This window comes from Bubalus kerabau, chromosome 10 (genome assembly GCF_029407905.1).
Source record: "Bubalus kerabau isolate K-KA32 ecotype Philippines breed swamp buffalo chromosome 10, PCC_UOA_SB_1v2, whole genome shotgun sequence".
In the NCBI taxonomy this organism is placed as follows: Eukaryota; Metazoa; Chordata; class Mammalia; order Artiodactyla; family Bovidae; genus Bubalus; species Bubalus kerabau.
In genome coordinates this window covers 31644060-31716148 of record NC_073633.1, presented here as the reverse complement: position 1 = coordinate 31716148, position 72089 = coordinate 31644060, and the positions used below count along the sequence as shown (strand labels likewise).

The 72089-nt window shown below is 38.4% G+C and overlaps 5 protein-coding genes and 1 pseudogene across 5 annotated transcripts; 5 read left to right on the top strand and 1 right to left on the bottom strand.

The window, feature by feature from the left end:
* The first annotated feature begins 14648 nt into the window (after positions 1-14648).
* Positions 14649-15674, top strand: LOC129621148 (olfactory receptor 11G2-like). The gene has a single exon (XM_055537224.1). It carries the CDS (start codon positions 14739-14741, stop codon positions 15672-15674), a length of 936 nt encoding a protein of 311 aa, XP_055393199.1. The 5' UTR covers positions 14649-14738.
* Positions 15675-28261: 12587 nt separating this feature from the next.
* Positions 28262-29278, top strand: LOC129621149 (olfactory receptor 11G2-like). The gene has a single exon (XM_055537225.1). It carries the CDS (start codon positions 28343-28345, stop codon positions 29276-29278), a length of 936 nt encoding a protein of 311 aa, XP_055393200.1. The 5' UTR covers positions 28262-28342.
* Positions 29279-42130: 12852 nt separating this feature from the next.
* On the top strand, positions 42131-43075 carry LOC129621151 (olfactory receptor 11H4-like). Its single transcript, XM_055537227.1, has one exon. The coding sequence runs from the start codon at positions 42149-42151 to the stop codon at positions 43073-43075; it is 927 nt and encodes a 308-aa protein (XP_055393202.1). The 5' UTR covers positions 42131-42148.
* Positions 43076-50915: 7840 nt separating this feature from the next.
* On the top strand, positions 50916-51909 carry LOC129621142 (olfactory receptor 11H6-like). The gene is given in 2 exon segments (XM_055537219.1): positions 50916-50933; positions 50935-51909. Coding segments are annotated over 2 exon segments (993 nt in total).
* Positions 51910-58755: 6846 nt separating this feature from the next.
* On the top strand, positions 58756-59706 carry LOC129621150 (olfactory receptor 11H7). Its single transcript, XM_055537226.1, has one exon. The coding sequence runs from the start codon at positions 58762-58764 to the stop codon at positions 59704-59706; it is 945 nt and encodes a 314-aa protein (XP_055393201.1). The 5' UTR covers positions 58756-58761.
* A 9489-nt stretch (positions 59707-69195) lies between these two features.
* On the bottom strand, positions 69196-70868 carry LOC129620500 (polypeptide N-acetylgalactosaminyltransferase 1-like; annotated as a pseudogene).
* Positions 70869-72089: the final 1221 nt, after the last annotated feature.

Here is a 72089-nt window from a genome sequence, read left to right as displayed (position 1 = left end):
TTGTGACCCCATGAATCGCAGCACGCCAGGCCTCCCTGTCCATCACCAACTCCCAGAGTTCACCCAGACCCACATCCATCGAGTCAATGATGCCATCCAGCCATCTCATCCTCTGTTGTCCCCTTCTCTTCCTGCCCCCTATCCCTCCCAGCATCAGTCTTTTCCAATGAGTCAACACTTTGCATGAGGTGGCCAAAGTACTGGAGTTTCAGCTTTAGCATCATTCCTTCCAAAGAAATCCCAGGGCTGATCTCCTTCAGAATGGACTGGCTGGATCTCCTTGCAGTCCAAGGGACTCTCAAGAGTCTTCTCCAACACCACAGTTCAAAAGCATCAATTCTTCAGTGCTCAGCTTTCTTCACAGTCCAACTCTCACATCCATACATGACCACTGGAAAAACCATAGCCTTGACTAGATGGACCTTTGTTGGCAAAGTAATGTCTCTGCTTTTGAACATGCTATCTAGGTTGGTCATAACTTTCCTTCCAAGGAGTAAGCGTCTTTTAATTTCATGGCTGCAGTCACCATCTGCAGTGATTTTGGAGCCCCAAAAAATAAAGTCTGACACTGTTTCCACTGTTTCCCCATCTACTTCCCATGAAGTGATGGGACCAGATGCCATGATCTTAGTTTTCTGAATGTTGAGCTTTAAGCCAACTTTTTTTTTTTCACTCTCCTCTTTCACTTTCATCAAGAGGCTTTTTAGTTCCTCTTCACTTTCTGCCATAAGGGTGGTGTCATCTGCATATCTGAGGTGATTGATATTTCTCCTGGCAATCTTGATTCCAGCTTGTGCTTTTTCCAGCCCAGCGTTTCTCATGATGAATGCCAAAGAATGCTCAAACTACCGCACAATTGCACTCATCTCACACACTAGTAAAGTAATGCTCAAATTCTCCAAGCCAGGCTTCAGCAATATGTGAACCGTGAACTTCCAGATGTTCAAGCTGCTTTTAGAAAAGGCAGAGGAACCAGAGATCAAATTGCCGACATCCACTGGACCATGGAAAAAGCAAAAGAGTTCCAGAAAAACATCTATTTCTGCTTTATTGACTATGCCAAAGCCTTTGACTGTGTGGATCACAATAAACTGTGGAAAATTCTGAAAGAGATGGGAATACCAGACGACCTGACCTGCTTCTTGAGAAACCTATATGCAGGTCAGGAAACAACAATTAGAACTGGCCATGGAACAACAGACTGGTTCCAAATAGGAAAAGGAGTACGTCAAGGCTGTATATTGTCACCCTGCTTATTTAACTTATATGCAGAGTACATCATGAGAAACGCTGGGCTGGGTACAGTTCACAGGGTCGCAAAGAGTCGGACACAACTGAAACGACTTAGCATGCATGTAAAGTGTTAATTAGTCTAGTTTCAGGGCTATTACATTTACATTCCTTATTATTCACTAATTTGTTAAAAGCATTTAGTGAATACTTGTAAGATATCAAGTATATATCTAGGAAATGAATCATATAAGTCAGTAAATCACATTTCAGTCCCTCATGGACAGTCCCTCATGGACACAGTCTAGGATGAGAAAAAATTAAACTGTGAGATATGCTATGACCAAGAAAGAGATTAGTTGTTAACAGGAGTAAACTAGGGAACAGAATATGCAAACAATGGAGAGGTAAGTGGTGAGGAGCAGGAGAACGAAGTATTTCACACAGAAACTATAGCTCATGGACTATAGGGTAAAGGTAAACATCAGGTGTATCCCTGATAGACGTTCATAGAAAGGGTCTCTGAGCCTCTTAAAGAAAACCTGTCTCATGGTTTACAGTTTATTGCTACTACAAGCAAAAGATTTCTAACTGTATTATATGACAAAATAATTATTTTATCATATAAATATGACATAATAATAGTGTATTATATGATTTCCCTGAGGGTAGGAAGCAAGAAAGCTGAAAATTGCTTCAGCTCTTTGCACAGCAGCTTACATTCAGCATTTTATCTCAAATGCATTTGTAACATAGTAATTATTTGATAATAAATATCCTGATTTACTTTCTTATTTATATACTTGTTTATTTTAAAATTTATTTTTTTTAATTTATTTTTTTAATTGAATAATTTCTTTACGGAATTTTGTTTTCTGTCAAACCTCAACATGAATCAGCCATAGGTATACATATATCCTCTCCCTTTTGAACCTTCCTCCCACCTCCTGCCCCATCTCACCCCTCTAGGTTGATACAGAGCCCCTATTTGAGTTTCCTGAGCCATACAGCAAATTCCCATTGGCTATCTATTTTACTTATGGTAATGTAAGTTTCCATGTTAACTTTTTCCATGCATCTCACCCTCTCCTCCCTTCTTCCCATGTTCATAAGCCTATTCTCTATGTCTGTTTCTCCACTACTGTCCTGTAAATAAATTCTTCAGTACCATTTTTCTAGATTCTGTATATATGTGTTAGAATACGGTGTTTAGCTTTCTCTTTCTGACTCACTTCACTCTGCATAATAGGTTCTAAGTTCATCCACCTCATCAGAACTGACTCAAATGTGTTCCTTTTTATGGCTGAGTAATATTCCATTGTGTGTATGTACCACAACTTCTTTATCCATTCATCTGTCAGTGGACATCTAGGTTGCTTCCATGTCCTAGCTACTGTAAATAGTGCTGCAATGAGCAGCACTGTTTACTACACATGGGATACGTGTGTCTTTTTCAATTTTGGTTTCCTTAGGATATATGCCTAGGAGTAGGATTACTGGGTCATATGGTGGTTTTATTTCTAGTTTTTAAAGGAATCTCCATACTGTCTTCCATAGTGGCTGTATCAATTTAAATTCCCACCAACAGTGCAAGAGCATTCCCTTTTCTCCACCTCCTCTCCAGCATTTATGGCATTTTAAACTTTTTTTAAATAGTAAAGTATAAATATATTTCAGTCACCTAAATTCCACTGTCCAGAGTTCCATATCATTAAATTTTAGTTATTCATCTCTTTAGATGTGTTTATGTGCATATGTATAATATAGAGAGAGTATATAATTTACATTAATGCATATGATTTATATACATATGATTGTATACATACACACATATAATTTTACATATATGGTCGCAACAGACAAGCTGTCTCTCTGCATGCCATCTTCATTTTTTTTTATTTTCTTAAATTAATTTATTTATTTTAATTGGAAGCTAATTACTTTACAATATTGTAGAGGTTTTTGCCATATATTGACATGGATCAGCCATGGGTGTACATGTACATGTTCTTTTCCTCTCTTGTTACCTTTATTCTTTCCCCACTTCTCTCCACAATTACCTCACACTCTAGTTAAATAATCAGTATGAATAACCTAATGTGTATCCTTCCACATTAATCTTAATGTACATGTAATTGTATGTTTATACACACATTCACATGACTCTTTGTGACCCCATGGACTGTAGCTTGCCAGGCTCCTCTGTCCATGGGGATTCTCCAGGCAAGAATACTGGAGTGGGTTGCCATGCCCTCCTCCAGGGGATTGTCCCAACCCAGGGATCCAACCCAGGTCTGCCACATTGCGCGCAGGTTCTTTACCATCTGAGCCACCAGGGAAGCCCTTATTCTAAAACTACTTATACCTTTATTTTTATAAGATAGATTTCTGGGAATGTATTGATATTTTTGGATCAAAGATCAGTACACTTAATATTTAGATATTGTTAGATTGCTTTCACTCAAGGCTATGCACAATCACGTTTCCACTATTAGTATAAGTACCCATTCACCCTTAGGAGCTAATAAAATTACTTTAAATTTTGCCAGTTTGGTGGGTTTAAAGAGACAGTCCACTTCTTTTACTAGTGATAGTTGAGCATTTTTTTCCTTATGACATTGGCCAGTGGATTTTCTCTACTTTTTGCTTGTTAACATCCTTATCCATTTTTAATTTTTCATATTTTGCTCAAGAAAAATTTTTTAATTTATTTTAGATATTAACACTTTATCTGTTAATTGTGTTGCAAATATTTTTCTCTACCATTTCATTTTGTGCTCATAGTATCTTTACTAAAATTTTATTATACATACTGAACATTTTTTCCTTGTACTAATAGCTAGATATTTATAAAGAATAAAAATTAATCAATTTGGATTGTCAAAAGAGATTATAATCCCATACACCAGAAAAAGGTGGCGTTAACTACAGGGCTATCCAAAGACAATTCATGAGCTCTGATTAATTCTTATTCCACAAAGATCTGTAAGATCCAGATTATTGTTGAGTAGGTTAGAGATTACAGGGTTTGAGATTGATTTCATTACAGAATAAATCAATATCATGATGTGATTATTGTCTGCATTTTAAATGAACTCCTAGATATAGAACTCAAGGAATGAAATATGTAATTTATGACTGGAATGAGGGTACAGGACAGGGCATCAGTGGGTCCACGTCACAAAGAAAGTGATAAATAATGTTAGGGAAAACTGAGAATAAAGCACATAAGGACATGAATGAGCAAACACAAGAACACTGGAATACGCAGAGCCACCCATGCTGCGATAGTGCAGCAGATGTTCAGGTACGAGTCATTAGCAGAGAAAGAGAGAGCCAGTACCATTCAGTTATATGTAGGAAAATGAAGCAGAAGTGAGAAAGGAAGCCAGAGAAGGATAGCATGTTGGATTGAATATTGATAAATATGTTGTGAACTGTGCAGGCAACACACAAGATGCAATCATTGCCCCAACAACTCACTGACACAGGCCTAAAGAGCAACGGACCCAAATACCCATGACCTAGGTTTGAATTCTAGTTTTGTCATTTACTAGCTGTGCACTGCAAAAAGTGATTAAAATCCTCTGAGCCTCAGTCTCCTCTATGTAAAAGGTAAAATTAAATCTAACATTTCTAAAATCCACAAGCTGTTCTAATTACTGTTAAATCCTAAACAATTTGCATTTATTTTTATCAAGATTATTCTATATTTTTGCTTAGGCAGGGAATGGAGAAGTTACACCAGAGGGGTTTATGGGCAGTCTTTAACTCACAATTCAACAAATCTAAAAATGAAGTGTTTTATTTATTAAGCTCATTTAGTCATTAAGCTTATTTACTTATTAAGTTTATTTATAAATTAACTTTCTTTTAATCATTGGATGGAGATAAAGTGATAAACGAAAGACAGGGCTATCAACAGACAATCCAAAGCTTCCTCAAAGAATTAAAACTACAAGTACCATATGACCCAAGAACCCCTCTTCTGACTACTTATCCAAAGAAATTGAAATCACACCTTGAAGAGACATCTGCATTACCATGTTCATTGCAGCTCTATTCTCAATAGCTAAGATATGAAAACAACTTAAATGTCCATCAACAACTTAAATGTCCATCATACATTTCTTCATGTATGCATGAGGAAAATATGTATAAATATATATTATGTATGTATGTCTGGAAGAAGGAGAGCTTCTCTGGTAGCTCAGCTGGTAAAGAATCCACCTGCAATGCAGAAGACCCCGCTTCCATTCCTGGATCAGGAAGATCCCCTGCAGAAGGGATAAGCTACCCACTTCAGTATTCTTGGGCTTCCCTGGTGGCTCAGACAGTAAAGAACCTGCCTGCAATGAGGGAGACCTGGGTTCAATCTCTGGATTGGGAGGATACCCTGGAGGAGGGCATGGCAACCCACCCCAGTATTCTGGCTTGGAGAATCCCCATGGACAGAGGAGCCTGGGGGCCTCAGCCTATGGGGTCAGAAAGATTAGGGCACTGAGCAACTAAGCACACAGCATGGAAAGTGAAAGTCCCTCAGTCATGTCCAACTCTTTGCCACATCATGGACCATACAGTTCATGAAATTCTCCAGGCCAGAATACTGGAGTGGGCAGCCTTTCCCTTCTCCAGGGGATCTTCCCAACCCAGGGATTGAACCCAGGTCTCCCACATTGCGGGCAGATTCCTTACCAGTTGAGCCACAAGGGAAGCCCACGGAGCATGGAAGAAGGCATGAAAAGAGGGGAGAAAGTGAGGCAGTGAGGACAAAGAGAAAGAGGGACAGGGAGGGAGGAAGAGAACAAGAACGGGGAAGGAGGGAAACAGAAAAAGGGAAAGGGAAGGAGAAAGGAGGAAAGAGAATGAAGAAAACGAGGAAAAGATTTACTCAAACCAACCGTGTGTGTGCTCAGTAGTGTCCAACTCTTTGCAACCCCATGGACTATAGCCCGCCTGGCTCCTCTGACCAACCATAATGGGATTTAAAACCAGAAAATGATGGCAGGTAACCTGACACCAGACAGGAGTATGAAAAAAAATAGTGGTATCATTCTGCAATTGTTTATAGTATTGAATTAACCAGTGGTACAGACATTCTAGGAAAATGGTCCGTAACAACGTGACTTGAAAGCTTATCAGAAACCAGTTGGCTTGGCTGCAGAATGAAGTAATCTCTACTGCACATGATCTACAAGAAAATGGATCTATACTTCAGACATCCGCCACTGAGTCATACAGCAACCTTTTGGGCTCTCTAAGAGAAGAGGCAACAGCATTATACTCACAAGTGGCATGTTAATCAAGCTGTGTCCTCAGTGGAATATTATCTTCTGAAACTTCTCTTATAAGAAAGCTTATTACTAATAACCAATTAAGAGAAAAAAATCAATGACCTGTCACATGAATCCATTATTCCTTTACCTGGAAAATCTACATGCATGCTCCATCTTCCACAGTAAAAAGGCCTGACTACAGACAGGTGGTGTTTTGATGATAGTACTCTTTTTTTTTTCATATTAAATTTAAGGATTTAATTTTTTTAATTGAGGCAAAATTCATATAACATACAATCAGCCATCTTAAAGTATACAATTTCGTGGTATTTAGTGCATCACAGTGTGGTGCAGCCACCACTCTTCTGTAATTTCAAAGCTTGTTCATCAGAATAACTCCTCATATCCGTTACAGTAAGTCACTCCCCCCTCCTCACACCCCCACATTACCTGGCAGCCACTAACCTGCTCCCTGTCTCTGTGGGTTTGCCTATTCTGGACAGCCCATATGAAGGAATCATACAATATGTGACTTTTTGTGACTGCCTTCTTTTACTAAGCATAAAGTTCCCAAAGTAGCCCAAGTTGTAGCATATTTCAGTACATTATTCCTTTTTGTGACTGAGTTAAACATTTTTTATAATAATTAATCTGTTTGATGATAGTACTCTTAAAGGAACCATTATAACGAATAGCACCCACCCGACAATACCAATATTTAAGTTGTTAAAAAGCTTAGTGGAAGAATATTTAAATTTGTTTGAAACTGGATACAAACTTGATTATCTAAAAAGTGTGACAAATGGTGGCTAGACCAAATATACCAGCCCCTATGTCTTTATTGGTGTCCCCCAAAATAAATCCTGAGACAAAGATTCCAATGCAGAGTTCATTAAGTTAATGAAGGGAAGACTGATAGAGAAAAGTCAAATAAGGAAGAGAAGTCTTCGGACAAAGGGTAAATAGTCAAACCAACTTCCATTGGGCGTAAATGCAATTAATCCCTCTGGAGGATCCCAAGGTAGGCAATTAGACATTCCAGACTTATCCCAATATTTTGCCAAAGGAGCTGGGATACTGATACTCCAATTCCAATCTGTCCATAGCTGAGGGTTTCAGGAAGTGTGGAGGTCATTAACTTCCAGCCTGAAAGAATGAAAAATGGGCAGCCAAAGCAGGTTTCCCAGTTATGAAAAAACTTTCAGGAAAGCAAGTGTAGAAGCTTGCAGTTGCACTGAAGTGGGAAGGAGGAAAAAGTACAAACGACCAGCAACCAATGAGCTCTGTTACAATGTACTAATGCCACCTTCAAGAATTCTATGAGAAAATACTTTGAGCTGGGGGAAGCAATGACAGGAGAGGCTACCAAAAAAAAGAAAAGGAAAGAAAGAAAGAAAGCAAAGAGAACACTTCATAAGTTATCTCCCTTCTGCATGATTAAGTTAATCTCCTGGGATCCTCACTCCACGGGGCTTAACTCTCCCATTGGTAGTCATCAATTCAAAGTGTTCTTGTCTGCTTTTCAGAAGGTAAAATTATTCACCCCACCGAAATACATGATATTCCACTGTGTGTCTAAGCAATCTAATCCGACTGTGACACAAGGACTTCTGCAAGAAATAGAGGGGGGAAAATGAAAAATATAAAATATGGACCTACTGTTTAGCACAGGGAACTCTGCTCAATATTATGTGGCAGCCTGGATAGGAAGGGACTTTGGGGAAGAATGGATATGGGTATATGTATAGCTTGATTCCCTTGGTGCCCGTCTGAAACTATCACAACATTTTTAATCGGCTATACTTTAATATAATAAAAAAGTTATAAATATATATATATATTAACTTTAACAACAAGAGTAACAATAGTTACAGATGAATTGCAACGGTACTTGTTTGCCAATTTCAAATCTCATGTTGTAAACAGAGGGAAACATCAAAGTAGTTCAAACAAGGAAGTTAAACCACCTGATAAGTCATTGACTTGAAACTCCTTCACAAATGGGACAGAGGGACAAGAAATGGGTTGTGCTAAAACACCTGTACCTCTGTCAAGATGAGGAAGCCTTAGATCCAACTCCCTGATGCAACCCTCAGTAGAGCTAAGGAATGTTCTGCTCTGGCTTCTCTTGGACCTGAGTTAACCATCAAGACACCTGCTTGAAACACCTGCTTGAGACTCACAGGGCTCAACCGCAAATGAGAAAGGGTAGATCTATAAAACAAACAGGGAGGTCCTGGAAGGGGATTGATTCCTGGAGTAACTGCACAGCCCTCTATGGCTGAGGTCACATCATACCTCCAATCCATCTCTTCCTTCAGGAGAATCAGAGAAGACTTTGTTCCCCAAACCCATAATTGACAGCACTCACTAGAGGCCCAGGAACATCTTCCACATAACAGCCACCACACTGTTTTTTTAATAGACTTCCCCTTGAACAGCACTCTGAGTTGGCTCATATTGGCAAAAGACTGATGAATTCTCACGCCATCACTGACAAGTTTGGGGCTGGAAAAAGTAATGTTTTCTACTCTACTGGGAGACAAAGATAGAAGGACCACAGTCTCCTGAGACGACAGGTCCCAGAGGAAGGGAATAGCTAGTAAGAATAGTCTCCTAACACAGAGATCCTTCTGGAAGTGGTAAATAGATCCTCATGAATTCTAAGTCTTGGAGTCTCTGCTTATAATTTTCGCATCCTTCAGCAAGCCACAGAAAGATCTTCACCCAGTTTCTACTCCTTCACCCCTTGATGCTTTCTCTAGAGAAGACGAACTCTCCTCTCCAGGAAGACCAGACACTAGGAGAAACTTCAGGTCTGGATAGTCCTCTTGTTCAAGAAAGGAGAAATAAATATAAAAGAATGAGAAAACTACTATCCTCTAAATAAGGCTTCCTTTTACTTCACTTCACCTGTATATTACACAGCTAAAATTCCTATGCATTACAGTGTGTCAGGCCCTAGACAAGGTTCCACATGTTTTATCATTCAGAGTGCTCAGTAGTTTGGTGAAAGTGCTACTGTACCCATTTTACAATTGGAAGAACTAGAAATAGTTTGTATGTTGTATATCATACCCTCAACTCCTTACTCCAAATCCTTTGCTCTTCTATTATGCTTTAACTGCCTACCACTTCTCAGAAATGAGAGTTTTTCTTGTTTTCAAAAGCATTGCAGAAATGGGACCGCTGTGACACCTCCTGACCAAACCAAATGAAGCAGATGGATGTGCTATTGTGAGAGCAGGGCATGATGCTTCTACCCCATTGTGCCTTTGTGGCCTAGCCCCGGGGGAAAAGAAAATTTCAGAGAAATATCTTTCCTTCATCTTATACATTACATCTGAGAATCTGGCGAGTCTAGATTGGGTTTAACCCAACCTTTCCAAGATAGCATGGAGGTCAGGGAGTCGTTTATCTTGCTTGGCTTTGTTAATAAACTCAGTCCAAACATCCTGCATACATAACACAACTTTGACACCACTGTATGCATATTCCCAGTCCCTCTGCCACAGAACTTTCTGCAGCTAATTCAGGGGAACTGTCCTGCCTCTCTGGACAGCTCCAGCTTCCCCTTGTGTCAGATGAACACCACAGCTCTTCTGTACAAAGGAGTGAAGTAATAAAAGGTGAGTAACAAATGATATGTTTTATTCAAAATATCTTTTTTCACCCAGTGACAATTTATACTTATGTTGAGCATGAAATGGTGAGGAAACACAGATAATCATCTTTTCACACTTTTCTTATTTTCTAGGGCAGCTTTGTCAGACTCTCAAAGTAGAATTGCCCTAGAGGGAATCACCTGGATATTTTTGCCTCATGTAAACGTGACAAACTAATGGATTTTCTCATCTGAGACATAAATGTAAATAAAGTATCACCTCAAGATCTATAAAACCTTCATATCATGTGTACTTGTAGTACACTTGGAGTAGGAGTAAGCATGTTATAATGAAAGGTTATTAAAAATTATATAACCCTACTCCCTTTTCACATAAAGAAACCAAAGTTTATAGACAGTAGAAGACTCCACTAGAGCCACTAAGCAACTCTGTCATGATGCTAAACCTGGAATTTCCATCCTACCCTCCCTATCTCCTATTTTAACATCTACAGCTGGAGACCATTATTATCTCTAGCAATACAGAGTAAGCCACCTGGGGTGGGACATGTTGTTCCACACAGAACCTTAGCTCCCATTACTTCCTTTGAATGGATTCCTCTCATGTCTGGGCCAATACTCTCATAGTCTCCGATCATTTGGAGCCATTTCTTATATAATTTATTTCCTAAAACTTCATCTCACTGGCTCTTTGAAGCTCAAAGAAAGTAATTGGTAGATATCTCCATATTATCTATCTATATTCTCTATGTTGGGAACAGTGAGGACAATCATTTCTTTCAAAAAAAATTAAAAATATATACCATCTTCCTCATATTGTGCTGAGAACTAGGAAATAAGAATGACCGTTGAGGACAACAAAAACAAGGACCCTGGGTCAGAAAAGTGCTTGGCTATTTCTAGAAACTGAAAGAAGGCCAGTGTTATATTACTGAAGTACTGTGGGGAAGAGGGAAGCTGTGCATGCATGAGTGTGTGTGTGTGTGTGTGTGTGTGTGTGTGTGTGTGTAGAGACAGAGAGAGAAAGAGGCAAATGGCTTTGCAAGCTCATCTTTTTAATTAAGCTAAAGCGGCCCAAAGGTGCTACCTGAGAAGACTAGGCTGATTCTAGCTGCCTCTCGTGGTCTCCTCCCTTTCTATCTAATAAGAGTCTTGCTGGACCAATGAGCTTCTATTGCTCCACAGTATAGTGATGATCATTGCTTTCCTGTCCTTAAAAATGCTTAGAACAGGAGTCAGCAAATGATGGCCAATGGTCCAGATCTGGCCTGCTGCCCATTCCTGTATAGACAGTGAGCTAAGAATTCTTTTATTTTGAATTAGAGTTAAAAAATCAATAGAAGACTAACTTTCTGTTAGAAACTGTGCTAATATAACACATCAGAGTTATATTAAATTCAAACTTCAGAGTCCTTTGCAAAACAGAATGTGTGTTTCTGTGTATTTGTGTGTTTGAGAGATATAGTATGTATATGATTGATTAATACAGTCATGAGATGAGGTTGGAGATGTTACAAGGGGTCACCTAATAGTGTGGTTTGAAGATTTTATTTTCAGTGCATTGGGAAGCTAACTGAAGTATATGCACAAGAAAAGGGACTGATCTGAGTTTCTTTTTTAAAGAGCACTCTGGCCATGACAGGGATAACACGCTATCTAGAGGCAAGGGTGAAGCAGGAAGCCAGTGAGGACAGTATCACAGTGATCCAGGGAAGGAAAGATGATAGCTTAAATAAGAGAGTGTTAGACACGAGAAAAACTAACAATGATTTCTGATGGAATCAATGTGAGGGTTAAATAATGGAGAAAAACTACACTGACATAAATGTCACCAAAAAAGTTATTCAGCATTCAATTGAAGAGGTCAGTTATATGATTGTTGAGCAGATGCTTACTCCTAAAATGAAATTTCAGGAATACCAACAAAGCAAACCTGGTCAAAAATACTTAACAATTGTTTTTAATTGATCATAATACTTTCCTCTGAATCGGTACAAGAATTATAGACATGCTTTTTTTTTTTTGCACAGACACAGACTTTGTTAGGACATTTCATAATGAGCATCAGCCTGCAGTGTTAATGTGGAGCAAAGGATTCTGGCAAAGTTAGGGTTAATCCCGGCTGGCAAATCTAGATTTATCTTTAGATTCTAAAATACTTAGAACTCATTAAGGACCTTTTCACATAGCAGAATTATTCTTTTGCGTCCCTAATTTTATTCTTTACTGATCAATGGGCTCATGCGACTAATATAACTTTGTAAATACACTACAAAAGCCAGGGTAAGAAACAAAAAAAAGGGTAAATGATTACTGTCATTGATCATGAGTGAAACCGGTACAGACTGACTTAAAAGTCACTCAGATATTATACTCTTCTGCTGTCTTCCTTCAACTCCCCTTTATAAAAAAATAAATGTGTGGTCTCAGAAATTTACTGGACCCCTAGAAAAATGACTTTAAAAGCAGAAGAGAAAAAGTAAATGGAATTGCATGGTATAGGTACCAGAACCCTCACCAAATAGAGTCCATTAAATCTTATTCCAGTCCAGTTATATGCTCTAAAAGACAATCTGGCAGATCTGCAAGAATTTATTGGCCTCAAGCATCCCTCATGCGATAGGAATCAGGGAATCCTGTTTAAAATGACCCAGAAAGGGTTTTTAAAGAATATGTATTGTATAATAATCTCTGCCACAGCCTTGTTCCCCTGCCTCCAACCAACACAGTTGTATTCCTCCTCCAACACATCATGTAAGCAGCCACACCTTTACATGAGAAGGGATGACACCTTGCTGCCACCACCTTTTGCTCCTGATCCTGGAGGTTTCTCAGAAATTGAATATTTCTGGTAGGAAATTACTAGACTTCCTGAGTCCCTGTGTCAAACTTCAAAATGCAAAATATGGGTTTATAATAGAACAAGGGGTAGGGAACATAGATTTTCTTTATATTGCACATTTATACATTATCTTACAGGGCTCTGATTGATTTCAAGATCAGTGTGCAAGATTATTTAACGAAAGTACTCTCACTTAGAACAACAGAAAAAGACATGTTGCAGATATGCAAACTTTAAAAGCTACTCTGCCTTGAGATGCTCCAAGTAGCTACTGGAGGATAAGCAAAATTTTAGTTTTGAATCCTTACAAATCCACTGCTATTTGAATATTTAGAATTCCCCGTTATCAGTAATATTCATAGCTCATATCATTGGGATAGAAATATATCAATAACTGTAGCTTGGAAATTTTCATATCTCTGTTCCAGGTAAGTATAGACCTGTTTCACATGCTCTGTTAATAATTCTTACACACTTGTCCACTGTGAATGACTAGGATTGCCTTTTTAACACAATAGAAATCAAGGCTAATTTCCTCTAGTTGATCTGATGATTGCTATCTGATGATTACAGATGATTAGTGTAAAACATTATGAAATTAATAATTTAAATCATTTAGTTTGAAATAAAGGCTGCTTCAACAGTCACATGAAGAAGTAATTTAAAAAGTTCCATTAATTTATGTTACATGGCAACATAGGTCTGTCCAGTAACTACTTGGAGCATCTCAAGGCAGAGTAGCTTTTAAAGTTTGCATATCTGCAACATGTCTTTTTCTGTTGTTCTAAATGAGAATACTTTTGTTAAATAATCTTGCACATTGATCTTTAAATCAATCAGAACCCTGTAAGATAATGTATACATGTGCAACATTAGCTTGACTTAACTTCTGGCCCAACTGCAATGATGTCACCTCTTTGAAAAGTGGAATAAATTCATTCCATTTTTGTGACAATAGACCAGTAGGTTGGTTGGTAGATTGATATATAGACTCTATTAAATGTAATAGTTGTATGCATGCATGCTAAGTCACTTCAGTCGTGTCTGACTGTTTGTGACCCTATGGACTGTAGCCTGCCAGGCTTCTCTATCCATGAGGATTCTCCAGGCAAGAATACTGGAGTGGATTGCCATGCCCTCCACCAGGGGATCTTCCTGACCCTAGGATTGAGCCCTTGTCTCTTATGTCTCCTGCATTGGCAGACGGGTTCTTTACCTCTAGCGCCACCTGGGAAGCCCTAAAGGTAATATATGTATATTCTCTATCAAGTCTATATAATCTTCAAATACCACTACAACACTTTACTAGAAGGGTTTATCTATTCTGACCAGAAATTTTCTGTAATCCAGGATGAAAATATAAATGAGAATAAAGAGGAAACCCAGGTCAATATTTCATCTTTCAAGAAAAAAATTATTGATATATAAGTCCTTATGGGCTTCCCAAGTGGCACTAGTGGTAAAGAACCTGCCGGTCAATGCGGGAGACATAAAAGATGTGGGTTCAATCCCTGGGTTGGGAAGATCGCCTGGAGGAGAGCATGGCAAATCCTAGTATTCTTGCCTAGAGAATTCCGTGGACAGAAGAACCTGGCGGGCTACAGTCCCTAGGGTTGCAAAGAGTTGGACATGACTAAAGTGACTTAGCACTCAGGCATGCAAGTCCTTATATCTTTCCCAAGATGATTTAAGTATAAATCTGAGTCCTCATGTCTCTATACAAACTCATTTGATATTTGCTGGTCCTTTCACAGCTCCCAGATCCATGAAAATCTCCAACACCCCCAACACCTCCAGCACCATCACTGGCTTCATCCTCCTGGGCTTCCCTTGCCCCAGGGAGGGGCAGATTCTCCTCTTTGTGCTCTTCTCTGCTCTCTACCTCCTGACCCTCATGGGCAACGGTTCTATCATCTGTGCTGTGTGCTGGGATCAGAGATTCCACACCCCCATGTACATCCTGCTCGTCAACTTCTCCTTCCTGGAGATCTGGTATGTCACCTCCACTGTCCCCAACATGTTGGCCAACTTCCTCTCTGATGACAAGTTCATCTCCTTCTCTGGGTGCCTTCTCCAGTTCTACTTTTTCTTCTCCTTGGGTTCTATAGAAAGCTTTTTCTTGGCTATTATGGCATTTGATCGATACCTTGCCATCTGCTGGCCTCTACAGTACCCCACCATCATGACTGGACGTCTCTGCACCAATTTTGTGATCAGCTGCTGGGTACTTGGTTTTCTATGGTTTTTGATTCCCGTCATCATCATCTCCCAAATGTCTTTCTGTGGATCTGGGATCATTGACCACTTCCTGTGTGACCCAGGTCCTCTTCTAGCACTCACCTGCAAAAAACCTCCTGTGATGGAGCTTGTCTTCTCCACTCTAAGTCCTATTCCCCTCATCGCTCTTTTTCTCTTCATCATGGGGTCCTATGCTTTGGTCATAAAAGCTGTACTGAAACTTCCTTCAGCAGCTGGACGAAGGAAGGCTTTCTCCACCTGCGGGTCTCATCTGACTGTGGTTTCACTGTTCTATGGTTCAGTAGTGGTCATGTATGGGAGCCCAGCATCTGAGCATGGTGCTAGAATGCAGATGACTGTGACTCTGTTTTATTCTGTTGTCACCCCACTTCTTAATCCAATAATCTATAGTCTTAGGAACAAAGATATGAAAAAGGCCCTGAAGAAATTTCTGAGACTATAAAACTATTAACCAAAAAGACTCTTTAGCAAGTAGAGCCCAAATTTTTATTTACTAATTTGCAAACTTTTATAAATATTCTATTTAACTTATTTTCAGGTTAAAAACATTATTCAGAAAATTTTTCATTCGAGTATTGACCAAAATCTCAGTATCTTGTGAGCATGTTGTCTGTTGATTTTTTCTTCTCTTGGTTCCTGATCATTTGTCCTGTTTCTTCATATGCTTCCATATTTTTAATTGAATGCTGCACATTATATTTTTGACATTGTAAAGATAATGGATATAGTAATGCAACAAAGGTTAAATTTTCCCCAAGTAGCAGATAGAGTAAAAACAGATCAGTTTGATCCCATTTAAGGATTCATGTTGTAAAAATAACCTAAACCACTTTTGCTCTTATTTCTGGGATGTGACTCTTACTCAGGAATATGACCTTTCTAAGATCTCAGCTGCAAACCTGGACTGTTTTTAGGATACCTCCACCTTAGCAATCCCTGAATTCCTATTTTTGTACTCTGAAAAATCACGACTCCTAAAACATCTGCTCAGCTCTTTAGACTCCCAATTTCTGCTTTCTGCTAGATTTTTTTTAAATCTCATCTTGTATCTAAATGGCTGGCTGAGAAATCAAAAATGCCTTGAGAGGAAATTATAGTACCCTTTGATCTTCCTTCTCTGCGGTCCTCCTTTTCCAGAATTTGTTTCTCAAACCCCAAGTGCCTTACTGGCCATAGCACCAAACCTTTATTTCCTCAGTTCAGTCTGAGGAGAATCTACTGCTTTTTGCTGAGACAGTATTCTTCCTTCACCCCAATCTTTCCCATATGCCTTCCTACCTACATTTTCCTGCCCTACTGATTGCTATTTCTCAGGGGAAAACCCCCAAGGTGAATGTGGAACTCATCTCCTTGTTGCTCCCTTCTTGGAATTGTATCCCCTGAAGTCTTTTCTGTGTTAACTGCTTTCTAGTGCCTTAGAATGTTCTTTTTATGTATTTTGTCAAGGTTTTATAGTTATTTTTTGTAGAATGGTTAGTTTAATGCAAGTTTAATGGTTTAGTCATGACCATAGTCAGAGATTCTTGTCTTTTATATTTAAATTCCAGACATTCTCATTACTATTCTCAGTTTCAGAAGATGATCTTGTACCATAAATATGCAAAAACCCACAAAACAAAAAACAGTGAACACAGGGACTGGTACAAACGCAAATCTAGGAAGTAGATCTGCTTTTTTTCAATGCAGGCAGCTCCAGATTCCTGGGGCAGAGGCGAGGGTTGGGGGGAGGGGAAGGGCAGTTTACTTACAGTAAGATATGAAAAAGCAGAACCACAGAGAACAGATTTAGGCCATTTTTTCATTGGTATATAGTTGATTTGCAATCTTATATCAGTTTCAGGTGTACAGCATAGAAATTCAGTATTTTTACAGATTACACTATAAAACTACTGCACATTTCACTCATTGTTCAAACTACTGCACAACTGCACTCACTTCACATGCTAGCTGAGTAATGCTCAAAATTCTTCAAGCCAGGCTTCAACAGTTCATGAATCAAGAACTTTCAGATGTTCAAGCTGGACTTAGAAAAGGCAGAGGAACTAGAGATCAAATTGACAACATACACTGGATCATAGAAAAAGCAAGAGAATTCCAGAAGAACACCTACTTCTGCTTCATTGACTACACCAAAGCCTTTGACTGTGTGGATCACAACAAACTCTGGAAAATTCTGAAAGAGATGGGAATACCAGACCACCTGACCTGCCTCCTGCAAAACCCGTATGCAGGTCCAGAAGTAACAGTTAGAGCTGGATATGTAACAGACTGGTTCCAAAAGATAAATGATCAATGGTGGCCAGGACATGGGAACATTTGTACACTGTTGGTAGGAATATAAACTGGTGCAGCCACTATAGAAAACAGTATGGAGGGAGTCTCAAAAACTAAAAATTGAACTACCATATGATCTTGCAATTCTACTCCTGGGTGTTTATCTGAAGAAAATGAAGACACTAATTCAAAAACATAAATTCACCCAAATGTTCTTGGCAGCAATATTTACATGAGCCATGATATGGTAGTAGCCTAAGTGTTTATGATGTACAGATGAATGAATAAAGAAGATAAAAGGTGTGTGTGTGTGTGTGTGTGTAGAATAGAATACTATTCAGCTAAAAATAGAATGAAATTTTGTCATTTATAACAACATAGATGGACCTGGAGGATATTATGCATAATAACTCAGAGAAAGACAAATACTGAGTATTATCATACATATCTGGAATCCCAAAACTAAAACAAATGAATGAATATTTTGAGTGAATGTAAAAAAACAGAAACACATTCATGCATTTGGAGAACAAACTAGTGGTTACCAGTGAGGAGAGGGAAGAGGGAGGTTATTAATAGGTACACACTACTATGTATAAAATAAGCTACAAGAATACATTGTACAGCACAAGGAGTATCGCCAATATTTTATAACAACTTTACATGGAGTATATTATATTAAAAATACTCAATCATGATGTTGTTCACCTGAAACTAATATTATAAATCAACAGTACGTCAACTTTTAAAAATGGGATGTGAAGGGAAAAAAAAAAGAAAATGACTTGGCTCTCATAGCCAGAACCAGAAAAAAATTAGTTGGATCTTTTCCCAATATATAATAAATGCTTATTATTATAATTATCAAACAAGAGAAAAAATATAAAAATATTTAAAATTAAAAGTTATCTAAACCCATCACCCTCAGGTAAACACCATTAATATTTAAGTGAACAATATTTCATGTATTATTTTATACCCATACACACACTCATATAAGTTGATTTTATACAATCGGATATTGTACATGCTGTTTTTATGACAGACTCCTTTATTTTTTTCCTTCCCACTCCCTACTACCATCACTTCACCCACAATGTAGTTTTCACACATCCCGTCTCTACTAGATCAACAGTAATAACGACCTAGTATGTGTGCTTCATACTATTCTCCAAGATCCTAATTATATAAAAATATTTAATTATATAGAAGGATTTTTTCATTATCTTTCAAAAATCAAATCATTATTATATAGGTTTCCATACAAAGTGCTTTTACATTTAGCCTTATAGTATGCAATTATCTCCAAGTTTGATACCTGGGTCAGAAAGATTCCCTAAGGAAGGAAATGGCAACCTACTCCAATTATCTTACCTGGGAAATCCCAAGGAGAGAAGAGTCTAGTGAGCTACAGTCCATGGGCTCACAAAGTAGTCAGACATGACTTAGTGACTAAACAACAGCATTAAGCATACCGCATATGTTCATTTTCTATAGTAGACTAGAGATATATAATTAATAAAACCAGTCTTCTACGGGACGCTTCTATAGGAAGAGCTATTCATGAGTTTTGGTTAATACTAATTCCATAAAAGACATGACTGAGAACAAGTTTCATATACTTACTGAGAAGGTTTTCATTGAGGAAATTTAAGATTAAAGTCTTTATATAGGTATCATGATAATCAGGTAAATTATTGTCTGCATTTCTACTAAATGCAGCTAACTCGCAATGTGCCTGAAATGAACTTCTACTTTAGCCATTCAAGAATTGTACAGCCTCGGGTGTACATGTGTTCCCCACACACGTGTATACCCATGTACATCCTTTATCAAAATAAAAAAATTTAAAACTCAAAAAAAAAAAAAAAAAGAATTGTACAGCCTCAAGTACACCATCAGTATCTTTTTGTAAATGAGGTAACTAAGCCTTGATTGAGTAAGTAAGTTTACCAAACAGTTAAGAGCGTTGGAACCAGGTTGAATTAAAGAACTATGACTCCAGAAACCATACTATAAACTGTTATGCTATAGTGTCTCCTGATGTTAGGTTATCATATGTAAGCTTTCAAGTTAAGCATTTTATATACACTATCTTTTTTAGTCTTCATTATAGCATTATATGAGCCATTACTATTTCACCTGTTTTACAGAATAGAAAACTAAGGCCTGGAGAGAACAGATAACAATTTGCCAGTAATGCAGTCTAATAACAACTCAGAAAGCAGAGATTCAACCAAGTCTCTCTGAGTCCAAAACTCACATTCTTCATCGTTATTAATTTGTTGTAAGAGAGTTTTATATATATACATATATATGCTATTGAGTGAAAGTGGGAAAAATTCCCCTTGTGCCTCTACAGCTGAATAATATTCAGCTATTAGGAAGAGTTTATGGGGAAAGGCTGATAAGAACTTAGTGAATAAGTACAGTTGTTGTTTAGTCGCTAAGTTGTGTCCAACTCTTTGCAAGCCCATGGGCTGTAGCCCTCCAGGCTCCTTGTCCATGGGATTTCCCAGGCAAGAATACTGGAGTGGGTTGCCATTTCCTTCTACAAGGAATTTTCCTGCATTGGCAGGCTGATTCTTTCCTGCTGAGCCACAATTAGGAAGTATTTATGGGAAATGGCTGATAAGAACTTAGTGAATTAGTATAGTATAATATTATAAATACAACATGTGCAGAAAAGTTAAATCCAGTCTTCAGAAAACAACACAAAAAAAGTATAAAAATACTTTAAATGGCAATGTTTGAGTAGTAATGTGGAGGTCTTTTTCTATTTTGTTTTTTTTTTTTCCCAATTTTATGCTTTATTGTCAAATGCTGCAATATTAAGTATTGAGTGCCCATGACTTAATGATAGTTTGACCTGTGATTTTTCAACTTTATAACTGCATGAAAGCAATATTCATTTAGTAGAAACCTTACTTTGAATTTTTAATTATGGTCTTTTCCCAGGCTAGTGATACACGGTAAGATACTCTGTCGTGATGCTGGGCATCAGCAGCACATGACAGCTCCCAATCGGGCACGTAATCACAAGGGTAAATAACCATGTTGTACTGATAAACCATCCTGTTTTTTCACGTTTAATACAGGAAGAAAATTCTTGAAATTTATATGGAAACAAAAAAGGCTATGCATAGCCAAAGCAATCTTGAGAAAGAATAACAGAGCTGGAGGAATCCGACTTCTTGACCTCAGACTGGAGTACAAAGCTACAGTAACCGAGACAGTATGGTGCTGGTACAAAAATAGAAATATAGATCAACGGAACAGGATAGAAAGCTCAGAAATAAATCCACACACCTATGGTCATTAATCTAAGACAAAGGACAAATGACTATATAGTGAAGGAAAGACATTCTCGTCAATAAATGGTGCTGAGGAAACTGGACAGTTACATGCAAAAAAAATGCAATTAGAACATTCTTTAACAACATACAGAAAAATAAATTCAAATGGACTAAAGACCTAAATGTAAGACCAAATACTATAAATCTCTTACAGGAAAACATAGGCAGAACTCTGACATAAAATGCAGAATATCTTTTTCACACCATCTCCCAGAGTAATGAGAATGAAAACAAAAAAAAACTAATGGGACCCAATTAAACTCAAAAGCTTTTGCACAGCAACAGAAACCATAAGCAAATTAAAAAAAAAAAACTCACAGAATAGGAGAAAATATTTGCAAATGATGCCAACAACAAAGGATTAGTCATCAAAAATTAAAAACAGCTCATGCAGCTCAATATCATGAAAAAAAAAAAACAATTAAAAAAATGGGCAGAGGACATAAATGGATAGGTATCTATACAAAAAAGACACACAAAAGGCCAAGAAGCACATGAAAAGATGCTCAACATTGCTAGCTATTAGAGAAATTTAAATCAAAACTCTGATGAGATGTTACCTCATATCACTCAGTAGGCCATCACCACCAAAAATCCAAAAACAATATATGCTGAAGGAGGTATGGAGGAAACCGAACCCTCCTACACTGTTGGTGGAATGTAAATTGGTACAGCCATTATGAGAACAATACGGAGGTTCCTTAAAAACTGAAAATAGAGCTACCATCAGTTCAGTTCATTTGCTCAGTTGTGTCCAACTCTTTCCAACCCCATGAATTGCAGCACGCCAGGCCTCCCTGTCCAACACCAACTCCCGAAGTTTACCCAAACTCATGTCCATCAAGTCAGTGATGCCATCCAGCCATCTCATCCTCTGTCATCCCCTTCTCCTCCAGCCCCCAATCCCTCCCCGCATCAGGGTCTTTTCCTATGAGTCAAGTCTTCACATGAGGTGGCCAAAGTATTGGAGTTTCAGCTTCAACATCAGTCCTTCCAATGAACACCCAGGACTGATCTCTTTTAGGGTGGAGTGATTGGATCTCCTTGCAGTCCAAGGGACTCTCAAGAGTCTTCTCCAACACCACAGTTCAAAAGCATCAATTCTTTGGTGCTCAGCTTTCTTCACAATCCAACTCTCACATCCATACATGACCACTGGAAAAACCATAGCCTTGACTAGACAGACCTTGTTGGCAAAGTAATGTCTCTGCTTTTGAATATGCTATCTAGGGTGGTCATAACTTTCCTTCCAAAGAGTAAGCGTCTTTTAATTTCATGGCTGCAATCACCATCTGCAGTGATTTTGGAGCCCAAAAAAATAAAGTCTGACGCTGTTTCCACTGTTTCCCCATCTATTTCCCATGAAGTGATGGGACCGGACGCCATGATCTTAGTTTTCTGAATGTTGAGCTTTAAGCCACTTTTTCACTCTCCTCTTTCACTTTCATCAAGAGGCTTTTTAGTTCCTCTTCTCTTTCTGCCATAAGGGTGGTGTCATCTGCATATCTGAGGTTATTGATATTTCTCCAGGCAATCTTGATATGATCCAGTAATTCCATTCCAGGGCATATATCCTGAGAAAAATATGGCTCAAAAGGATTCATGTACACCAATGTTCATTAAAGTGCTGCTTACAATAGCCAAGACATGGAAGCAACCTAAATGTCTATCAACAGATGAATGGATAAAGTAAACATGATATGCATATACAATGGAATATTACTCAGCCATTAAAAAGAAGGAACCAATGCCATCTGAAGCAACATGGATAAATCTGAAGATTATCATAGTAAGTGAAGTAAGTCTTACAGAGAAAGACAAATGTCACATGATATTGCTTATATGTGAAAATTTTTTTTAAATGATACAAATGAACTTATTTACAAAACAGACACAGATTCACAGACCTAGAGAATGAATTTATGATTACCAGGGCAGAAGGGTGGCAGGCAGGGATAGACTGGGAGTTTGGGATTAACATGTACACACTGCTATATTTAAAATAGATAACCAGCAAGGACCTACTGTATAGCACAGGAAACTCTCAATATTCTGTAATAACCTATATAGAAAAAGAATTTTTAAAAGAAAAGATATATGTATTTGTATAACTGAATCACTTTGCTGTATACCTGAACTAACACAACATCATTAACCAACTATGTTTCAATATAAAATAAAAATTTTTTAAATAATTTTGTGAGAAACTGAGCTGAGGGGGAAAATGACAGGAAAGGTTAACAAAATAAGGCAAAGAGAACATTTAGTGAGTTAGCTCTTTACTTCTGCATGAATAAATAATCTCCTGGGATCCTCACTTCACAGGGCTTAACTCTCACACTAGTAGTCATCAATGCAGAGGGTTCTTGCCTGCTTTTCAGAGGGTAAGATAATATTCACCCAACAAAAATATATGATCTTCCCCTGTGTGTCTAAGCAATTTGATGTAACTGTTGACACAAGGACTTCTACAGGAAATACTGGAGAAAGGGTAAAAATATAAAAATTTAACAACAACAGTGGTAACAATAGCAATAGGTTAAGGCTCCAGTGCAAAAGTTTTTATTTGGCAATTTTGAATCTCATGGTGTGGACAGAGGGAAACAACAAAGCTATTCAAACAAGGAAGTGAAATGACCGGATAAGTCTTTGACGTGAAAATCCTTCACAAATTGAAGGGAAAGGGACAAGAAGTGGATTATGCTAAGACATCTGTACCTCCATCAAGATGAGGAAGCTTAGATCCAACTCCCTGATGCAATCCCTGAGTAGAGCTAAGGAATGTTCTGCTCTGGCCTCTCTCAGACCTGACAAGTGGACCCTCAAAACATCTGCTTGACACTCACAGGGCTCAAGTACAAGTGAGAAAGGAAAGATCTATAAAACAACCAGGGAGGCCCTGGAAGGGGATGGATTCCTGGGGCAACTAGCTGCACAGCCCTCTATGGCTGAGGTCACATCATACCTTCAGCCACCTATCTTTTCTTTCTAGAAAATTAAAGGAGGCTCTGTTTCCAAAACTCATAATTGATTGATAGCATTCACTAGAGGCCCAGGAACAGTTTCTTACATCATGGCCACCACACTGTGTTATTTTTATAGCCTTTCCTTTAACACTCGATAGGCAATCCGAGTTGTCTTACACATGGATGAAATCTCTTGCCATCCCTGAGAATTGGGAGGCTTTAAAAAGTAACATTTTCCACTCTACTGGGAGTCAAAGGTAAAACAGAACGATCAGAGTCTCCAGAGAAGGCAGGCCCCAGAGGAAGGGAATAACTAGTAAAGAACATTCTCCTAACACAGAACTTCTTCTAGAAGTGGTAAATTGATCCTCATGGATCCTCACTCCCTGGAGCCTCTGCTTAGAATCTCTCCATCCTCCAGCAGACACAGAAAGATTGTCACCTTATTTCTACTGCTTCACTGCTTGATGGTTTCTGTAGAGAAGACCAACCTTCCTCTCCAGAAAGACCAGACATTCAGAGAAACTTCAGGTCTGGATTGCCCTCTTTGTCCATATTCTTAGAGGAGAAAGTAAATATTAAAAAGTTAGAAAAACTACTACCCTCTAAATAAGAGTTCCTTTACTTTGCTTTAGCTATATATGATATTGAAAGAAAGTGAAGGTGAAAGTGAAGTCACTCAGTCATGTCCGGCTCTTTGCGACCCCGTGGACTATAGCCCACCAGGTTCCTCCGTCCATGGGATTCTCCAGGCAAGAATACTGGAGTGGGTTGCCATTTCCTTCTCCAGGGGATCTTCCGGACCCAGGGATTGAGCCCAGGTCTCCCGCATTGCAGGCAGATGCTTTAACCTCTGAGCCACCAGGGAAGCATATTGGCTAAAAAGTTCATCCAGGTCTTGTATGTTATATCTTGTGTGTGTGTGTGTGTGTGTGCATGTGTGTGTGTGTGCATGTGCACATGCGCACTCAGTTGTATCTAACTCTTTGCAACCCTATGAATTGTAGCCTGTCAGGCTCCTCTGTCCATGAGATTCTCCAGACAAGAATACTGGAGTGGGCTCACACTCCTTTCTCCAGGGAATCTTCCCGATCCAGGGATTAAACTCAGGTCTCCTGCACTGCATGGGGCAGGTGTGCTATCTCCTGACCAAACGAAATGAAATAGATGGATGTGCTATTGCGATAGCAGGCCAATAATGCTTCCACCCCATTGTGCTGCCTTAAACTAGCCCTGAGGAAAAAGTAAAATATCAGAGAAATGTCTTTCCTTCATTTTATCTAGTATAGCTGATGACCTGACTATTCAAGATTGAGTTTAACCCAACCTTTCCAAGATATAATTCAGGTAAGTATGTAGTTTTTCTTGTTTGGCTTTGTTAATGACTCAGTCCAAACATCCTGTATACATCACACAGCTTTGACACCACTATTTGAATATTCCCGCTCTTTCTGCCACAGCACTTTCTACAACTAATTCAGGGGACACTTCCTGCCTCTCTGGACAGCTCCAGTGTCCCCTTTGTGCCAGGTGAAACCACAGCTACTCTGTACAGAGGAGGAAATTAATTAAGGGTAAGTAACAAACAATACAATCTTGTTAGAAATATTTTTTTTCATCCATAGTCGATTTAGTTAAGTTGAGCATGAAATGATGATGGCACACACAGAATCTTTTTTCACATCTTTCTTATTTTCTAGGGCATATTGTCAGGCTCTCAAAGTAAAACTGCCCCGAGAGGGAACTGGCCTGGATCTTTTCCCTTCTTGTAGAAGTGAAAATCTATCCAACTGATTTTCTCATGTAAGAGATAGATGTAACTACAATATCACTTCTAGATCTTATAGATCTCACAGCCTTGATATCATGTGTACTTGCAGTATACTTGGAATAGGAGTAAGCATGCTATAATGAAAAGTAATTAAAAATCATACAGTACTATTCCTTTCTCATATAAAGAAAAGAAAGCTAAAAAGAACAGAGTTGTGGTTGCCAAGGGGGAAGAGGGAGAGAGAGGCATGGGCAGTAGATACCGCCCATGTTTGGGGTTAGTAGATACAAACTATTACATTTAGAATGGGTAAACAAAATGGAACAAATTTTTCAAGCAACGGAAAAACAATAAGGTCCTATTGTGTAGCACAGGGAACTATATCCATTATGGAAAAGAACATTAAAGAGAACGTATGTATGTGTATAACTGAGTGACTTTGCTGTACAGCAGAAATTAGCACAACACTGTAAATCAACTATACTTCAATTAAAAATAAAGAATAAAAATTTTAAAAATTAAGAAAACAAAGTTTATAGACAATAGAAGACTCCACTAGAGCCAACAAGCTACTTTGTTATGAGGCTGAACCCTAGAATTTCCTCCCATCTTCCTCCTCTCCTATTTTAACATCCACAACTGGGGGGCCATAATTATCTCCAGAAACAGAGAGTAAGCCACTTGTGTTGGGACATGGTCTTCCACACAGAACATTAGCTTCCAATACTTCTTTGAATGGATTCATCTCAAGTCTGGGCCAGCACTCTCATTACCTAGATCACTTGGAGCCTGTTCCTGTATAATTCATTTCCTAAGATTTCATCTCACAAGCTATTTGAAGCTCAAATGAAGTAATTGGTAAATATTTCTATAGTATCTGTCTATATTCTCTACATTGTTCACAATGTAGATAGTCATTTCTTTAAAAAAATGTTTACAAAGTACATACCCTCTTCCTCATAGTATGCTGAGCAGTAGGAATTAAGAGTGACCATGAAGGCCAACAACAAGAAAGACACTTAGTCAGGAAAGTACTGCTGCTTCTAGAAACTGAAAGAAGGCCAATGTTATATCACTGAAGTATCGTGTGGAGGAAGGAGGCAGTGCATGCATGTGTGTGTGTGTGTGTGTGTGTGTGTGTGTAAAGAAACAGAAAGAGAAAGGCAATCCTGATGACTTTGGAAACTGAATTTTTATAATTAAACTGGTCCAAAAAAAATCTGTGAGAGTAGAACAGGCTGATTCCAGCTGCCCTCTAGAGGTCTCCTCCATTTCTAATAAGGTCACACCATGGACCAAAGAGTTTCCATTATTCTACAGTAAAATGAATGTCTTTGCTTTCCTGTCTCTATAAATGTATTGACCAGGGCTCAGCAAATTATGGCAATAAGTCAAATATGGCCTGCTTTTGTATAGCCAGTGAGCTAAGAATTTTTACTTTTTAATTTAAATTTAAAAATCCATAGAAAACTAATGTATATTTGCTGACCCTTGGTGCAGAGTATTACAAAATGAGTCCCTCTCTACTGTTATGCTGCCTAGCGTAGGTATTATAGTCCAAACACATGCAGCTTGCAGTAGGATCAGTAGAGCACAGGGTATGGAATACATCCTGCTACCCCACTGTTTGTTGAAACCTGTTTTATATTTGCAATGTTTATGTTAGTATAGGGTGTGTATATCTCCCTTACACACAGCGTGTGTGTGTCTGTGTGCATGCGTGTGCATGAGAGACACAGAAAAAGTATGTTTGACTAACAGAATCATGAGGAGAGTTTGGAGATATGAATAAGGGTCAATTCAAAGACCCTAGTTTGAACATTTGTTTGATCCTAAGTGCATTGGGAAGCTATTTGAAATTTGTGTGATCTGATTTTCTTTTTTTTTTTTAAGAGTCATTCTGGCCATGGTATGGATCACAAATTGTAGAGAGACACAGATGAGAAACAAGAAATCCAGTTAGGACACTATCACAGTGGTCCAGTGAAGAAAAGAAGATGATGGCTTGAATTAGAGAGAGGTGAATGGGCATGAAACTTATTTTAGAGACAGACTAACAGAAATTGCTGATGAATTAGATGTGAGGGTAAAGGAAAGGGAAGAAATACTACACTGAAATGTTTCATCAGAAATAAATAAATAAATAAGTTCTTAAATATTTAATCTGAAGGGTCATTTATTAGATTAAACAGATGTTTACCCTTAAATGAAATTTCAGGAACCCCAGCAGAACAACCCTGGTCAAAAATACCTAAGCATTATAAGTAACAATTGTTTTTAATTGAACATCAAAAAAGCTACCTTCCTCTGAATTAGTACTGGACTTACAATCATTTTTAGAAACCATAAAGGACCTTTATATGCAGCAGAATTATTCTTTTCTGTCCCTATTTTTCTGAGAAATTAGATAGGCGGTAGGATGGTAGGTAGCTAGGTAGGTAGCTAGGTAGGTAGGTAGGTAGATAGATAGTCAGACAGATTCTCTATTAAGAACAAAGTTTAATGTTCAAATACCTCTACCACACTTTCCTTCAAGAGTTTACCAACTCTGATCAAATATTTTCTTGAATCCATGATGAAAATGTGAACAAGAATAGTTAACCCAGTTTACAAGGGAAAAACTAGCTACTAATATATAAATCCCTACTTACTTTTCCAAGATGATTTAAATATAAATTTGGGTCCTGATATCTCTATACAAACTCATTTGATATTTGCTGGTTCTTTCACAGCTGACAGACACATGCAAATCTCCAACACCTTCAACAATTCCAGCACCATCACTGGCTTCATCCTCCTGGGCTTCCCTTGCCCCAGGGAGGGGCAGATTCTCCTCTTTGTGCTCTTCTCTGCTGTCTACCTCCTGACCCTCATGGGCAACGGTTCTATCATCTGTGCTGTGCGCTGGGATCAGAGACTCCACACCCCCATGTACATCCTGCTCGCCAACTTCTCCTTCCTGGAGATCTGGTATGTCACCTCCACTGTCCCCAACATGTTGGCCAACTTCCTCTCTGACAACAAGCTCATCTCCTTCTCTGGGTGCTTTCTCCAGTTCTACTTTTTCTTCTCCTTGGGTTCTACAGAATGCTTTTTCTTGGCTATTATGGCATTTGATCGATACCTTGCCATCTGCTGGCCTCTGCACTACCCCACTCTCATGACTGGACGTCTCTGTGCCAATCTCGTGATCAGCTGCTGGGTATTTGGTTTCCTCTGGTTCTTGATTCCCATCATCATCATCTCCCAAATGTCTTTCTGTGGATCTGGGACCATTGACCACTTCCTGTGTGACCCAGGTCCTCTTCTAGCGCTCACTTGCAAAAAAACTCCTGTGATAGAGCTTGTCTTCTCCACTTTAAGTCCTGTGCCCCTCATCATTCCTTTTCTCTTCATCATGGGGTCTTATGCTCTGGTCCTGAGAGCTGTATTGAAAGTCCCTTCAGCAGCTGGGCGAAAAAAGGCTTTCTCCACCTGTGGGTCTCATCTGGCTGTGGTTTCACTGTTTTATGGCTCAGTCCTTGTAATGTATGGGAGTCCAACATCTGAGCATGAAGGTGGAATGCAGAAGATTGTGACTCTGTTTTATTCTGTTGTGACGCCACTTCTTAACCCTGTAATATATAGTCTTAGAAACAAAGATATGAAAAAGGCTCTGCAGAAATTTCTTAGACTATAAAAAGTGTTAATCAAAAGAGTTCTTGAGCAATTAGAGACCTAAATTGTGTTTAGGTCTCAAAAAACCTCATTTTCAGGTTTAAAGAAAAATGTGGGGATTTTTTTCAGATAATCATTCATCCTAATATTGACTAAAATTTCAGTCACCTGTGAACGTGTATCTGTTGCTTATTTATTCTCTTGGTTCTTGCTCATTTGTCCTGTTTCTTTTTTTTTTTTTTGGTCCTGTTTCTCATTTTTTACCAAATGCTGAACATTACATTTTAAAATTTTTTAAATAATGTAGTAAAGAAAGTTTTCTTTTACCAGAAGATAGAGTAAAGCAGATCACTTTGATCTCATTTAAGGAGTACTTATTTTAAGGTGTAATAAAAACAGTCTAAAACAGCTTTGCTCTTATTTCTGGGATGTGATCCTTGGTCAGTAACATGAGCATTCTGAGATTTCAATCGCACACCTGAGCTGTTTTAAGGACACCTCCACCTTAGAGAGCCCTGACTTTCTATTCCTAGATTCTGAAACCCATGACTCCTAAGACCTCTGCTCAGCTCTTTAAACTCCCAGTTTCTTCTTTCTGCTAGACTTCTTGAATTCTCATCTTGCACATGAATGACTGGGAAATCAAAAAATGCCTAGAAAGGAAACTACCTCACATTTTGACCCTCACTTCTCCGTGGTCCTCCTGTATCCAGTATTTTTTCTCAAACACCAGTTTCTCTGGCAGCCACAAACACCAAATCCCTTATACCCTTAGTTCAATGAAACTACTGTTTTCTGCTGAGACTTTATTCTTCCTTCTCACTGTTCTTTCTCAGATACCTCCATGTCCCCATACTCCCCAACCCAGTGATTGTCATCCTAGGGGAGAAACACTCAAGGTAAATGTGGAGCTCCTCTTCTTATTCCTCTCTTCCCTGGAATTATAGCCCCTGAAGTCATGTCTGTGGACTTCTCTCTAGTGCCTTCAAAGGCTTGTTTTATGTAATTTCTTCAGATTTTGTAGTTACTTTCAGTAGAAGGGTAAGTTTAATCCAAGCTGATTAGTCATGACTATAACCAAAATTTGTTTTCTATTATATCTAAGTTCCATACTTTCTCACTTCTCCCCTCACTTTCGGAAGATGATCTTGTAGCATAATCATGCAAAAACCCACAAATCAGAGACAAGTGAATACAGGGACTGGTAGCAAAGGCCTGATTTTCTTTTCACTGCAAGAACCTCCAGATTCTTGAGTGTTCTACCCTGCAAACAAGGTGGGCAAGGAGAAGGGTTGATTTCAATAAAATAAGGAAAACCAGTAACCCAGAGACAAATTTAGGCCTAATTCTTTTAAGGGAGAGGTGCTCAGGAATTGTTCAGGTCAGTTCAGTTCAGCCGCTCAGTCGAGTCCAACACTTTATGACCCCATGGACTGCAGCACACCAGGCCTCCCTGTCCATCACCAACTCTCAGAACTTACTCAAACTCATGTCCACTGAGTCATTGATGTGATCCAACCATCTCATCCTCTGTCGTCTCCTTCTCCTCCTGCCTTCAACCTTTCCCAGTATCAGGGTCTTTACAAATGAGTCAGTTCTTTGCATCTGGTGACAAAGGATTGGAGTTTCATCTTCAGCATCAGTCCTTCTAATGAATATTCAGGACTGATTACCTTTAGGATGGACTGGTTGGTCTCTGTGCAGTCCAAGGGACTCTCAAGAGTCTTCTCCAACACCACAGTTCAAAAGCATCAATTCTTCGGCGCTCAGCTTCTTTAATAGTCCAACACTCACATCCACACATGACTACTGGAAAAACCATACCTTTGACTAGACAGATCTTTGTTGGCAAGGTAATGTCTCTGCTTTTTAATATGCTGTCTAGGTTGGTCATAACTTTCCTTCCAAGGAGTAAGCATCTTGTAATTTCATGGCTGCAGTCGCCATCTGCAGTGATTTTGGAGCCCAAAAAAATAAAGTCTGACACTGTTTCCACTGTTTCCCCATCTGTTTTCCATGAAGTGATGGGACCAGATGCCATGATCTTCATTTTCTGAATGTTAAGTTTTAAGCTAACTTTTTCACTCTCTTCTTTCACTTTCATCAAGAGACTCTTTAGTTCTTCTTCGCTTTTTGCCATAAGGGTGGTGTCATCTGCATATATGAGGTTATTGATATATTTCCTGGTGATCTTGATTCCAGCTTGTGCTTCATCCAGCCCAGCATTTCTCATGATGTACTCTGCATAGAAGTTAAATAAGCAGGGTGACAATATACAGCCTTGACGTACTTCTTTCCCGATTTGGAACCACTCTGTTGTTCCATGTCCAGTTCTAACTGTTGCTTCCTGACCTGCATACAGATTTCTCAGGAGGCAGGTCAGATGGTCTGATATTCCCATCTCTTTAAGAATCTTCCACAGTTTTTTGTGATCCACACAGTCAAAGGCTTTGGCATAGTCAATAAAACAGAAGTAAATGTTTTTCTGGAACTCTCTTGCTTTTTCGATGATTCAGCAGATGTTGGCAATTTGATCTCTGGTTCCTCTGCCTTTTCTAAATCCAGCTTGAACATCTGGAAGTTCATGGTTCATGTACTGTTGAAGCCTGGCTTGGAGAATTTTGAGCATTACTCTGCTAGCGTGTGAGATGAGTGCAACTGTGTGGTGGTTAGAGAATTCTTTGGCATTGCCTTTCTTTGGGATTGGAATGAAAACTGACCTTTTCCAGTCCTGTGGCCACTGATGAGTTTTCCAAATTTCCTGGCATATTGAGTTCAGCACTTTCACAGCATCATCCTTTAGGAGTTGAAATATCTCAACTGGAATCCCATCACCTCCACTAGCTTTGTTCGTAGTAATGCTTCCTAAGGCCCACTTGACTTCACATTCCAGGATGTCTGGCTCTAGGGCAGTGATCACACTATCGTGATTATCTTGGTCATGAAGATCTTTTTTGTATAGTTCTTCTGTGTATTCTTACCACCTCTTCTTAATATCTTCTGCTTCTGTTAGATCCATACCATATCTGTCCTTTATTGTGCCCATCTTTGCATGAAATGTTCCCTTGGATCTCTAATTTTCTTGAAGAGATCTCTAGTCTTTCCCATTCTGTTGTTTTCCTCTATTTCTTTGCATTGATCACTGAGGAAGGCTTTTGTATCTCTCCTTGCTATTCTTTGAAACTCTACATTCAAATGAGTATATCTTTCCTTTTCTCCTCTGCCTTTCACTTCTCTTCTTTTCACAGCTCTTTCTAAGGCCTCCTCAGACAGCCATTTTGCCTTTTTGCATTTCTTTTTCTTAGGGATGATCTTGATCACTGCTTCCTGTACAATGTCATGAACCTCCATCCATAGCTCATCAGGCACTCTGTCTATAAGATCTAATCCCTTGAATCTATTAGTCACTTCCACTGTATAATCATAAGGGATTTGATTTAGGTCATACCTGAATGGTCTAGTAGTTTTCCCTACCTTCTTCAATTTCAGTCTGAATTTGGCAATAAGGAGTTCATGATCTGAGCCACAGTCAGCTCCCAGTCTTGTTTTTGCTGACTGTATAGAGCTTCTCCATTATTGGGTGCAAAGAATATAATCAATTTGATTTCGGTATTGACCATCACATCGGTATTGACCATGTGTAGAGTCTTCTCTTATGTTGTTGGAAAAGCGTGTTTGCTATGACCAGTGCGTTCTCCTGGCAAGACTTTATTAAACTTTGCCCTGCTTCATTCTGTACTCCAAGGCCAAATTTGCCTGTTACTCCAGGTATTTCTTGATCTACTTTTGCATTCCAGTCCCCTATAATGAAAAGGAATTATATATCAGTAAAATTGTTTACTCAGGATTTTTATTAGTAACTTGAACTAGCTCTCCTTGAAGTACCTCCTAGATCCTGAAAGAAAAGTTATCCTATTATTGTATATATTTATCAATTCAGCTACCTGATTCTGCAGATGAAGAAAATGAGAACTGGGTTTCAGGAGTGATTTTCTAAGGATAATATTTTAATGGTGAAAAAATAAAAATGTCCTATCCACCACGCTGTTCATCTGCCTTTTCTTTTCAGTAAACAGTCCTATATTTTTAACTTTAGAACTTCTCAATTATTTCCCCTTCAATAATCTCAATGATTTGCCACTTATATATTGTTTCCTTAATATATATAAAGCTCTATAAACAGTAAGAGAACAGAACATCGTAATAGGAAAATAAGCAAAAAGATACAAACAAGTAACATATAGAAAAGATTCTTAAACATATAGAAATATCACTAATTCATTCATAAAAAGATAAAGAGAGAATATCATTAAACAGTACCTCATGTTTAACCTGGGGAGTGACAAAGATCAGGAAGTTTGATAACACACTATATGGTTGAGACTGTGAAATGGGTTCTCTCACACTTAGTTGGTGGGAGTATAAGTTTTACACTGTATTTAGGACAGTCAAAATTTTAAGTCTTATTCCCTGGAACCCAGCAATGCAGCTTCTAAGGTGCTTAGCCTATGGCTTTTTTCACACATATAGGAAATTATGAAAGTATAAAAATGTTCATTGTATCATTGTTGTAATAGCAAAATGTGGAGAAAAATGTCAATTCCCATTAATGGAAAGCTAATTAAATAAGCTATAGTTTAGTCATACAGTGGAATACTATATCTTCAATTTCATAAAATATGAAGTAGCTCTATAAGTAATGTTACATAATTACTTCAAGATACATTGTTGAGTAAAAAAAAAGTGAGCTGAGGGAGGGAGATTCAAGAGGGAGGAGACATATATACACCTATGATTAATTCATGCTGATGTATGCCAAATCAAACCAATATTGTAAAACAACCATCAATCAATTAAAAATAAATAAATATTTTTTTAAAGTGAGCTTCAGGGTGTAAATACCTGTAATATAAATGTATAGACCATCTTCTGAAGGAGATCCAGACTGGTTACAGGGCTTTCTTCAATAAGGAGAATTTGGTGTCTGAGGAAGAAGACAGAAAAAGAGATTTATTTTGAATGTTTTAAATTCTTTTCCACTTGACTGCATTATTTACTTTTTTTTTTTTACTTTCTCCATTTTATTTTATTTTTTTTTATTTTATTTTATTTTTAAACTTTACATAATTGTATTAGTTTTGCCAAATATCAAAATGAATCCACCACAGGTATACATGTGTTCCCCATCCTGAACCCTCCTCCCTCCTCCCTCCCCATTCCATCCCTCTGGGTCATCCCAGTGCACTAGCCCCAAGCATCCAGTATTGTGCATCGAACCTGGACTGGCAACTCGTTTCATACATGATATTCTACATGTTTCAATGCCATTCTCCCAAATCTTCCCACCCTCTCCCTCTCCCACAGAGTCCATAAGACTGTTCTATTTGAATCAGTTCTAATGAGGTGGATGAAACTGGAGCCTATTATACAGAGTGAAGTAAGCCAGAAAGAAAAACACCAATACAGTATACTAACGCATATATATGGAATTTAGAAAGATGGTAACAATAACCCTGTGTACGAGACAGCAAAAGAGATACTAATGTATAGAACAGTCTTATGATTTACTTTTTAAATAAAAAATAATACAGATGTCTTTAAACAAAGGATATATATTTTTAGCAACAGAGACATCAATGATTAGTGGCTGGGGCAGCTTACATGTCTGAAGCAAGATCCAGGAGTGACACCCCATTATGTGGGCAGGATATGATGGCAGTCTTCACTCTCTAGAGGAATATTCTTTGCTGTTGTTCAGTCGATCAGTCATGTCCAGCTCTTTGTGACCCCATGTACTGCAGCATGCAGGCTTCTCTGTCCTTCACCACCTCATGGAGTTTGTTCAAACTGATGTCCATGGAGTCAGCGATGCCATCCAACCATCTCATCCTCTGTCATCCCCTTCTCCCCCTGCCTTCAATCTTTCCCAGCATCAGGATCTTTTCCAATGAGTCCGCATTTTGCATCAGGTAGCCAAAGTATTGGAGCTTCAACTTCAGCATCAGTCCTTCCAATGAATATTTAGGATTGATTTCCTTTAGGGTGGACTGGTTTGATCTCCTTGCAGTCCAAAGGACTCTCAAGAGTCTTCTCCAACACCACAGCTTGAAAGCATCAGTTCATAGGTGTTCAGCCTTCTTTATGGTCCAATTTTCACATCCATACATAACTACTGGAAAAACCATAGCCTTGACTATACAGACCTTTGTCGGCACAGTAATGTCTCTGGTTTTTAATATGTTGTCTAGGTTTGTTATCGCTTTTCTTCCAAGGAGCAAGTGTCTTTTAATTTCATGGCTTCAGTCACCATCCACATTGATTTCAGAGCTCAAGAAAATAAAGTCTCCCACTGTTTCCATTGTTTCCCCATCTATTTGCCATGAAGTGATGGGATCAAATGCCACGATCTTCATTTTTTGAATGTTGAGTTTTAATCCAACTTTTTCAGTCTCCTCTTGCACTTTCATCAAGAGACTTTTCAGTTCTTCGCTTTCTTCCAAAAGAGTGGTGTCATCTGCATATCTGAGGTTATTGATAGTTCTCCTTGCAATCTTGATTTCAGCTTGTACTTCATCCAGCCTGGCATTTTCCGTAATGTACTACATATAAGGTAAATAAGCAGGGTGACAATATACAGCCTTGATGTACTCCTTTCCCAATTTGGAACCACTCCATTGTTCCATGGCTGGTTCTAACTGTTGCTTCTTGATCTGTATACAGGTTTCACAGGAGGCAGGTAAGGTGGTCTGGTATTCCCATCTCTTTAAGAACTTTCCACAGTTTGTTCTGATCCACACAAAGGCTTTAGCATAGTCAATGGAGCAGAAGTAGATGTTTTTCTGGAATTCTCTTGCTTTTTATCCAATGGATGTTGTCCATTTCATCTCTGGGTTATTATAGAAGCAAACAGCAAAAACTGTCAAGAATCTGGAGAAATTGGAGTACTTGTACATTGCTGGTGGGAATATTAAATGTTTCAGTCTGTGGAAAATAGTACAGCAGTTCCTAAAAGCCATGGATTACCAATGATTCCGCAATTCCACTTCTGGGTATATATACAAAAGAACTGAATGCAAGAAATCAAGCAGATATTTTATACCCATGGTCACAGAAGCAATATTCACAATAGTGAAATGGTGAAAGCAACCAAAGTATTCTTCAGATATGAATAGATAAATAAAATTTTATATACACAAACAATGCAACTTTTGGAAGGAAATTCTGACATGTTCTAAAACATGAATAAACCTTGAAGACAATATGACAGGTGATATAAGCCAATCACAGAGGACAAATTTTGTGTGATTCCACTTATATGTTGCCTAGAGTAATAAAATTCAAAGATAAAAATTCTAATAGTCAGTTGCCATGGGCTAGGGGAAAGTGGAATGGGAGGTTATTATTTAATGGGTATTAGAATTTCAGTTTGGAATAATGAAAAAGTTCTGGAGTAAATGCTGGTGATGGATGCATAACAATATGAATGTAATTAATGTCCAGAACTGTACACGTAAAGTGGTTAAGATGATCATTTTTATGTTATATATATTTTACCACAATAAAAATAGTTTAAAATCATAAAAAATGTAGGAGAATAAAATAATAAAAGTACTTGAATAATCCAAAAGAAACAAAAAAGGAGAAATAAAGGAACAAAGAACAGACAGAACAAATGGAAAAGTAGTAGTCTATCGGTAATTGAGGACTGGAAACAAAAATTTATAATTGTAAAGTGTGTGAAGAAAATACACTTTCATAGAATATAAACAATATACATTGTGAATATTCTTTATATTTCATAGAGAAACAAATGTTTCCTGAAAACAAAAAGAAATTCTCTGTAAATCTTCACAGACAGCTCAGCATTGCCTTTAAGACATTATCCCTGTCTTCACTCTGGAAGCCAAATTAACCTAAACTATATGAAAACTTTGGATAAGAAAAGGATGTTACACCAAGGAGTCTTGAGGGAGTCATAAACCAGCCCAAGAGGACTCTGAAGACTTTGCAATAATCTCTAAGATGAAACTTTAATTGCTCACTGGGGAGTCTCAACAACACTCCCCCTCCCTTCGTTCACCTTCACCCTCCCTTATTGAAATCTCCTCATGAGGTTTATACCCCATTCTTTCCATCACTGTATAGCAAAAGTAACCAAAATATAAAGCTCTGTTGAATTGTCTCTTCTGGGTGAGGCAAGTGAAAGATCTGGCTGCCTTGGGTAGACTGAGGTCTCTTATGTACCTCTTGATGAAAATACCAGTATGTCAACTAAGGCCCAGGTCTCCATGACTGATTATAGGGCTGTAATTCTTTTCATTGGCTATCACATTGCCCAACAGATGTGCCCTGTTGCTTTAACTGTTTCTTTTGAGTAATTCAGGAAGGGAGGAAAGGGAGTTTCAGCATTTAACTTTGTATATTGTAGGATGCTCAGGATCAGGCCCCTGGCTTTTGATTCCATGTAAAGGAAAAAGCATCAGTGAGAAGATACAGACTCAGTATTTATTCCCAGCTTTGTCCATAATTAGTCTTATCATGAAGGGTAAGTAACTTTTCTTCTTGTCTTGGCATCACTGTATTTTTTCTAAGACACCTACAAATTGATCCTAGCTACAGTGGAATTACATTTGAATATTAATATACCTTTGCAAACTTTTGTGGCTTTATGTTTCTGGATATGAAGTTTCAGTCACTAGTAACATAATAAGCTTGTTATATGAAATGTTGATTCTAGTGTCCAGCTACTCATCTCCCTCAGTTTAACAATCCCTGAAACTTGTTTTCCCCCGAAACTTTTTTGTCTAGTGATTCATAAAAAATGTTTCATTATTCAGAAATTTAGTAAACTTTAATTTGGTCTGAGAAGACTATTTAGAGTTGTACTAAGGAACTCATGGGCTTTCCAGGTGGCGCAGTAGTAGAGAACCTGCCTGCAAATGCAGGAGACATAAGAGATGTGGGTTAAATTCTTGGGTCAGGAAGATCCCCTAAAGGAGGACGTGGCAACCCACTCCAGTATTCTTGCCTGGAGAACCCCATGGACAGAGAAGCCTGGCAGGTGACAGTTCATGGGGTTGCAAAGAGTTAGACATGACTGAGCAACTTAGCACACAGTAACTCATTTTCTACAGTGCCCCCAATTAAATATAACATTCCCACTTACTCTGGTGTACATCACAAGTAACACACTCCCTTTACTTATTTTCTGTTTCTTGAATCACAATGTTTCAATGTCTTATTCCTTTATATCATACCAAACTGTATGTTTTTAAATGCCAGAATATACAAGGAGGTCAGTAAAATATATCTCAGAAACCAAAGAGAGTTGCCCATAGCTTTGCTGTGTGATACATTGGAACTGAGTAACTTTTTAATCACTAAGGTTTTTAAATAATTATGCTAAAAAGTCTATACTTTGTAATCATGTTTGTTGACAGTACTATTATTAACAACAATGGCTATGAATTTTTTTAGGTCCAATTATATTCCAGGAACTGTACTTCGCATATATTGAATATACTCAACAGTATTTTCACAGGAGCTCTGAAAAAAAGGTGTTAACTTGCCCAAGAACACACAGTATGTTACGCTAGTTGAACACAAATCAAGGTTACTTTATTTATTTTCCTTAAAGAAGGAATGTTATGACCAACCTAGACAGCATATTAAAAAGCAGAGACATTACTTTGCCAAAAAAGGTCTGTCTAGTCAAGACTATTGTTTTTCCAGTAGTCATGTATGGATGTGAGAGTTGGACTATAAATAAAGCTGAACGCCAAAGAATTGATGCTTTTGCGGTGTGGGAGAAGACTCTTGTGAGTCCCGTGGACTGCAAGGGACTGCATCCCTTAGGATGCAACCAGTCCATCCTAAAGAAAATCAGTCCTGAGTGTTCACTGGAAGGACTGATGTTGAAGCTGAGACTCCAATACTTTGGCCACCTGAAGTGAAGAAATGACTCATTTGAAAAGATCCTGATGCTGGGAAAGATTGAAGGTGGGAGGAGAAAGGGGTGACAGAGGATTCAGTGGTTGGATGGCATCACCAACTCAATGGATATGCGTTTGAGTAAACTCTGGAAGTTGATGATGGATAGGGAGGCCTGGCATGCTGCAGTCCATGGGATCACAAAGAATTGGACATGACTGAGAGATTGAACTGAACTGAAGGTGATACAACAGGACTACTGAGTTAAGTATTATTGGATTTAGTCAATCAGTCAATCAGTTGTGAACTTGATCCAGTTGTAGTATGTCACCACATAGGCTGCAGAGTAAATGTTCTCTTTTTTCCTCACCATCCCATGTGAGGATCCATTTTTCTCCAAAAATGTCATACTTAGCCCTTCCTAAGGAGGCTTATTTTTCTTTTTGGTTATATATGTAGCTGTTTACTCTGCTACTCATCCATCCAAACAGAAAGCATTTTTTGCTTTCTCATTGAACTCCTGTATACCCAGAACAGATTCAAAAAACATTTGGGAGGGAAAATCAACAGAAGTTTGTGATTGATTGCATATAGGAACTGACAAAATTAGAAAGTGCTTTGAATGACAAGTTTCTGACTTTAGCAAATGCTAAATGGATTAGTGAATGTCTCCATTCACTAATAGTAAGTAGTTCCATTCACAAGATTTGAATACTAAAGGGAAAAGGGAAAAGGAAAAGATGGAGTAAGGAGAAGTAATGATCAACTATACTCCAATAAGAAAAATTAATTAAAAAAGAAGAAGTGCTGAACAGAATGTTGATAATAGGCCTGAAAATATAAAAGAGGGTAAGTAACTCAGTTCAGTTCAGTTCAGTTCAGTCACTCAGTTGTGTCTGACTCTTTGTGACCCCATGGACTGCTGCATGCCAGGTTTCCCTCTCCATCACCAACTCTCGGAGTTCACTCAAACTCATGTCCACTGAGGTGGTGATGCCATCCAACCATCTCATCTTCTGTCATCCCCTTCTCCTCCTGCCTTCAATCTTTCCCAGATTCGGGGTCTTTTCAAATGAGTCAGTTCTAGGCACCAAGTGGCCAAAGGATTGGAGTTTCAGCTTCAGCATCAGTCCTTCCAATGAATATTTAGGACTGATTTCCTTTAGGATGGACTGATTGGATCTCCTTGCAGTCCAAGTGACTCTCAAGAGTCTTCTCCAACACCACAGTTCAAAAGCATCAATTCTTCAGCCCTCAGCTTTCTCTATAGTCCAGCTCTCACATCCATACATGACTACTACTTACTACATCCATACTACATCTAGATCCATACTACATACTATATACATACATGACAAAACGTGGTCCACTGGAGAATGGAAAATCACTTCAGTATTCTTGCCTTGAGACCCCCATGAACTGTATGAAAAGGGTAAGTAACTAGGGAGGCTTGTATTTAGAATGGACACTCACATATGACAGGGACATGAGGCAAGTGGGGATTAGATCTTAGGTTTGGTCAGTCACAAGTCTCTGCCCAATGAGTTCAGATTAGAGGCTCAGTGATGGTGATGTTCATAAATTCAGTAGGTTAGCTTTTCAGTGACAGAACTGACAAGTTCAAAATTCATTCAACCATTAATTCATTGAGCAAGTGCCTACTAAGCACCAGAAACTCAGTCAAATGAGAATAGAAAGATAAATTTAACATCATTTATGAATTATAAAATTTTTCAGTCTAGAGGAAACACAACACATTATTCAGTCATTATGGCACAGGCTCTAGTATGGATGTGAATAACATGCTATGGAACTATTAAGCAGGATTTTTTCTTATATGTAAAAGGGTTTTTCTTTGTTGACTTCAGTAAATGATGGGCATCAAAGGATATCTAAAAATCATCATCAAAAACTAGGACACAATACATTGATTAGTTTAATTATTAAATGTTGAATCATTATAACCTTACTTTATGGATCAAGTATACTAAGATAATATGCTTAAGAATATTAATTAGGGCATTTATTATAATATAAAATGCTAAAACTCAAAATCTATCATTAAGGAGTTGATAAAATCTACAGAAAACAAGGCAGCCACTGAACTAATGTTGCAGAGTTATAATTTGGACATGGAAAAAATACAAAATATATGAAGTTAAAAAAACAGTTTATACAAGTACCCACCAACAGCTATATGTGATATGTGTGATATGTGTGTGTGTGTTACCTATGTGTGCATGTGTGTTAGTTGCTCAGTCATGTCCAACTCTTTTGCAATCCTATGGATTGTAGCCTGCCAGACTCCTCTATCATGGGATTCTCTCTAGGCAAGAATACTGAGTGTGTAGCCATTCCCTTTTCCAGGGGATCTTCCCAATGCAGGGATTGAAACCAGATCTCCTGCATTTCAGGCAGATTCTTTACTACCTGAGCCACCAGAGAAGCCCATATATTACCTGTATACATATATGTAATGAAATATAACTCAGCCATAAAAAAAGAATGAAATATTGCCATTTGCACCAATGTTAGTGGACCTAGAGAATATTATGCTTAGTAAAATAAGCCAGACAGAGAATACAAATGCTATATGATATCATATGTTGGGCCCTAAAAAATAATACAAATGAATCTAATACAAACTGATAACCTTTTTCTTTTCACAGACGGTAGTGCTTCTGAGTTTTCAAAATTTTCAAAGGGAAGAGAGGATTTTTTTAACCTAATCCTTTGATAAGCAAAATCCAAGTAATATAAAGATTCTATTGTTATGAACCCATTTTTATTGACATTTGTTTGTTGGTAGCTTTTAAATAAGATACGAGTTAATAGATGGGTTATTCCAAGCTAATTGCAAAACAGCCAACATATATACCTTGCCTAGGTTTCCTATAAGTTTTTCAAGAAACAAGCAACTTATATATTGGTATTTTCTGTCTTCTATGCAGTCCTGGGATTCATGAACAATTCAGCAGCAAGCACCGTGACGGAGTTTATCCTCCTAGGCTTCCCTGGTTGTCAAGAGTTACAGTATTTCCTCTTTTCACTGTTCTTTGGAATCTATATATTTACCATGGTGGGAAATGGGACCATTGTTTGCGCTGTGAGGTGGAACCAAAGGCTCCACACTCCAATGTATATTCTCCTAGGGAATTTTGCTTTCCTTGAAATCTGGTACATTACCTCCACTGTGCCCAGTATGCTAATCCATTTCCTCTCAGAAACAAAAACCATCTCTTTTGTTGGTTGTTTCCTCCAGTTATATTTTTTTACTTCCCTTGGTACAACTGAGGTATATTTGCTCTGTATCATGGCATACGATCGGTATCTTGCTATCTGTCGCCCATTACACTACCCAACCATCATGACCCAACAACTCTGCTCTGTTTTGTTGTCTCTTTGCTGGGTATTTGGGTTCCTTAGTTACTCTGTCTCTACCGTGCAGCTCTCTCAGTTGCCTTTCTGTGGGCCCAATACCATCGATCACTTTGTGTGTGACATGGACCCACTGATGGCTCTGTCCTGTGTCCCAGCTCCTGTCACTGAGACTGTCTTCTATGTCCTGAGCTCCCTCATTATCATGCTAACTCTTCTGTACATCCTTGGCTCCTATACCCTTTTATTGATTACCGTGTTTAAAGTCCCTTCAGCAGCAGGCCGACAGAAGGCCTTTTCTACTTGCGGATCACATCTGACAGTGGTGTGCTTATTCTTTGGGGCTCTTTTGGCCATGTATGTGAGCCCTACAGCTGATAACCCAGCTGAAATTCAGAAGATTATAACTCTGTTCTATTCCGTGGTGACTCCCTTCTTAAACCCCCTGATTTACAGCTTAAGAAACAAGGAGATGAAGGCTGCACTGAAGAAAGTCCTGAAAATAGAATGAACATAAACTAATCTACATGAGAACAAGCGAACCATTGTCCAGGCATAAAAGATTAATTTAAAAAAGCCTCATATACCGCTGTTAATTTTCCAGTGCACACAGTAAAGAAGACGTTTTTAGTGGATTCCATCCATGTTTTATTCTTTAAGTAACCTTGCAGAGCTAAACCACAGCTGATTCAGACTGCATCCTAAGTATAGTAACAATATTTTCAACATGAATAACTTCTTAGATAGTAATATGAGGGCATTATATTTGTCCTATTTCACACACTGTTTTAGTTTTGATTATTAGGGGAAGGAGGTAAAGCTAGACTAAGAGAAGTTATCCTAGGTGAATCATCATCAGTGTTCTGAAGGCATTGCTTAAGACAGTACAAGATCCTTTAAAGTGAATAAATAATCTAATTTAAATGTCTAATGGATACATAACCAAAGGATTTAGTAATAGAAAAAGTTTCTATCCTCTTAGCTCCTCATGGTCCAGAATCTTCCAGATTAGGGACAGACCGAAAGTTTCATGCTTATATAAGTTATTGCCTGGGACCAGCCCCAGTGGATTCGGCAATTTCAAAGGGAAGATGGTTTTGGCAATCAGGATACGATAGAATTAAAGATATAGAGTGATCTAATAAGGATAGCTCAGCGAAGAAAAGAGGCTGAATAACTTGGTTTACGTGGAAAGCTAATAAAATTCCAAAATAAGGAATTTGCGTCACCTACGTAGGCCGCAGGTGTCCTCCCGTTCTCCTGAAGGAGAGGAGACAGTAAGACCTCCCCAGTCAGATCTTAGAAGCCCAGGCATAATTAGTAGGCTTAACAAGCCTCCATGCTCCAGATGGGAATTCAGCCAGAAGGTGAGAGAAAGAACGACATGGGGAGACCAAGTTTCGGTGAACAAGGCCCGCACTTTACTTTCCAAAGTAGTTTTTATACCTTAAATTATGCATAGAGGATAATGGGGGAAGGGGTAGAGTCAGCAGTAAGCCAAGCTTTCTTCCTGCAAACTTATCATATGCAAAAGTTTAGGTGAATTACATTATCTTCTGGCCAAGAGGCCTGTTAACATTTTATGATCCTTTCTTCAGAAAACTTATTTTTCTCTAAACGTGATTATTCTAAAGTCAGGTGCCACCCTCCGAAAGCATTAGATAAAGTTGCATTCCTATAGGGCAAAAGTGTGGTGGGCTATAACAAGAAAAGAATTAACTCAAGTGTCCAAGGTTACAAACATTAAGGCTACTACTTACATTTCTATACACCAACTATATTAATCAATACACTCCCAGGGACACAGTAGGTAAGGGATATGGAAACTTGGCAGCAAACATTGGCCCAACAAGTGAAAAACCCTTCACCAATACAATTTCTAATCAATCTTTTAACTGCTCAAAGGAATCTGTATTTAGACAGTTGAGAACATCTCATGCTTCTCATGGTTGGGAGGCTGTCAACAATCTCATGTGGCCGGAAGAAACTGTTCAGGCAGGCTAGAGGATTTCCAAAGGAGTTTGTAGGTTGAAACACTCTTGTCACGCCCAGGAACTTTATTAACTGGAGCTATAAGTTAACTCTTTTTCAGAGAGAGGTGGTGGGGGACAGCCCCCTATAAAGTTAGAGGTGTAGGTGAGAGCACAAAGCAGTAAAGTAGGCAGACTCTGGTTTTGGGGGTAGGTGCTCGAGAATTTCCAGGGGGGTCCTGAGGCTCGATCCCGCCTTTGCATATGCCGAGCCTCCTTCCTCATGACCTCTGCCACGGGCGGAGTTCCTCACGCTGGCTCCCGGCAAGTTATGTTTTAACATCATTTAAAATAGTAATTTTTTCAATTCAACAAAAATTTATTGAGCATCTACTTTATTCTAGATACTCTCATAGGCATTAAAGATACACTATGGTCAAAATGGTCAAAACACTCTGTGTGTGGAGTTTATTTTCTAGTGAGGGACAGACAATAAAAAAAAACAAGCAAAAATATAGTTATGTTGGAAAGTGATAAACAATATGGAGAAAGGGAAAGGGAGACAGGAAGTGAGGGAGAAAAGGTTGAAATTTTAAATAGGACCATCAGGGAAGGCCACGGGGAGAAGGTAGCATTTAAGCAAAAGCTTGAAGGAGATGAGGGAATGAGCTGTGTGCATAGCTGAAGGAAGAGCATTCCGTGCAGAGGGAGGCAAGTTCTCCATAAGAGCCTGAGGCAGGATTGTCAGTAGTTTGGTTTGGTTGGAATAGAGAGATTAAGAGGGAAATATCAGAGAAGTCAAAGAGAGCATACATACAGAGGGCCAAGTTGTACAGGCCCTTGTGAGCCATAGTAAGAACTTTAAATTCTGAATAAGATGGAAAGCCTTTCTGAGCAGAGTTTTGAGCAGAGGAGTAGTAGAATCCCATTATATTTTAAAAGGGTCATGACCCTGGTTGTTTCATTGACAACAGACTAAATAGAGGCATGGGTATTATAAAAATTCTTTATTTCTAGTTGTCAAATAAAACTTTGTATTTCTTTTAAAAGGAATTTGTATCTGCAACCTGATCTTGGGGATATATATTTGGGGAGGAGTAAAAGTCAAGGAACTGGTTTGCCCAAGAAGAATGGAAAGTCCTCCTAGAGCCTCAGAAAAGAAATTCTAATTCTAGAATGATATTTCCATAACAAACTGGAGAGATAATGGAGTTAGGAAACCACTCCTGAGGCTCTTCAATCACAATCATATTATGATTTGCAAAATATTTTCCTATTATTTCATTCTCATGTCAGCCCTATGGAGAACACAAAGAAGATATGTATATAATATTTGAAGAAGTGAACTCAACAGGCTCTTACAGCTAGTAAGTAAAAGCAGTCAGGCCAGGGCCTAGATTTTCTGTGTTCTAGTTTTCTATTTCTTAGCCCACCACCTTCTCTTTAGGTTCAACTCTATTCAAACCCAGTGCCCCTTTTTAATCCCAGGTCACTCCCTTTCACATGATGCCTGAATAATCTTTTACACCATTTCCCTGCTTATCCCAGGTCTCTTTCAAAAGTCTCCCAGATGCCTAAAATTCTAAGCCTGGTTTTCTACATACAACATTATCTAAAACTCAGCTTCAGAGGTCAATTATCCCTATAAATATCATTCTTAATCCTTTCTCCAAACCATGCTCAGCTAATTCCTGATCCTACTGAAATCCTTCCCAAACTTAGAAGCTCCTTCAAACATACCCATCCTGAACCCAATCTTTAATGATCTATACAGTGGTTGTCAAACTTCAGCATGCAGCAGAATCACATAAAGTTTTGTCCAAAAAGGGGGCCCCACACTGAGAGTTTCTGACTCACTAGGTAGGGGTGGGACCTGAGAATTTGTATTTTAACAGGCTCTCACGTGATGTTAACACTGCTGGGACAGGGACATTTTCAGACATTGTTCTGTCCTTACACATCCTCACTCGTAAACTCAGTAGTGTTCTCTACTTGAGTTCTTGCTATGATTGAATTCTTCCCTTCAGGTTCTCTGCCTCTTCTTGTTTGTTCTCCTTAACCTGGTATCAATGAAAGAAATCATACTTCCTGTCTCTGAACCATTTACAGTGCTAAATTTTCATTTTCACTAATATTGTATTATGTCAGTGAATAGCAGTGCATATCCACTTTTACAAAAAACTCAATTTTTTCAAAAAAAGTGTTCAAATTATCCTTAAATTTTAAAAGGGGGATTATTTCTTGTATGTCAAATATAACAAATTTAAGTAACTTGGTATAGACAAAGAATTTTTTTAACTTAAGTCCTTACAGGTTAAATACCAAGAATGAAATGGATGTACTTTGGAGAAAAGATCACAGACACAAACATATATACACACACACTTAAATGCACACACATTCTTTCTTTCTCTTTCTCTTTCTCATTCTCTTTTTTTTATCTCCTCTCTCATTAACCTGTCCCACTCTCTACCTCCCTTCCTGCACTCAGATCAGTTCTTTAGAGGAAGGTTATCTCCACAAAGAAGAAAATTTTCCTGGCTTCTCTTGGATATTTATCCAGACCTCTGTATCTCACTAGTTAAACCACTGGGGAAATACAAACAAATATAGGGAGGATTAGATGGATGCACAGAGATACATGCCTAAGCAACCAGGTGCCTACTAATGAGCACACTAGGGAACTACGGATCCTATTCAAGAGAGACTTGCAAACTTAATAATCACTGGCATGAAAAATACACTTCATCTTGTTCAGAGTACTAAAGGAAACAAGTCTCTGGAGCCCCAGATGCTCCTATCCATCCATGAATGAGCTTTTAGATGGGGTAATGAGGACAATCTTGTGGCTAGAAATTCTCTCACATCCTCCTCTTGGAGACAGAAACATCATCAGGTATGTAAGGAAAGTCTGCCTGCATCCTCCTGTACACCCACTGCTGTAAGAGCACGTTATTCTTGTGTAAATCTGTTAGCTCTTTGTTCTTTATAGGAACAATGTGTTAAGGCCTGCAATTCTCTTCTTCCAACACGCTCCTAAGGAGGTCTTGGGTGAAATATTCACATTAAGGGCTCACTCTGTTATCACAGAATTCCCACTATATAACTCACTTAAAGAAAATAGTGCTCAAATGTCTTGGATATTCTGAAGGGAGAATTAACTATCCTTCAGTTAGAATGCAACCTGAGTCTTGAATCACTTTCTTTCTAATATTGGTCAGTGAAGTTTTGATTGACAAATACCTTCAGCTAGAGCAATTAAAGCAGGTTGTTATTTTTCTTTCAGAGTTGTCAGCCAGTGACAAGTGATGAGTAGAAACTGAAAAACAAGTAGGCCAGCAGACTCTTCTGTACTTTGGATTTATCTATAGGTTAACCTTAAAACATAAATTTTTAAAGAAAGAAGAATCTTGCAATTATAATTTTTAAAGAGTTCTCCTCTGAGCAAGGTAGCTTAAATCCTAAGCAAGTGGTTGGAGTTATAGAGGAGGACCTGGCTTCCTTATTAGTTCATACAGAAAGAACCACCCAGGTTCCTTTTTCCTCCTCTTCTCTCCGACTGTTCATCTGTTGTATCATTTGAGGTGAGTAGTACAAAGTGGACTTACATTAATCATTTGAGAGACTCCCCTGATGTCCAGTGGTTAAGACTCTGCACTTCCACTGCAGGGAGCACAAGTTCAATCCCTAGTCAGGGGAACTAAAATCCCACATGCCACACAGGGCAGCCAAAATAAATAAACAAATTCATCATTTGAGCTTATAATAGATATACTTTGGAGGTGGAGGCAGTAGAAATGGATGCAGAGATCTGTGAAGCTCATTTATACATGTTTCTCTGATCCTGTATTCCATAGTAACTAAAATTTTACTGCAGCACAAACATCAAAAGGTCATAAAGATTATGAAGTCAAATGACCAAGTGGGAGTTAAGATTTATGAGGCTCGGTTCCAGGTCAAAAACCATGAATTGAAATTATATTTCTCATCTTGGTGCCAAGAACTTTCCAGTAGATGAATACAGTTAATCAATTCATGTCTCATGTCACTGCCTTCTGTCTTAAAAAGCTGAAAATATCTCACTATGTCAAATAAAATTTATCATGCTACTGCATTCACTATGTAGATTTATCTAAGTTTAGTTCTAACTGGAATAAATGTCTTTTTTAGGTGCACAGCACATAGTTGGGTATATGGTGAAACACACAGTTGAAGGAAGTTCCAGTCACATACAGTGTGACTATACAAATGTAAGTGACAATATGGGTAGTTTTTATAAACCATAAATTCCAAAAAGGGATGAATTTTATTTCCTATGTTTACCATTATTCCAGAATTTGCACACTGCTAGAAATATAATAAAAAGTAAATAAACATTTATGAAATGCACAAATGAATAAGTAAAATGAATAACATGCTACAATTTAAATTCATTATTCAATATTTTTTGCTGAAAGCCTAGTAACTGTATTTTCCAAGCAAAATGACAGCATGTGGTCAGCAAATACAGGTATAGTTATGGAAAGCATATTTGAAATTATAACTCTCCTGTAAGTTTTAATACATATGCTCATTACAATTGTAGTCCATTGAATTAAACTGCTTGGACAAAAATTAAATTTTCATGTTTATGAGTCATGCTTATAGAGGCAAACTGTGTCATCATTCTAAAAATACTGTTAATCAATACAAATATCCAAAGCTACCTTGGCAATAAAACATTTATCCTCTGAGTTTGCTCCAGGTTTGCTGAACTACTGAGAGTCAAGCCTTTTGCACTCTGAAGATTGCATAAACTGCAAAAAGATGAAACTTTGTGAGTATCTTAACAATGACATTAATAATATAGCCAATTATCCTATTTTGTAGTTAATATACTATGGATTTTAAAATATTGATGGTGGCTTACCCAGTCAAATATTTGATCTTTAACCAGGAAACTCTAGGACATAGAAATGAACCTATACCAATAGTTTTAGGAAGGTTTTTAGCAAATTATCCAAGTTTATAGTCCTGTCCCAAATCCTAAATCAGCCAATATGAGAAACATCTTTCTGGTCTTAGCACAACCTAAAGTAACCTCTCTATTCATTATTAAATTAAATTAGGTAAAAGCAAGATAATGAGCAGACAAGTTATGGTATTTAGGGCTTGCTGCTAAGTCGCTTTCGTCGTGTCCGACTCTGCGCGACCCCAGAGACGGCAGCCCACCAGGCTCCCCCGTCCCTGGGATTCTCCAGGCAAGAACACTGGAGTGGGTTTCCATTTCCTTCTCCAATGCATGAAAGTGAAAAGTGAAAGTGAAGTCGCTCAGTCGTGTGCGACTCCTAGCGACCCCATGGACTGCAGCCTACCAGGCTCCTCCGTCCATGGGATTTTCCAGGCAAGAGTACTGGAATGGGGTGCCATTGCCTTCTCCGATTTAGGGCTTAATTCCTAGCAAAAATGAAGTCATGTGGTTTACATTCTAGAGAAATTGATATGTCCAGCTGCAAGTTACCTCAAGAGCTCAGTTATGATGTGAAATAGTGCAGCTTGGGGGACACATACCAGGAAAATGATGGCTTCCAAAAGAAATCATGTATAGAGGACATGATAGCTGCCATCAGTTATTTAAGTCCCTACCATCATCATAATGGAAGAGGAATTAGACTTATTTTGTGTAGCTTCAACAAGGGGAGTCCCAAGTAATAAAGGATATATTTTTTTTTCCCCAACAAAAAATAGTGCTTTGGGAGAACCAGCTCCTTAGGAGGGGATTGGGCTGAACTGTTCAACAAATCCAGAAGCCACATAACAGAATGTGACCTAGAGAAAAATGGATAGATGGTTTCAAACCATTTATAGAATCCTGGGCATCTGCAGCACCTCCCTGAGAACAGCAAAAGCAAGCAAGCTTAAGACTCCCACCCTGCATTTCCACTCTTACCTGCTTTTTAACTGGACTTCTACAGCTATTTGCTCCAGATCTATACTCAACTTTATTTCAAAGCAAAAAAGATGTGTCTAAAGTCTATATTTGTATGTAGACTATCTCTGGGATAATGATTTAAACATAATAGATGAAACATTACTAAGACTCAGGGTTATAGCAATATTTGAAATGAAGTGGGATTTGTTTCAAACCAGTCTCCAAATAAGCCAGTGTATCTAGAAGCTACTGGTTTTGCACATTCATGTAAACTCGTTAAATCTCTGATATTCTATTTTCTTATCTATTAAAAAAAAAAAAAAAAAGGATAAAGCACTCTCCTCCCTACTGCTCAAAGGGATATTGAAAGTGAAAGCGAAAAATGAAAGTGTTAGTTGCTCCGTTGCGTCCAACTCTTTGCAACCCCAACCTTTGTACCTTTCCAACCTATTTGTTAGCAAAACCTACAAATGTTCGTGATTATTCATTGCCCTGTTAACTTCAGTTTCTCTAACAGCTTTGGGATCCCAGAACACAACAATGCATTTTGTGACTGAGTTTGTTCTTCTGGGTTTCCCTGGTGAAAGGGAGATGCAGATGTTTATCTTCTCATTAATCCTGGTGGTCTATCTCCTGACGCTGCTGGGGAATGGGGCTATTGTCTGTGCAGTGAAATGGGACAGGCGGCTTCACACGCCCATGTACATCTTCTTGGGAAACTTTGCCTTCCTGGAGATCTGGTATGTTTCCTCCACTGTCCCAAACATGCTGATCAACATCCTCTCTGACACCAAAACCATCTCCTTCACTGGCTGCTTCATCCAGTTCTATTTCTTTTTTTCACTTGGTTCAACGGAGTGTTTCTTCCTATCAGTTATGGCCTATGATCGGTACCTGGCCATCTGTTGCCCACTGCATTACCCCTCCATCATGACTGGGAAGTTCTGTGTGGTCCTAGTCTGTGTTTGTTGGGTGAGTGGATTTCTCTGCTATCCAGTCCCCATTGTCCTTATCTCCCAACTTCCCTTCTGTGGACCCAACATCATCGACCACTTTGTGTGTGACCCAGGCCCATTGTTTGCACTGGCCTGCATCCCTGCTCCTTCCACTGAGCTTATCTGCTACACCTTCAACTCAGTGATTATTTTTGGCCCCTTCCTTTCCATCTTGGGATCTTATACCCTGGTACTCAGAGCTGTGCTTCGTTTTCCCTCTCATGCTGGTAGAACTAAAGCTTTCTCCACATGTGGGTCCCACCTAATGGTGGTGTCTTTGTTCTATGGAACCCTTATGGTGATGTATGTGAGCCCAACATCAGGAAACCCAGCAGGAATGCAAAAAATCATGACTTTGGTATACTTAGCAGTGACTCCGCTCTTAAATCCACTTATCTACAGTCTCCGAAACAAAGACATGAAAGATGCCCTAAAGAAAGTCCTGGGATTAAGAATTAATCAAAACTGAGACATCTTTAAAAGAGAAGCAGAATTAGTCATTTCTGACCTTAACTATTTATAGTAACAATGATAGAGAATGGCTACAATAAGTCATATGTTGGCTCACAATAAAGGGAAAGTCTTGTTTTTCACAGTTCCTTAGCAGTTCAAGTTCAGCTCTTCAATGATAAATGCTGAATAAACATTTTAAACATACAAAATCACTGAGTAATTATATGGTGTTATTATATAGATAGATATTTTTTATGTAAGTGTGATGTATCTTTGCTGATTTAATCCTATCTGGTGAAAGAATCGAATGAATGTGTACTGGGAGCCTTACAAGAATGGGTGCAATCCTCTAAATTCAGAAAATAAGTATTCTTAAAGAAAATGGGTCAACAGGCCACCAAATAAAATACATAGTGATGGATATTATCCATTGTTTGAGGTTGTCGTCACACCAAAAACAGAGTATACTTCATACCTCTATCACTTACAGATAAAGTACAAACTCTTCTTCCTGCCTTCCAAGTGCTCACTCAATAGATATTCCATTCAGTCTTCTCTCCTACTTATCCACGAAGGCCCTGCACTTCACAATGATCAATCTTCTTATTTTGCCTTAAATAATCTTTCTCCGAATTTTACATTTTTACTCACAGTGCTTCCTCCTAAATCAATTGTGACAATCCCATTACCACTTGTAGTATGGAGTAACAATGCCTTAAACATATTTTTGTGCTTCTCAGAAGGCTATCAGACAAAGTCTAAGAAAAATATTTAGAGGAAATTAAAGCAAAAAGCAAAGGAGAAAAGGAAAGATATAAGCATCTGAATGCAGAGTTCCAAAGAATAGCAAGAAGAGATAAAGCCTTCCTCAGCGATCAATGCAAAGAAATAGAGGAAAACAACAGAATGGCAAAGACTAGAGATCTCTTCAAGAAAATTAGAGATACCAAGGGAACACTTCATGCAAAGATGGGCTCAATAAAGGACAGAAATTGTATGGACCTAAAAGAAGCAGAAGATATTAAGAAGAGGTGGCAAGAATACACAGAAGAACTGTACAAAAAAGATTTTCATGACCAAGATAATCACGATGGTGTAATCACTCACCTAGAGCCAGACATCCTGAAATGTGAAGTCAAGTGGGCCTTAGAAAGCATGACTATGAACAAAGAGAGTGGAGGTGATGGAATTCCAGTTGAGCTATTTCAAATCCTGAAAGATGATGCTGTGAAAGTGCTGCACTCAATATGCCAGCAAATTTGGAAAACTCAGCAGTGGCCACAGGACTGGAAAAGGTCAGTTTCATTCCAATCCCAAAGAAAGGCAATGCCAAAGAATGCTCAAACTACTGCACAATTGCACTCATCTCACACGCTAGTAAAGTAATCCTCAAAATTCTCCAAGCCAGACTTCAGCAATATGTGAACTGTGAACTTCCAGATGTTCAAGCTGGATTTAGAAAAGGCAGAGAAAACCAGAGATCAAATTGCCAACATCCACAGGATCATCCAAAAAGTAAGAGAGTTCCAGAAAAACATCTATTTCTGCTTTGTTGACTATGCCAAAGCCTTTGACTGTGTGGATCACAATAAACTGTGGAAAATTCTGAAAGAGATGGGAATACCAGACCACCTGATCTGCCTTTTGAGAAATTTGTATGCAGGTCAGGAAGCAACAGTTAGAACTGGACATGGAACAACAGACTGGTTCCAAATAGGAAAAGGAGTTCGTCAAGGCTGTATATTGTCACCCTGCTTATTTAACTTATATGCAGAGTACATCATGAGAAACGCTGGGCTGGAAGAAGCACAAGCTGGAATCAAGATTGCCAGGAGAAATATCAATAACCTCAGATATGCAGAGGACACCACCCTTATGGCAGAAAGTGAAGAGGAACTCAAAAGACTCTTGCTGAAAGTGAAAGTGGAGAGTGAAAAAGTTGGCTTAAAGCTCAACATTCAGAAAACGAAGATCATGGCATCTGGTCCCATCACTTCATGGGAAATAGATGGGGAAACAGTGGAAACAGTGTCAGACTTTATTTTTTGGGCTCCAAAATCACTGCAGATGGTGACTGCAGCCATGAAATTAAAAGACACTTACTCCTTGGAAGAAAAGTTATGACAAACCTAGATAGCATATTGAAAAGCAGAGACATTACTTTGCCAAGAAAGGTCCATCTAGTCAAGGGTATGGTTTTTCCTGTGGTCATGTATGGATGTGAGAGTTGAACTGTGAAGAAAGCTGAGCGCCAAAGAATTGATGCTTTTGAACTGTAGTGTTGGAGAAGACTCTTGAGAGTCCCTTGGACTGCAAGGAGATCCAGCCAGTCCATTCTGAAGGAGATCAGCCCTGGGATTTCTTTGGAGTGAATGATGCTGAAGCTGAAACTCCAGTATTTTGGCCACCTCATGCGAAGAGTTGACTCATTGGAAAAGACTCTGATGCTGGGAGGGATTGGGGGCAGGAGGAGAAGGGGATGACAGAGGATGAGATGGTTCGATGGCATCACTGACTCGATGGACGTGAGTTTGAGTGAGCTCCGGGAGATGGTGATGGACAGGGAGGCCTGGCGTGCTGAGATTCATGGGGTTGCAAAGAGTCGGACACGACTGAGCGACTGAACTGAACTGAACTGAACTGATACCGATAACAAATTCCGTTTTTGTGCCCAAACCCCATGCTGTGACAGGAAAGTCAGACACTAAGAGGCCAACCTACTTAAAATGAGAGAACACCTCCTTAGTTATGGCCACACTGGGAATGAAATTAGGTGTTCATAGGGAGAACAGGGAGATAGGCCTATTGGTGCTAGACGATGAAATACGCTAATGCAGTGTTTATCAAACTTTCCACCACCAAAGCATGTTTGGCACCAGTGGTCAGAAAACATGGTCCATATAGAGACAATATTTCTTTTAAATTAAAATTTTTATCTTAGAAATTATACTTTTTGTTTCATGGCATATACACGTATTTGGCATAATACAAAATTATCTCCTGTGAGTAAAACTGCCCCTTCCTCAGACGATATTAATGAGGCACTTTTTGTATCCCACAGCACAAAATCACATACACTTGCTTGAAAAACACAGACTTAAGACTACAGTGTTCCCCCAGAGTCAATGTAGCACGTTGTTTCTAATAATCCCTATGAGCCAACCTATCGGAAAAATTAATGAAACCTCCAGGCAAGAAGTAAGAAGGTCCTTAGGGGAAACATGAAAAGTTATAGGATCACATTTAAGAAAGAAAGAACTGAGAATTCCCAACAGTGGCCAAAATGATGCACACATGAAGACCAGCACATAGTTACAACATACTCTGTAGGAAGCAGACCACCAGAATCTCATGGTGCAAGAGAAGTGAAATAAGATATGCATGAGGGTCTCAACCAGGGCTTCCACATTAAGACCAGCGAAGGAGAGCCTATGGACTCCCCAGGATTTTCTAGGAAAGCGGCATTCTATTTAGGAGACATCTTCCCTGCTGGGTACTGCTGCTATTACACACCACAAGTAGGCCTATTTTCCTATACATCTGTACATATTATATACTCAAGAGGTTGAGTATCAAAGAGTATTGGTTTCTTTTTCAGCTTAAGAACAAAAAAAAAAAAAAAAAAAAAAACAGAGAATTTAGATCACCATGGAACTCACGGTCTCCAAAATAAGCACACTAAATGGTACCAAAGTCATCCACGTGTCTTTCCCTTTTTAGGAAGTGGCTGGGTCATCAGCAATGGTATCACTTTAATAGATACTTTGAACAAAATAGTTTAAAACTGGCTCCATCCACTGGGGCTGCACCCAAGAGAAAATAGAAGTGGAGGGCTTTTCTTGGTATCCTCTCTTAGCTTCTCCACCTTTGTCCACCCATCTGCAACTTCAGGAAAAGTAACATTAAGAAATTCTTCTAATAATAAAATCAAATCAGTGTACATGAAGACTGAGATTCACATAGGGTTTAATGGTGAATATATTAAGTATTGCTTCTCATAATTATGTTGGAAATTATCTGTGAAATTAATTTACAATGTTTTCACTACAGTTGAGTGATAGTTTTTCTGTAAGGATTTTTTTTTTTTTCCTAATGTCAAAAACGTGGTCTGTAGCTCAAATATTTGAAGCTTTTGAGTCATAGTCTGTGACTCAGACTGTGAATTCAAGTCCTCTGTTGCTGCTGTTTCAGAGGTAAGTGGCTACTCTTTGTTTCACCACTTTCTTGTTGTTAAGAAGAGTGGACACTAGCTTAAAAAGCACCAGGTTCCAGTAGTGGGGAGCTATCCTTTCAAATGTCTCACCAAAATGGGCATCAATGCAAGTTAGTTTAGCTCTTCATAATCATCCCAATTTAAAAAATTAAAAAGAATTTACGTCCATCTTTCAATTTCCTTCTCTTCCTGGTTTCTTATTCACAGGACTACAAACTGTTCTGACACAACCAGCTCAATGGGAAGCTTATGTTTGCTTCTAATGAGGATTATAATTCACTTTATGCATTACTAATTTAATGAGCCTGCAACATCTGTATCATTGTAAATATGCTTATCTTTAAATAAGACATATATATTAAATATATAACCTCGCTGAATAGAAGGAATTTTTTTCTATTTGATTATGTTAAATGAATACTATAAATATTCTGTATATACCACCTCACTTTCACTTTCATATACCATTTTGCCAAAATTATTTTTAAGGAAAATTTCCTATTAGTCAAAAAAAAGTTAATGATATCTTGTTAAAAGATGTCTAGAGATTTCATTATGTTAAAGCCATCATTATGAACTTTATTCTGAGTTGTGTTTGATTCTTAAAAAGATATCTTCTTTGGTGATGATATTCTAAAGGAAATAAGGACAAGTTTTGGAATGTTGGCAAATAATTATTTTTAAAACTTCTTTGATTCAATTGTTTTCTGCTATTTTGAAAATTGAGAGATATTGTTTAAATAAAGTGGGACTTCCATGGTGGCCCAGTGGCTGAGATTCTGAACTACCAATCCAGGGGGCCTGGGTTCAATCCCTGGTCAGGGAACTAGATCCCCACATGCCACAACTAAGAGTTCTTATGCTGCAACTAAAGACCCTGCATGCCAAACTAAGACCCAGTGCAGCCAAATAAATAAATATCTTTCAGTTCAGTTCAGTCGCTCAGTCATGTCTGACTCTTTGCGACCCCATGAATCTCAGTATGCCAGGCCTCCCTGTCCATCACCAACTCCCGGAGTTCATTCAAACTCACATCCATCGAGTCAGTGATGCCATCCAGCCATCTCATCCTCTATCATCCCCTTCTCCTCCTGCCCCCAATCCCTCCCAGCATCACAGTCTTTTCCAATGAGTCAACTCTTCGCATGAGGTGGCCAAAGTACATAAATAAATAAACAGACTAAAATACAATCTTTCAAAGAGTGAATTTTTTTTTTTTAATTTTATTTTATTTTTAAACTTTACATAACTGTATTAGATTTGCCAAATATCAAAATGAATCCACCACAGGTATACATGTGTCAAAGAGTGAATTTTAAGGGAACTTATGACAGCAATAAGAGCTTTAGAAGAAAGTCTCTTGGTTATTTTAGGTTTTGTTGTTTGTTTGTTTGTTTTTTTGCAATACATCTCATATGTTATATTCATCCTTCAGTTCAGTATGTCCAACTCTTTGCTACCCCATGGACTGCGGCACGCCAGGCCTCCCTGTCCATCACCATCTCCTGGAGTTTACTCAAACTCATGTCCATTGAGTCAGTAATGTCATCCAACCTTCTCATTCTCTGTCATCTCCTTCTCCTCCTGCCTTCAATCTCTCCCAGCATCAGTGTTTTTTCAAATGAGTCAGTTCTTCACATCAGGTGGCCAGAGTATTGGAGTTTCAGCTCCAGTATCAGTCCTTCCAAAGAATATTCATCCTTAATGACATATATTTTAAGTGTATATGAAACCAGATAAATAAAGTGTTAGTGGCTCAGTCATGTCCGACTCTTTGTGATCCCATAGACTGTGGCCCACCCAAGCTCTTTGGTCCATCAGGTTTTCCAGGCAAGCATACTGTAGTGGGTTGCCATACCTTTCTCCAAGGGATCTTCCCAACCCAAGAAACGAACTTGGATCTCCTGCATTGCAGGCAGACTTTTTACTGTCTGAGCAACCAAGGAAGCTCTGTGATAAATTATCATGTGAAATTAATCATAATGGGGTGAATAATAATGACTTTCACTGCAAAAAATAAAGGCTTAAATACCAAGTTGTAAATGAGCCGTGGTGCAATATAACTGTTTTCAAATAAGAGATCGCAAAATATATAGATAATTTATTATCTGAATATTCTTTTTTATTTTCTTCTGATATCATAGGGGGAAAATGATAGAAAATCTCCTAATGAAAATAGTTCAAGAGAAAGAGAGAGAGAATCTGAAATATTAATGCCAGAGTTAAAGTCACTTAAATCTGTAGGAAGTGTCAGATTCAATCTATTTTTAAATGATAGCATATGTGTCCTCTCATTTTGAACTGAATGGCATTAATTGCCCTTATATATGAAGCTTTTACTGAAAAAAAAAGACATAAGACATCAGACAAATAATTTTTATCTCTATTTCAAGATTTTTTAATTTGAAAAGAAGATGAAATTTAACAGATTTGGTCCACTGGCAAAGAAAAGTTCAAGCAGCCTAGAATTATACATTTACAAAGAGTCAGGGCCAAAGGGCTTATTCAGAATAGGACAAGATTTACCCAAGACATGTTTTAGAATATTTGATACATTTTCCGGAATGAATCAAACTGCTTGTCCTAAGAAAAGTTCCAAATGCCTTAGCAGTAAAGTGAGTTGTCTGTCCGTCTTCTCTCCACAGTCTGGGGACCATGAATAAGTCAGGAATATCTACTGTGACACAGTTTGTCTTGTTGGGCTTTCCTGGTCCCTGGAAAATGCAGATCATCTTCTTCTCAATGATTCTGTTGGTCTACATCTTGACTCTAACTGGGAACATAGCCATCATTTGTGCTGTGAGGTGGGACCACCGACTCCATACCCCTATGTACGTGTTCCTGGCCAACTTCTCCTTCCTAGAGATCTGGTATGTGACCTGCACAGTCCCCAATATGCTGGTCAATTTTCTTTCCAAAACCAAAACCATAACCTTCTCTGGTTGCTTCACTCAATTCTACTTCTTCTTTTCCCTGGGCACAACTGAATGCTTCTTCCTCTGTGTCATGGCTTATGATCGCTACCTTGCCATCTGTCGTCCACTGCACTATCCCACCATCATGACTGGGGAGCTCTGTGCCATTCTAGTGTCTCTTTGTTGGCTCACTGGTTTCTTAGGACATTCAGTTCCTATTCTCTTCATTTCTCAACTACCCTATTGTGGTCCCAACATCATTGATCACTTTCTATGTGATGTGGACCCTCTGATGGCATTGTCCTGTGTCAGCGCACCCATAATAGAGCATATATTCCATTCTTTGAGCTCTCTTATCATCATTCTGAACATTTTGTACATCCTTGGATCCTATACCTTGGTGCTCAGAGCTGTGCTTCGGGTTCCTTCCTCAGCTGGGCGGCGAAAGGCCTTCTCTACATGTGGATCCCACTTAGTTGTTGTATCTCTGTTCTATGGGACCATTATGGTGATGTACGTGAGCCCCACCTCTGGCAACTCAGTTGCTATGCATAAAATCATCACACTGATATACTCTGTAGTGACACCAGTCTTAAATCCCCTCATCTACAGCCTATGCAATAGGGACATGAAATTCGCCCTCCATCAGGTCCTCTGTGCAATGAGAATTATGCAAACTTCATGAAAAGGTTTTGTGAAACTCGATGACTCTCTTCCTGCAAGTGGTAAAATAATCCTCTTCTTCCAATCCAAACCGATTTGGTTCTATTCATAATCATCATGGTACTTTTGTGAACAGCAAGATTCATCACATATTTGATTATATTCTGAGGCACTTTTAGTTTCATAAATGTGGTTCCATAGGAAGAGACTGCCACCTGACCATATGGTAAAAATAACTCTTAAAAATTCTTAATATTTGCTTCCAGGAAGACTTCAACTTTTTCAATGTGAAATCTCTGGCCACACAACTTTAAAAGATAAAAGTCAAATTGGTTATTTGCTTACATGGCTGTCTAACACTTTGTTTAAAGGACACGTAACACAGGGACTTCCCTGGTGGTCCAGTGGTTAAGACTCTGTGCTCCCAATGCAAGGGACCCAGGTTAGGTCCCTGGTCAGGGAACTAGATCCTGCAAACCGCAACTAAAGATCCAGCATGGGGCAACAAAGATCCCATGTGCCACAACTAAGACCTGGCATAGCCAAATAAATTTTTTTAAAGACACATAACTCATAAGATGTCCATTGTCCTGAATTTTTGGCAAAACCCCACACACCACTGTCGAATACACTAAAACATTATTAAGCCAGTGTTACAATTTTTAGTTCATCATCTTCATCAATAGTATACAAGGGGAGGGCTAGAAGTTTGTTTGAAACTATGAGTAAGAATACTGTTGGTGAGTTGTCAGTATGCAATCCTCATAAGGAAAATTAAAATTACATCAAGAGATCCACTCAGAGGGCTGCCCTCATCCCCTGGAGTTTAAGAGACACATGTTCTGTCCCCAGTTCACACCTGGGGGACAAAAATGTAAAGACTATAAAACAGCTGGCTATGAGAGCAAAGCAGAAAGAACTGGGCTATAAATGGAGGAAACTGAATTCTCACCAATAATATCACAAATACAGAAATTTTTGGCCTAGTTGAAACTCATAGAAGGTAACAAATTTGAAACATCTTGAAAGAGATTCCTCCCAAAAGTACTACTTGGAGAAGTAAGGCAATCCCCAAAGTTAGTCTATATGGAATGGGTCACTAGAATCCAGAAATGAAAGAAATAATAAGTAGCCCGTCAATGAAGTATTGCCCACATCGGGGAACTGCAGTTTAGGATGCTCCCCCTCCTCACCAAAAAAATAAATAAATCCATGAAATGAAAATTAACATACAAACTTTTGTCAAGCCTGTAATACAACAATAGCAGTGAAAGAGAAGCCTTTCTACCATTACTTCTCTCCCCTCACAAACCTAAAGTAACCAGAGGCAGTAAAGACTTATGGGAAGGGAAACATGAAAGAGCAGAGGAGAAAGAAGCAGATTAAAAGAAGTAGAAGCCTGAGTCAGACTGTCTTGAAGAATAAGTTTTAATTTGTACACAAATTAAAATTTGGTTTCAGATTATACCTGGATTTTTAAAATCCATATATTAATACTAAAAGTAATCAGAAAAACTATCATATTGTCCAAGTTCATACCCACAGGTGGAAACAAACAAAACATCAGAAAGTATTTGCAGTAGACATGGTCAGAAAAACTAGTTTCTTTATGTTTATATTCTCCAGTGTCCAAATCATCTGATTAAATAGTTACAAGTACAAATATTTAAATAATGCTGTAGTTTCAAAATGGAATAAAACTCTCACCTGAAGACCAAAAGGTATCTCTTTGAAAGTCCTTCTGGGCAACTGGAGAGCACTATGCTTCAAGGGTGGGTAGAAGGATCTAAAAAAAGGTAGGAAAAGGAATCAGAAAATGTGCTTGGAAAGCTACTAAAGACAGCTTGAAATATCCATCACAGTTCTACCTTAATTGAGCCCCAATATTTTAATGACTCAGCTGAACTTATTAGCTGAAAAAGGAACAGAAATATTTTGTATAAAACTCAACAGGTCACAAGTATCCTACTGTCGCAATTTACTAGATGTTGAATGTGTATTTATATCTTTCATTAAGATTCAACTCACATATCACTTCCACCAGAAAAACCTTTCTAATATCCCCAGGTTCAACTATGTGTCCCTCTGTAATGCATCTAGAATGCACCAGATCATATTCCCTCATTGTACTTGCAGATGCTTTGAGCTAAGTCTATTATGTGTTTGCGTCTCTTTCCTTAGACTATAAGCCCTTTGAAGATAAGGACACTATTTTTTCATTTTTACCCAGAGCAACAGCATGTTAACTAACTAGTAAGCAGGTAGTGAAAGAAGCAGTTTTGGGAAATGGATGAGTGAACTAGTTTTTGATCAGTCCTCACTAGATTTAAATGTTTTAGTCACAAAGCTAACTAGTTATTTACATTTTAAATATTTAAGAAACTATCTGGTTTTAAAACTACATTTTGATGTGTGCTTTTATTACAAAATAATGTACACTTGCCATAAATTTTTCAAACAATACATACAAGTGTAAAATTAAGTGTAAATGTTCCCATCCTTCTTTCTCACAATCCCATTTCCTACAAATAACAAGTTTAACACTGGTCAGTTTCTAACATACATAAGCATGCAAATGCATACACATATAATGGTTTTAATTTCTTTAAACTGATTATATTATATAAATATTTTTAATTCTCTTAAAATTTTATAACTTTCTAATCAAATGAATACAAATATATATGCCTCATAACTTAATATTGTCTTCTTTGTGAATAAACAATAGGGCTTTCCTGGTGGCTCAGATGGTAAAGAATCTGCCTGCAATGTGAGAGACCCAGGTTTGATCCCTGGGTAGGGAGGATCCTCTAGAGAAGGAAATGACAACCCACTCCAGTATTCTTGCCTGGAGAATTCCATGGACAGCAGAGTCTGGTGGGCTACAGTTATATTAATTTTTCGCCTATTGCTAGATTCATTTTTAAACTGCCTTGTTCTCACATAGGTTCAAGATATTAAAAAACAACAACAGTTCTAGGAAGGATCTTATTAGAGACAATAATAAATCTATCACAATTCCATTTTAAATTATATAATATGCCATGCATACATAAACATCTATGTAATGTATAAAGAATTTTATAAGTTTAAAGAATATGAAATTCAGAAATATCTTTGAATTTCTTTATTCAGAGTAGAAAAACATGAAATATTATCAACATTTTATTAGCATCCTGTGAACCTGTCACCAAAATCAATCTCCCTATGCAACCAAGGGGAAAAGAGAATTTTTCTGTTAATTCTCTTGCTTTTCTTAAGCTTTACCACTCATCTCTCAATAAAAATTATAGAGCAGGAAACTCCAAAGACCCATTCTCTACAGAGAAACTGAAAATACAGGCAAAAAAAGGATCAGAAACAGCTTTATTAAAATTTTGGAAAATATTCAAAAACTTGCAACAACCAAATGAATACTCATCAAAAAAAAAAAAAAAGGCAAACAAAACATGGTAGGAGAACCCTGTGACATTTTAGCTTACCTTCTCCACATCACCTTTGCCCAGATCGCCTCAGCTCAGAAGCATTTTAAAGATAGCAGGCCATATTCCTAGAAGGGATTCCTGCTTCCAGAGGAAACAGAATGGACCTCATTCTCAAAAGTTTCCTGTTTGTTTTGACCTATCTAGGGGTTCCCTAAAACATTTCAGCAGAGGGTTTGCCTTCATTTCACCTAACTTAGAATTCTTTCAGAGAAACAGCCACATGGAGGATATTCCTCAAAAACACAAAAAGGCAAAATAACCAATCACTGCCACCCAGGGCAAAGGATATCAGTTGAGACAAATATTAGACACACTAGGGCTTTCATGGTGGTCTAGTGGTTAAGAATTCACCTTGCAGTGCAGGGGAAATCTGTTTGACCCCTAGTAGGGAAAGGCAACCCACTCCAGTACTCTTGCCTGGAGAGTCCCAGGGATGGGGGAGCCTGGTGCGTTGCCGTCTATGGGGTCGCACAGACACGACTGAAGTGACTTAGCAGCAGCAGCAGGGAAGATTTCAAACGCCGTGGAGCAAGTAAGCCCACACTCCGCAACAAGAGAGGCCAGCACAATGAGAAGCCCAGGCATCACGACTAGAGAGTAGCCCCCGCTTGCCACAACTAGAGAAAACCCATGTACAGCAATGAAGACTCAGCACAGCCAAAAATAAAATAAATAAATAAATTTTATAAAAAAGAAATAATAGCTGAAAACTTCCCAACCTAGGAAAGATATAGTCATCCAGGTACATGAAGCCAATAGGTCCCAAGACAGATTCAACTCAGAGAGGAATTTATCCATTCACCTATTGATGGACATTGGATTGTTTCCAATTATTGGTCATTAGAAGTAAACTTCTAGAAACATTTGTGTACAAGTCTTATGTGGGGATATCCATTTTTTATTTTGGGTAAAAAACTAAGGGTGAAATTGCTTTATCAAATGGGACATGCATGCTTAACTTTGTAAGAAGCTGTCAAACTGTCTCCCAGAAATTTCACTCCAGGTATATCTAAAGGAAGCAAAAATACTAATTCTAAAAGATTCATGCACCCCAAATGTTCAAAGCAGCATTATTTACAATAACCAATATATGGAAGCAGACATGAGCACCCATCAACGGATGAATGAATAAATAAGATGTGATACACACACACAATGAAATACCACCGAGCCATAAAGAAAATGAAATTTTGCCATTTTCAACATCATGTATGGATCTGGAGGATATTAGCTTAGTTAAATAAGTCAAGACAGAGAAAGACAAATACTATATGTTATCATTTATATGTGAAGCCTAAAAATAAAAGAAAAATGAATGAACATAACAGAAACAGACTCATAAATACATAGACCAAACTACAGTAATGGTTATCAGTGGGGAGAGGGAAAAGGGGAGGGGCAAGACAGTGGTAGGGTACAAATTTCTATAGATAAAGGGTACAAATTTCTCTGTAGAAAAATAAGTTACAAGGATATATTGTACAGCAAAGGGAATTATAGCCAACATTTTATAACTTTAAATGAAGGATAATCTCTTTTACACCTGAAACATATAATTTTGTGAATAATTTCTATACCTCAATTTTTAAAATTTTTTATTTTATATTGGAGTATAGTTGATTTACAATGCTGTGTTAGTTTCAGGTATACAGCAAAGTGATTCAGTTATACATATACATATATCCATTCTTTTTCAGATTCGTTTCCCATGTAGGTTATTATAGAATATTGAGTAGAGTTCCCTGTGCTATACAGTAGGGCCTTGTTGATTACCTATTTTATATATAGTAGTGTGTACACACTAATCCAAAATTCCTAATTTATCCCTTCCCTCCTACCATGTTTCTCCTTTAGTAACCATAAGTTTTCAAAGTCTATAAGTCTGTTACTGTTTTGTAAATAAGTTCATTTGTACCATTTTTTAGATTCCATATATAAGTGGTATCATATGATATGTCTCTGTCTGACTTATTTCACTTAATATAATAATCTCTACATCTATCCATGTTGCTGTAAATGGCATTATTTTGTTCTTATTTATGGCTCAGTAACATTCCATTGTGGAGAAGGCAATGGCACCCCACTCCAGTATTCTTGCCTGGAAAATCCCATGGACGGAGGAGCCTGGTAGGCTGCAGACCATGGGGGTCTCGAAGAGTCGGACTGAGCGACTTCACTTTCACTTTTCCCTTTCATGCACTGGAGAAGGAAATGGCAACCCACTCCAGTGTTCTTGCCTGGAGAATCCCAGGGATGGGGGAGCCTGGTGGGCCGCTATCTATGGGGTCGCACAGAGTCGGACACGACTGAAGCAACTTAGCAGCAGCAGCAGCAGCAACATTCCATTGTGTATATGTACCACATCTTCTTTATCCATTCCTCTCTTGATGGACATTTATGTTACTTCCCTGTCTTGGTTATTGTAAATAGTGCTGCATAGAGCATTGGTTACATGTATCTTTCTGATTTATGGTTTTCTCTGGATATATTCCCAGGAGTGAGACTGCTGAATCATATGGCGGTGGTGGTAGTGGTTTAGTCTCTAAGTTGTGTCTGACTCTTGCAACCCCACGGACTGCAGCCTACCAGGCTCCTCTCTCCATGGGATTTCCCAGGAAAGAAATCTGAAGTGAGTTGCCAATTCCTTCTCCAAGGGATCTTTCCAATCCAAGGATCAAATTTGGATCTCCTGCATTGCAGCCAGTCTCCTGCATTGCAGGCGGATTCTTTACTGAGCCACCAAGAAAGCTGAATCATATAGTAGCACTATTTTTAGTTTTTTTAAGGAGCCTCCATACTGTTCTCCATAGTGGTTGTACCAATTTACATTCCCACCAACAGTGTAGGAGGGTTCCATTTTCTCCACATCAATACTGGTTTCCAACCCATGAACAAGTTATATTTTTACATTTATTTACCTTTCATTTCCCACAGCTGTGTTTTTGGTTTCCATTGTATAGGTCTTTAATATCTTTTATCAGGTTTACCTTTGTCAATGGAATTTTCCAGGTAAGAATACTTGGGCGGGTTGCAATTTCTCATAGCTATTATTTTTTCATATCTTTTATCAAGGTTATCTCTATTTAATATTTTTGAAGCTACTGTAAATAGCATTTTAATATATCAATCTCTGCTTGTCACTAGTACCTGTATGTAGAATACAAGATATTTTTGTATAAGATTTTTTTATCCTAAAATCTTTCAAAATTCATGTTGACTTGAAACAAATAAACTGCCAGATATTTCTCCAGGAAAAAAAGGAGTTTATTCAGGATCAGCCTAGAATTGCAATTCAGTGTCTGCAATCATGATGACCCACATCAGCTCCCTACATGGTCAAGGGAAGAAGAAATCTACAGAAAACAGAATCCATGGGTTTTCATGGGCTGAGTGCTTGCCAGGATAGAAGAGGAGGTTATCTTGTTGCTGGGCTCTACTACCGTGGCAGGGCAAGAAAGTTTCCTTTCTGGTTGCCTAACTCTGTTTCATTGAAGTTTATAGTTTACACTCATTTATTAATTCTAGTAGCCTTTTTGTAGATTTCATTGAATTTTCTATTTAGATTATCATTTCATAGCCAATGGAAAACAATGTACTTCTATCAATGTAGATGCCATTTATTTCTTTTCTTTGTGTGATTGCACGAACACTTCCAATACAATGTTGAATAGAAGTGGTAAGAACAGACATTTTTGCCTTGTTTCTGAGTTTATGGGACAAGCTTTCAATCTCACCATTAAGTATTAACATAATGCTAGCTATTAGGTTTTTTAAAATGCTCTTTGCAGGTCAAAGAAGTTTCTGTCTATCCAAGTGTGCTTATTAAGCTTTAATTGCTTATTATCTGTCTCTCTGACAAGAATGTAAGCACCTGCTCTTCTACACTGATACAAACCCAGTGCACATCAGATCAGATCAGATCAGTTGCTCAGTCGTGTCTGACTCTTTGCAACCCCATGAATCACAGCACGCCAGGCCTCCCTGTCCATCACCAACTCCCGGAGTTCACTCAGACTCACGTCCATTGAGTCAGTGATGCCATCCAGCTATCTCATCCTCTGTCATCCCCTTCTCCTCTTGCCCCCAATCCCTCCCAGCATCAGAGTCTTTTCCAATGAGTCAACTCTTCGCATGAAGTGGCCAAAGTACTGGAGTTTCAGCTTTAGCATCAGTCCTTCCAATGAATATCCAGGGCTGATCTCCTTCAGAATCGACTGGTTGGATCTCCTTGCAGTCCAAGGGACTCTCAAGAGTCTTCTCCAACACCACAGTTCAAAAGCATCAATTCTTAGGCGCTCAGCCTTCTTTACAGTCCACCTCTCACATCCATACATGACCACAGGAAAAACCATAGCCTTGACTAGATGAACCTTTGTTGGCAAAGTCATGTCTCTGCTTTTGAATATGCTATCTAGGTTGGTCATAACTTTCCTTCCAAGGAGTAAGCGTCTTTTAATTTCATGGCTGCAGTCACCATCTGCAGTGAATTTGGAGCCCAGAAAAATAAAGTCTGACACTGTTTCCACTGTTTCCCCATCTATTTCCCATGAAGTGATGGGACCGGACGCCATGATCTTTGTTTTCTGAATGTTGAGCTTTAAGCCAACTTTTTCACTCTCCACTTTCACTTTCATCAAGAAGCTTTTTAGTTCCTCTTCACTTTCTGCCATAAGGGTGGTGTCATCTGCATATCTGAGGTTATTGGTATTTCTCCCGGCAATCTTGATTCCAGCTTGTGTTTCTTCCAGTCCAGCGTTTCTCATGATGTACTCTGCATATAAGTTAAATAAGCAGGGTGACGATATACAGCCTTGAAGAACTCCTTTTGCTATTTGGAACCAGTGCACATAAGGAGGTAAATAATTGTCTTTAAATGAATGAATGAAATGTATCAACCCCAGATGCCAAGTGATTGTTTTTTTTTTAATCTTTTCAGTCAGATTTTGTTGAAAAAAAAAAAAAAAAGCAGATCAGCATTACAATTCAAGAACCTAATCTAAATATGCACTTGACAATGAAGCACATCTGCACATGGAGTGAAAAATGTTTTCCAAAAAACCATCAAACATACCATCTCCAAATACCCAAATTACAAATCACTTCTGCAGGCCTTTTGTTGAGTGGAATCATAAACAAAGAACAGAAGATTTATTGCTGTGAAAACAAATCTGTAATACAGTAGTATGAATCTTGGGTATAAAGCATAATCAGTTGAATCAAGTCAGGAAGTTGAAACTCTAATAAGAAATTTGTGTGTGTGAGAGGAAAGCCTGTAAGCTGGTTGACCCAAGAACAGTTGAGATATCTAACTTGTTCAGTAAGACCAGTCACAACTTTAAATCTCCATTTTTTGAAGGCAATTAAAAACTACAATTCCAATGACAACAGAATGAATGTCGATGGAATCAGTTATTTTTCCCCACTGAGATATGAAATCTATATAGAAATTTGATACTATACTATAACAAATTGTACTTCTCATAGTTCTGTTTTAAATTCCTTTAAATCCTGTTTAATATAGTTTGTTTTTTAAATTTTAAAAATGTTTTCATACTTCTGAATCTGGCTCCAGTTCTTTTTCATTTATTTTTATATGAGTATTTAATATACCGGCTACCAGTTCTAATCAGAAAAAAATTCTTAGACGTCTCTTCATTAGGACAGCACATTCAGCAGAGATCACTGATGTGCAAGCAAACCATAAAAGGTGCAGCTCTCTGGAAAGCACAGTGCATAGACTGTTTCAGTCTGAGTATTCTTTATGATGATTCTTGATGAACCACTCTTTCAATCTTGTAAACATCAGTGTGCACAGTCTCGCTACTATGTAGTTGCATGTCCTTGGACAGGAAGACCTTCAGAGCTAGTGAAAGTGAAGGCAGTCTAAAGTTTTAATGGCTGAAAAACCTTACATCCTGTAGAAGGAAAGCACTTCTCCTTTTTTTGCTACTTAAGAATGTGGCAGAAATATATGCTGAGGTAGCCCAGTCAATCCTTATGTTTTCCTTTTTTTTGAAAATGTGGTCTCAGAATATTTCTGGAAGGGTGACATTTCAAATAAGCCACTGCTGAAATCGGCTTCCATTGCAGTCTCTGCTGCTGGGCACAAGGCTGTCCTCATCTGTGGCTTTATCCAGGCACTGGTTACTCTTCAGATGCTACAAGGTCAATTTCACTGGGTCATACTCCCAAAGCTGGTTGCCTTTTAGGTGGTGGCATTTGAGCATTGTGACTGGGTCATTAAGTTTGGAGACATCCAAGCAAATGTCATCTGTTCTAATTTCTTTGTTGGCAGTGTAAGAGAAAACCTGATTACCTCCCATACCATGACACTTAAATCCCAGCGTTTTCAATCTCTTTTCTAGCCATATTATCTAGGCTCTGATTTGTTTCCACATTTCGTATCTCTCCCAAAGAGAAATAGTGATGTGAAATCTGAGAATCAGGATAAATATTCTCTAGGTTCAAAGAGAATGGTCTGCATTCGAGTTTGTGCCATGGACCAAGTCTTGATGATATAGCTCCATAACCTACCTTTGTAACACCTGGAGAAATTATACAGAAGAAATTCTTGAATTCATCCATCCACACTTCTGCAAGTCATCTCTTATTTTTATTGATACTCTTCCTCCTGGAAATGTGTAGGGTATAGCTTTCCAAAACACATGTCCAACATGTGAGTAAGTAACAATCGCCAAAGTTCTTCCACACTGCCAAATCCTAAAGGAAATTTCTAGGTTTTCTCCTCCCCAAATATCCATTCCAGCATCATATGTTCCAATTTCCTGAAACTAATCTCTGTCTATAGAAAAAAGATCCCCTGCTATTGTACGTGTTCTCACAGGAAGTCTGATCACCTTTCCTTCTGTCCATTTCTCTTTGGGGAATGGGATACCAGCGAAAAGTGGAGCTTCCAGTTGAGTCTACCATAGGTCATGTCAGAACCTGCCATGTACTCAAAAGTATCATCACTGATCACATCTGTGATAGGACAGGCCACTGTCTTCCTGTCGTGTTTGATCCTGGCTAGGAGAGGCTCCAGCCACCCCACTGTGCACTCCCAGTGCACATCTAAAAAGGTGATCACTTTGCCTTGAGACACAGCAGTGCCTCTTAACTTAGCTCTGATCAATCCAGAATGTTGCTCCATTCGAATGATGTGAACAGGTACTTTTAATTTTTTCATATAACTCTCAAGAGGTCTTTTCAAAAAGTCTCTTTCACTGGCATCATCTACTAGAACAATTTCTTCTAGCATGTGTCTTGGTAAGCGATTAATGATGCTATGAAGAGTTTGTAGAAGTGTGCTCCAACCCTCATTTATGGAAAACAATCACCACACTGGTTGTAGGAAGGTTATCTGGATACACCTTTGTTTTACACCCTTCTAACCTAACATCTGGTAAAGATCTGTTGAGTTCAATCATCTCACTTGCCATTAAATTGAACTGATTGACTTTAAACATCTCTTTCATCTTTTCTTGATCCTCTTTAGGAATGACGACTGGTTTCCCCATTTCTCCAGGACCTTCATGAGGCATTTGTACTGGCTCTTGAACATCCCCAGCAGGAAGTTCTCTCTCTTTTTTTTTCCATCACATTTGTTGCATTCACTGAAGTAAAGAAGCAGGAACATATCCAAGAGTACCCAAATCCAGAAGGTGGCTAGGACCATCTTATAGTATGCATATTTTCTCATGGCACTTTAAGTCAAAGGCAAAATTTTAAAATATATTATGTATAGAAATATACAAAGATCATGAAAATTATTCCAATCCAGTTTCATCAGAAATCACGTTCATAACCCTGAAGTGGCTTTTCAAGTTAATCCACATCCCAAATCCATATGTCCCATGTCTCCAGCTCGCTCCTCAAGCGACGACGTCAGTCCGGCAGGCCACAATACGGGTGCTACTCTCGGACCGCCATCCGCCGCGCCGCCTTCTCGGCCACGCAAGTCATTTTTGACTAAATGGTCAGATCAAATTACCTGGACCTGTCATCAGTTTCCTCTTCATCTGTCTTGTTTCAGCATCTTAAATATCACTGTCTTTTGCTCTCTGTCTGCCTTTACCTTTTTTGGGTGGTGCACTCAACATCTTCCTTCACGTGAAACTACCCCAATTTGTATAGCCACTATATGCTAATCTTTTTTAAATGTAAGCCTATTTCCAGGTATATTAATTATCTTGCACAGTTAGAAAAGGTAAGAAAATGTACTCTGTTTCTTATTTTTAAATGGAGGGTTTAAGAAGAGGCAGGAAAAGTAACTTCTACTGCTACTGTCATGAGTGTTTGAGTCATCTGTAGTATGCATCATAATTTTTTACACTTTTCCCAACCAACATCAATTTTTATTTCCCCGTCACGTATTTATTTTAAATAGTGACTCTATAAGATTAGTCTGTGAACTGGTGATGATTTAGATGTACCAGAATATCTTGAGTAACATTAAAATAAGGATTTCCAGGGTCCACTTTAAAGATTCTCATTTAAGAAATTTGGCAAAAGGTTTGCAAATCTATTCTTTTAAAAAGCTCCCAAAGTAATAATGAAACAGATTTGGGAGATAGTGCTTTAGACCATTATTAATCTTTTGGATGTCAATTAAGTAAAAATTTTGGCTCAGTTTTCCTCTTTTCACCTTTCCGGATAAAAGGGTGTGAATGCTCTACTCTTCGTCAGGAGTAGAACAGACAGAACAGACATCTTTAGGTCAGAAAAATCAAGTGTAAGAATGGATACACTTAATAGAGATCAAAAATTCATGAGGTCAGGAACCAGGTAGGTTGTCACCAATGAGAGCGCAAGTGCTTCCTAGAGACGAGATTAGAAGAGTCTAATGTCCAGACATCCAGGACATTTAATTCAAATTACCATCCACTAAATCTGAGTTAGCAACAAGGTCTGATTTAGTTTA

Excerpts from the sequence above, each read along its gene's own strand:
- LOC129621148 (XM_055537224.1), top strand. The coding sequence starts at position 14,739 with ATGAAAATCTCCAACACCCCCAACACCTCCAGCACCATCACTGGCTTC.
- LOC129621149 (XM_055537225.1), top strand. The coding sequence starts at position 28,343 with ATGCAAATCTCCAACACCTTCAACAATTCCAGCACCATCACTGGCTTC.
- LOC129621151 (XM_055537227.1), top strand. The coding sequence starts at position 42,149 with ATGAACAATTCAGCAGCAAGCACCGTGACGGAGTTTATCCTCCTAGGC.
- LOC129621150 (XM_055537226.1), top strand. The coding sequence starts at position 58,762 with ATGAATAAGTCAGGAATATCTACTGTGACACAGTTTGTCTTGTTGGGC.